Raw genomic sequence first — 71,799 nt, forward strand, 5'->3', positions numbered from 1 at the left:
GCGGGGCGTGCTGGCCGGGAGCAGCTTTTCTAGGAGTGGGAGGGCAATAGGCGGGGCATGGGCGTGTCAGGGTGCGTTCTGCAGGTGCAACCAGGTAAATCTTGGTCTCTTCGGATTGACGTCACGTGGCGCATGCCCGGTTGGTCTGCACCTTCCAGGGCGCCGGGTGCATTTTCGCGCGTGCGGGAAAAGCTGGTGATGAAGAACCCGGAAGTGCACCATCTTGCCTCCATTCGTCCAAACAATGGGGTTTCACCATGTTGGTCAGGCTGATCTTTAACTCCTGACCTCAGGTGATCTGCCTCCCTTTGTCTCCCAAAGTGTTAGGATTACAGGAGTGAGCCACCGTGCCTGGCCGGAATTAATTTTAATAATATGTGCTTTTACCTAATATATCAAAAATATTATTTCAACACATAAGCAACATAAAACTTATTGAGGGACTCGATATCAGTTTTTGGTACCAGCCTTGAAATCTGGTGCATATTTTCCACTTAGAGCACATCTGAATTGGGACTAGCCACACCTCCCGGGCTTGTTAGCCACAGTGGTTAGTGCTTACCATAATGGACAGTGCAGCTTTAAGCACGATGAGGTAGGCAGGGCTTATTTCACCCTTTCACAGATGGAAAAAGAGGTTCAGAAACCTACAGGTGTTCCTTGGCTGAGCAGCAGGAACCCAGGCCCCAAGCCTTCCTGCTCCCCACAGGTGGCTTCTCCCATTCTCTCACTTCCCTCCACAGCCTGAAGCACAGTCCCGGCCTCCTTGTAGCTCACAGGCAGCTGGAGAGGCAGAACCAGCTTCAGCTCCAGTGTAATGACTACCGTGACTGCAGCGGAGCGGGGCTTCCATGCAGGGAGGGGGCCGTGAAGGTGGGAGGAGACAAGGCCAAGTTATCTCTCAGCGACGGAATGGCTTTGGCTATGAGCTTCGTGTGGGCAGGGCTCCCCAGTAAGCTGGCAACAGATGCCCTGAGACTTTCCTGAGGAGCCACCTGCTAGCATTTTTTCTTTTTCTTTTTAAGACAAGGTCTTGCTCTGTTACTAAGGCTGGGCTCAAGTCCACCTACCTCAGCTTCCAAGTAGTTGGGACTACAAGCGCACACCAGCACACCCTACTAATTTTTAATTTTTTTTTTTTTTTTTAAGAGATGAGGTCTTACTATGTTGCCCAGGCTGGTCTCAAACTCCTGAGCTCAAGCAATCCTCCCATCTTGGCCTCCCAAATGGCTGGGATTACAGGTGTGAACCACCATGCCCCGCCTACCTGCCAGCTCTCTGTACCTTTAACTCATGGTGTTCATCTGCACACAGTGTTTCATGTTTCCATGAGCCTTGGCCCCTAAAGAGAGACTCAAAGTGCCTGGCAGAAAGAAGAGAAGGCATCCATTAAAATAACAATGGTAACATTCCTACAAATACGGTAGCAACGCATGTCTACCCAGGGCAAAGTGGTTCTCCCACTGACAATGCAGTATTTCTCCAGCATCCTTGGGAGGCAGATTGGATACGCATTATTTCCCATTTTGGGGGCCATTCTCCACTGCCCCCAGGCCCTGTGCTGGCCTTCTGGAGGAGCACTGACTGCCCTCATGCCAGGGTCCTGCTGTCCACTGGGGGTCTGCCGGCTGGTTTTCCCTGGACATGGCCAACTCAGAGATTATTTGATGTGATCCATACATTTTGGTGCTTTTTCTAATAAAAGTTTTATTACAATAAAAGTAAATCTAGAAAAAGTTTTTTGAAAAGCAAATACTGGCCAATCACAAACTCTTGGCTCTATAGACAAACAGCTTGGGCATGGGTTATACACGCCCAAGGGACAGCTTGGCATGGGACAGCTTGGGCATGGGTTATACACGGAGCCTGTGCTGCTGAGCAAAGCCAGGGGGAGGGCTGAGAATGAAAAGACAACGTCAGAGCCTGGCCCTGCCACTCAACATAGAGACTTCAAAGATGTCTCTATGGATATCACAAAGATCTAAATATGCTTTAGTTAATTTCAATGCTATAGCCAATTCTATCTAACAGTGTCAAACAGTATTAGTCAATGAATTAGATCTTTAAAGTGCTTTTCTGAATTGATGCACAATTTTACAGCATGACCTTGAGCCTGGATAAAATATGTTCCCTGCCTTGAACGATGCTGTGATGATGAATTGTATTAGTTTAAAGGAAAGTGCTCTGTAAACCAGGAGGTTACAACAAATACATACAGGCTGTTATTACGATTAATCATCCTCATTCATTTTTCTTTAACCCAGCTGCAACTGGTATTAATCTTTGTAGTTTTCGTGAGAATCTTCTCATCAAAAACTTCTGTAGTCTTTAAAAAAATATTTTTTCCCCTCAGGCCCTCAGTAACAGTTTTTGAGACAGGGTCTCTTTGTCGCCCAGGCTGGAGTGCAGTGGTACAATCTCAGCTCACTGCAACTTCTGCCTCCCTGGCTCAAGCAATCCTCCTGCCTTAGCCTCCCGGGTAGCTGGGACCACAGGCATGCAACACCATGTCTGGCTGACTTTTGTGTTTTTTATAGAGATGGTGACTCACCATGTTGCCCAGGCTGGTCTCAGACTTATGGGCTTAAGTGATCCTGTCAGCTCACCCTCTGAAAGTGCTAGGATTATAAGCATGAGCCACCATGCCTGGCCAGCCTCTGCAGTCTTAAGTTTCCTACATAAAAAATATTTATTTTGCCCTCAGTCCAGAACCCATCTTCTCATTCTGGCACCTAAGAACCAGGAGCAGGCTGGAGCAGGAACTAAGTCACTGTGACCTTTCGCTCTTGACTGCTCCTTTTTTTTACAGTCAGGGTATGTTTCCACACACGACTTTCCATGCCCTCTGCTCCCTGGGCCACCCTGCCTTTCACCCCAGGCCCAGTGATCAAGACAGGTGGGGACTGAGTTCATGGCTCCTGCCCTAGAGTGAAGAGGGAGTGAGTTGAGAGCAAAGGCCAGGGTCCTCACTGGCCCTTCTCCCTACTGCCAGAGGAGAGTAGGGTCAGGCCAGAGCTCTCGGATTCTGCTGTTGGTGGGCTCTGACTGCACAGTGGGGGGCACTCGCCGGAGGCATCGTCTGGAGGTGGAAAGTGGATCTGCCGACAGCCATCGTGGGTGTTCCGTCCTTGAGTCTGCTTTTCATGATGTTACTCATCTGTTTGCCTGTGGGGATGAACATCAAATTCCAAAAACAAAATGAAGCCAGTGGCCAGCCCACACCCCTGTGCCCTCCTGATGAAGATGCCCTGAGCTAGGCGGTTGGCCCGCCTCAGTGTGATGAAGGCGAGTGTGTTGTCACCCTTCTTTCCTGAGCCTGCCCAGGACCTTCAGGGAGAGCAGGCAGAGGAAAGCTACTTCACCCCCTCACCTGGACCTGGTCTCCTTTGATGCTGGCACAGAGGATGTGAGGAGTCTGATAGAGGCTGTCTGATTTTCTCTGGGGTCCTGAATATAAATGGACAACAATGGTGGTCATACTCTTCCATCATTCATTCATAAATACCCCGGAGCCTACACACACAAGTAATTGTAGCTGGGTGCACTGCTGCATACCTGTAGTCCCAGTTACTCTGGAGCCTGTAGTCCCAGTTACTCTGGCGTCTGTAGTTTCAGTTACTCTGGAGGTTGAGGCAGGAGGATTGCTTGAGAACAGGAATTCACATCCTAGATCCTGGGCAACATAGTGAGACCTCATGTGCACACACACACACAAATATAACCGACATATCAACTTTTCACTCAAAACCTCCTCTTCTATTTATGTTTTTAAACCAGGTCAGGCAAGGTGGCTCATGCCTATAATGCCAGCAACTCAGGAAGCTAAGGCGGGAGGATGGCTTGAGGCTAGGACTTTGAGACCTGCCTAGACAACACAGCAAGATGCTGTTCCTAAAAAAAGTTTTAAAAATTACCCGGGTATAGCGGTATGCACCTGTAGTCCCAGCTACTTGGGAAGCTGAGGTAGGAGGATCATTTGAGTCCAGGAGATTGAGGCTGCAGTGAACTTTGACCCTGCCACTGCACTCCAGCCTGGGCAACAGAGTGAGACCCTGTCTCTTAAAAAAAGAAAAGATATGCCAAATAAAAACTTTTAAAAAAGTCTGCAGTACTGACAGCCCACCAAATTAAGATTCTCAGCTGACGTTAGCAGACTACCAGTTCCTCACCACCTGCTTCTTCCAAAGGCTCTGCCTTTTGCCAGAATGCAAAATAAAATATATTATTTTATCTTTTCTCTCATGTACACATTCTGATATATTTGTAGACATATTCCTTTTCTTTTAAAAATAATTATTTTAAACTTAAAAAATTTAAAGATAATACATGAATATGGTAAAAAAAAATTCAAACCATAATGGAAAAATGTAAAATGAGAAGAAAAATTCCTCCTCCCCATGGCATTCTCATTTCTCAGGGACAGCCACGGTGAACAGATCAGTGAGTATCTTTCCTAACATTCACAATGTGTGATATGCACGTTTGATGTCACCCCAATAAAACCGGGTGTCCATGCTCTTGCCTTAGCACAGTGACTGTGCAAAAGAAATACAAATCTGACCTCATGTTTGAACTAGTCTAGTTCTTTACTTAAGATCCCTGGAGGCCGGGCGCAGTGGCTCACACCTGTAATCCCAGCACTTTGGGAGGCCGAGGTGGGCGAATCACAAGGTCAGGAGATCGAGACCATCCTGGCTAACACGGTGAAAGCCCATCTCTACTAAAAAATACAAAAAATATGCTGGACGTGGTGGTGGGCACCTGTAGTCCCAGCTGCTGGGGAGGCTGAGACAGCAGAATTGGCGTGAACCCAGGAGGCAGAACTTGCAGTGAGCCGAGATCGTGCCACTGCGCTCCAGCCTGGGCGACAGAGCAAGACTCGGTCTCAAAAAAAAAGAAAAAAAAATCCCTGGAGAGTGCTAAGGACAGAGGTGCGCAACACACATGTATGTGTCTCAGGATTTGCAGCTGTAAGCAACAGAAATTATTGTTTTCTGTTAGACAATACTGGTGCTCATAGAATCTCTGGATAACTCACAGCTAGGAGGCTCTGCAGACGAGACCAACCCCCAGAATCATGCGGCAGAGTTGGTATGGTTAGAATGTGACCACAGACAGAGGCACTGGTGGCTGCAGCTTGCAACACCATGACACCCACTCTGGGTCCCGGTTGCTGGCTGCGTGGACCGCTCCAACTGCCACCCAGGAGACTGGAGGTATTGCCACCACTGCCACCTCATGGACTGAGTGGGTTTTACAGAGTGCTTCATGTGACTAATTTCTTTTTCTTTCTTTTTTTGAGACAGGGTCTCTGCTCACTGTAGCCTCAACCTCCCAGGCTCAGGCAATCCTCCCACCTCAGCCTCCCGAGTAGCTGGGGCCACAGGCACACACCACCACGCCCAGCTAATTTTTGTATTTTATTGTAGAGAAGGTTTCTCGCCATGTTGCCCAGGATTTGATTGGTGGAGTGACGAGTCCCAACCCTCCCTGCAAGGAAAACTGAGGACGTGAGTCTCTGGAATTTTCAGCTTCTACTGTGAAGGGAATTCTGCCTTCTAGAGACGGGGTTCCTTTAACAGACAGAGGATCAGATGCTGGATGGCTCAAAGGAATGAAAATTGCCTTCTACAATACCACCCTGCAAAGCTTCTTAAAAACACTGTTTTTTTCTCTGACCCCCAAGTGTCTTCGTTTCTCTTTCTCTCAGGTACTCCCTCTCTCTTTGACTCTGCATTCTACCGTCTGCTTTTTTTACTGCCTTGTGGAGTTCCTTGATTCCTTAGGGGGTGGTAGGGAAACGGAATGCTTCCGCTTTAATAATTTTGTTCCTGCCACATATACATGTGAGAGGGCCTAAAATATGTGTGCAGTTTTTACACAGGGGATGTTGTACTCTGCCCAGTGTCTGGGACCTTGCTTTGAACAGCATAGATCAGGGATCATTTCCTTTTCATACAAACAGAGTGCTACCTTATTCTCTTAGATGGCTGAACAGTGAATGAACCGTGATTTCTTCTTCTTCTTTTTTTTTTTTCCTGGAAGCATGCTAGACGACTCACCATGATTTATTTAGTACATCTTCCCCTGATTGACGTTAGGTTGTTGTCAGCGTTTAGGGACCAAAACAGTACTGCACCCTGATGCATATGTATTACTCGTCTGTGTTAAGTCGGGACGTTGCTTAGTCCAGCTGGAGGAGAATTCTAGCCTTTAACACTCCTGGGTGTGAAGTCACAGTGGGCTGGGTGGGCCTCCCAGGGCCTGCTTCCAGAGAAGTCTCTGTATGTCTCGTGGGTGGCTGTAGAACCTGGGAGTGAGGCTTGGCAGTAAATCTGCAGTGAGAAATGTCACAACCCAAACAGTAACTCATACACAGATCTTCACATGTCTCATTCCACAAGGATCAGCAGCTAGACCATTACCTGGAGCTACAGACCTGATGAAAACCCCAGAAATGGCTAAGGCAGAGGAAGTGCCTGGGAGTTGTTTGGCAATTTGACACAATATCTTTTAGATATTTTTAAAGCCACTGAGCAATTCAAATCCTCATGTTTAGGGATGATTCAAAGGCCAGTCTTTTCACTATTGGACTGGAATGATTTTTAGTCATCTCACCTCCCAGCATTTACTCTTTTTCCTGGATGCAGCAGCCCCATCTCCTTCCAGGGTGTCACCGGTTCAGGTCAGATACCTCCTCAGGGGAAGCATCCCTCACCTACCAGGTTGCCAGGGCATGTGACTCTGTCTGGAACAACCACACTCTCTCTCCTGGACTTCGACTGCTGCGAGGAGTGAGGCTAGAACCAGAGAAACCTCGCTGATGCTGACTCATGCTGGAGGTTCCTGCAGAGTGAGCGTCAGAGCTCATGAGCTCATCTCCTTAGAAACCAGCATGCCTGAACTTGACCTCTGGCTTCTGCAGCCAGGCAGCAACAGTAGCAACAGCAACTCCCTCCCCGCTCCTCAGGGCCCGTTTCTGCCCAGCTTCTCCTGCCTTGGTCCATCGTAGTCTACACTCCTCCTGTGCCGTCCTCCCAGCCCCTCAACCATCCTGGCTTCCTGTTAGGCAGAGGTCCCCTTGACCCATCCCATACCTCCCTCACTTCCATGCTCACCTGGGAGCTGCAACCAGAGCCAGCTAAAGCTCTGCATCCCCCACCCAAGTACACCTTCACTTTCCCTCCAAAGCCCTGTCTCACCTCAATGAGATGCCTCACTGCAATGCTGGAACCATTTCATCCTAATTGGGGTCAGTTTCTCCCCAGTCCTGTGACTTCTGCCTGTCGTCACCCTGAAGGCAGGCAGGAGAGCCCTGGTGTGGCAAAGCTGGGTGGGGAGCAAATGGGCACAGGAGAGAAGAGGGGAGGTGCGGGAGGATGAGTCACTGGCAGAGTGGGCAGGGGTGCTAAGGAAAGAGTGCATGGACCTGGGCTTGATGACTCAGCTACTGAACACCAAGATGCTGCAATTTGAGAGTTCTAGAAAATTCTCCCTACTTAGCACTAGCTATTTTACCAGCCTGGGTTAATACAGGATCTTTGGATCCCTTGAGAAAATGAAAATATTTAAATTGTGACCCCATTAAAATCCAGGCACTGTTACTTGGATTTGTTCATAACTAAGACCCAACAAAGACCAAGCAGAAAGAGGATGAGACACCGGCCTGTTGGCTCCAGAAGATGAAAAACAAATCAGAAAATCTGAATTTGAGGACTGGTTTCCCACTTACTACTGAGCCACCTTAAGCAAGGTGTTTGATTTTTCTAAACACCAATTCTCTCATTCATACCAGGTCTCTCCTGCTGTCTGGAGAATGGGTCAAAGTGGGCGAGGGAAGGAATGACCCAGAAGTGAGGCTGGAGGGGGCGGGAAAGGAGTGGAGTGCCAGCATCCTTGCTTCTCCCTGCGCTCCCCAGGCAGCCCCTACACACACCTCCTTGTCCCCAAAGCCCCCAGCCATGTCTCTATGGAAATGAGGCAGGAGCACAGAGCAGGCTCTGAGGTGTGCATTGCTGTGCATCTGTAGTTGCTGCATAGAGTGAGAGCAAATCTGGAGATAAAATTGATAGTAGGTAAATAAATGAGGTGGTACCAGGAGAGAACTGCTCATGCTCTGGAAGACTCATGTGACCAAAAAGGGCAAACAGGGTGTCCTAATTTTTTTTATTTTTATTTTTTTTTGAGACAGAGTCTCCCTCTGTTGCCCATGCTGGGGGCAATGGTGCAGTCTCGGCTCACTGCAAGCTCTGGCTCCCAGGTTCAAGCAATTCTCCTGCCTCAGCCTCCGGAGTAGCTGGGATTACAGGCACGCGCCACCACGCCCAGCTAATTTTTGTATTTTTAGTAGAGATGGCGTTTCGCTATGTTGGTCACGCTGGTCTCTAACTCCTGACCTCACGTGATCCGCCACCTCGGCCTCCCTAGATGCTGAGATCACAGGCATGAGCCACCACACCTGGCCCACGGTGTTCTATTTAACAAGCAGTCTGGCCCAGCCGTCATTGGAAATCCACCTGGCTTCAGGTCAGCCCCATGCTGGGCCCTTCCTGAACTCTTTAGACCCTAGGCTGTTGCCAGTGGGGGTGGGGTGGTGCGGGAGGTGGGTGCTGGGTTTTGTTCACCTAGAAGTTTTCAAATGAAACCATGTTCTGGACTCTGGAATGCCTGTGAGGCCTTCAGTAGACCCCACATCATCACCTCTCAATGCCTGCCCTGACAGGAACTAGGACCCGTTGTGAATGTGAGGGGAGCATGGCCATGGGCTGGGCATGAGCAGCTGTCCCCAGGCTGTCATATTCAGAAGACACCTAAGCTTTGAGGGTTTACTGGTTCTTTCCTCCTCCTGGAAGGCCTCCACTGATTTTAAACAAATGATTGATGCATTTATTTATTTATCTATTTATCTATTTTATTGATGGATGGATTGATTGAGACGGAGTCTTGCTCTGTAGTCGCCCAAGCTGGAGTGCAGTGGCTCCCTCTCAGCTCACTGAAACCTCCACTTTCTGGGTTCAAGCGATTTTCCTCCCTCAGCCTCCCAAGTAGCTGGGATTACAGGCACCTACCACCACGCCAGGATGACTTTTTTGTTTTATTTTGTTTTTGAGACGGAGTCTCGCTCTGTCACCCAGGCTGGAGTGCAGTGGTGCGATCTTGGCTCACTGCGGCCTTTGCCTCCCGGGCTCAAGCGATTCTCTTGCCTCAGCCTCCCCAGTAGCTGGGATTACAGGGTGTGCCACCACGCCCGGCTAAGTTTTGTAATTTTAGTATAGACAAGGTTTCACCACGTTGGCCAGGATGGTCTCAAACTCCTGACCTTAAGTGATCCACCCTTCGAAGATCCCTGCTCTCTCAGAACTTGTAATATAAACATAATGTTAATGAGAGGTACAAATCAGAGAACTTATTGAAGTCAAAAGAGTGAGATTTAAAAAATACAGTGCAGTTTTAGAAGTGGAGAAATTGGAATCCTTGTGCATTGCTGGGGGAATGCATTTTAATTTTAATTTTTAATGTTTTTTAGAGACAAGGTCTTACCGTGGCCCAGGCTGAGTGCAGTGGAGCTTTCATAGCACACTGAAGCCTTGAACTCCTGGGCACATGCGATCCTCCCACCTCATCGTTCCGAAGTGCTGAGATTACAGAGGTGAGCCTGACTGGGAATATAACATGGTATATAGTCAACATATGATCCAACAATTCCTCGTTTAGGTCTATACCTCAAAGAATTGAAAGCAGGGATTCAAACAGATAGATAGCTATACACCCATGCTCATAGCAGCATTATTCACGAGGGTCAAAAAGTGAAAACAACAGGAGAATAAATAAGCAAAATGTGTTGTAGTCATACAATGGAATATTATGCAGCCTTAAAAACAAAGAAAGTTGGCTGGGCACGGTGGCTCATACCTGTAATCCCAGCACTTTGGGAGGCTGAGGCGGGTGGATCACCTGAGGTCAAGAGTTTGAGACCAGCCTAGCTAACATGGTGAAACCCAGTCTCTACTAAAACATATAAAAATTAGCTGGGCATAGTGGCGGGCACCTGTAATCCCAGCTAATCACTGAAACCGGGGAGGCGCAGGTTGCAGTGAGCTGAGATTGCGCCACTGTACTCCAGCCTGGGCAAAAAGAGGGAAACTCCATCTCAAAAAAAAAAAAAACAGGAAGGGAATTCTGATACATGCTATAACATGGGTGAACCTTGAAAACAATTACACTAAGTGAAATCAGCCAGACACAAAAGGAAAAATCCTGTATGATTCTATTTACATGAAGTACATAGGAAAATTCATAGAGAAAGAACACAGAATGAGCCTGAGGGGCAGGGGAAATGAGTTAGTGTCTAATGAGTACAGTTTCAGTGTGGGAAGATGAGACGTTCTGGAGATGGATGGTGGTGATGGTTGCACAGCATTGTGAATGTACTTAATGCCACTGAGCCGTACACTTAAAAAGGGTTAAGGCCGGGCGCAGTGGCTCACGCCTGTAATCCCAGCACTTAGGGAGGCTGAGGTGGGTGGATCACGAGGTCAGGAGATGGAGACCATCCTGGCTAACACGGTGAAACCCTGTCTTTCCTAAAAATACAAAAATTAGCTGGACATGGTGGTGGGCACCTGTAGTCCCAGCTACTCAGGAGGCTGAGGCAGGAGAATGGCATGAACCCGGGAGGTGGAACTTGCAGTGAGCTGAGATCGTGCCACTGCACTCCAGCCTGGGCAACAGAGTGAGACTCCCTCTCACAAAAAAATAAATACATAAATAAAGGGTTAAAAAGTGGCACATTTTATGTTGTGTATATTTTACCACGATAAAAGACAAAAAAGTAACGAATGCACATAGTAAACTAATTCATTCAAAAAAGTGAATGTTTTCCAATTGACTTTCCCACCCTGTTTCCCAGTCTTGCTTCTCAGAGTTACCCATTGTTAGCAGATGCTGGTGGATCCTCCACGACATGTTATCTCTACACAAATAGGATCACACTGTCTACAAAACTGCAGCTTTTGTTTTCACTTGCTAATATCACAACCATCTTTCCAATTCAGTACAGGAGCATCAACCTCATTCTTCAGAAGATTTCATTTTAGGATATTCCATAATTTAACCAGTTCTCTCTTGATGAACATTTCGGTAACTTCCAGATTTTTGCTCTGCAAACTATGCCACATTATATATGTTTTTGTGCTGCATTACTTATCTTTTACATAGCTGTGGGAAGATATCTGTTAGGTAAATTCCCAGAAAAGGGGTTTCTGGATCAAAGGGCATGTGTGCTAAAAATGTTGGTAGATACTGCAAAATTGCCCCACAAAAATAATGCGTTATTTTTCATTCCCACCAATGGGCTAACTCGTTGGCCGTCCCTCTATCCCTCCCTCCCTCTCTTCGTCCCTTCTCTCCCTCCTTTTATTTCCTTCATTCTACCTAACAAACAGACAAGTAAAAAGTACTTTTTTTGGCTGGGCACGGAGGCTCACGCCTGTAATCCCAGCACTTTGGGAGGCCAAGGTGGGCGGATCACTTGAGGTCAGGAGTTTGAGACCAGCCTGTCCAACATGGTGAAGCCCCATCTCTACTAAAAATGCAAAAAATTAGCCAGATGTGGTGGCAGGTGCCTGTAATTCCAGCTACTCAGGAGGCTGAGGTGGGAAGAATTGCTTGAACCCAGGAGGCGAAGGTTGCAGTGAGCTGAGATGGCGCCACTGCACTCCCAGCCTGGGTGACAGAGTGAGACTCCATCTAAAAACAAACAACAAAATAAAAAGTACTTTTTTTCAAGGTATATAACAGGAATAAAAATAAAATGTATACTGTTCTCATGGTTTGGTGATTCAGGTTTGCTGTGTTTATATGACAGATTATTTTGAAATGTTTGGACCTTAGGCATGCTTTTTGTGTTGTCAATACACATTTTAAAAAATATCTTTTATTTTAAGGAATGACTGTTGTGCTCAGGGTATAATTTTAGGTTTGGTTGTAATCACCCTTTCTTCATATGATTGCTTATTTCCCTGAAGTTTTAAATTTTTTTGAATGGGTAATGTACTTCCATGGCTCACAGTTCAGAAATAAGCACCAATGTATTGTGAACAATTTATCTTTTTCTCTTATTTCCCGTCTCTAGTTTCTACCACCTTCTCTGTCCTCCGAAATCCTGTTTTTAGTTTCTTATATATTCCTCCAGGTTTCTTTATGCAAATGGAAGAAACTTCAAGTATAGATTCTTATTCCTTTTTTTTGAATAAATAATTTCATCTTTTATTTTAGATTCAGGAGGTATATGTGCATGTTTGTTACCTGGATATATTGCATGATGCTGAGGTTTAGGGTACCATTGATCTGGTCACTCAGGTAGTGAGCTTAGTACCCAGTAGTTAGTTTTTCAACCCTTCTCCTCCTTCCTCCCTTTTTCCCTCCCTCCCCTCTCTAGTAGTCCCCAGTGCCTATGGTTGCCATTTTTGTGTCCATGTATATCCAATGTTTAACTCTCACTTACAAGTGAGGACATGTGGTATTGGTTTTCTGTTCCTGCATTAATTCACTTAGAAGTCCTCCAACTGTATCCATGTTGCTGTAAAGAATGTGTTTTGCTCTTTTTTATGGCTGCATAGTATTCCATAAAGTAGAGGTACCACAGTTTCTTTGTTTAATCCATGGATGAGCACCAATCCATGACTTTGCTATTGTGAATAGCACTGTGATGAACATACAAGTACGTGAGTCTTTTGGTAGAACTATTTGTTTTCCTTTGGGTATAAACCCAGTAATGGGACTGCTGGGCTGATTGATAGCTCTGCTTTAAGATCTTTAAGAAATCTCAAAATTACTTTCCACAGTGATTTAACTAATTTACATGCCCACTAACAGTGTCTAAACGTTTTGTTTTCTCCATAGCCTCATCAGCTTTTTTTTGACTTTGTAGTAATAGCTATTCTGACTGGTGTGAGATGGTGTCTCATTATGGTTTTGATTCCCAGTTTTCTGATGGTTAGTGGTGTGGAGCATTTTTTCATATGTTTGTTGGCTCCGTGTGTATGTCTTCTTTGGAGAAGTGTTTGTTCATGTCTCTTGCCTACTTTTTAATGGGGTTATTTGATTTTTTCTTGTTGTTACTCCCTTCTTTTTTTTTTTTTTTTTTTTTACACAGAATGTAGATACTATTTGTTCTACAACCTTTTCCCCCCACAGTTGTTGGTAAATCTTGGAGTTCTTTCCTTACTAGTAGATAGAAAGCTTCCTCATTCTTTTTTTTTTTAATTAAGGTATGATTGACGTGCCAAAAGGCTGTACATATTCAGTTTGTACATCTTGATGAGTTGAAAATAAATATACACCCATGAACCTGTCACCATAACAAAGCCATAAACATAACCATCAAATCTAAAAGTTTTCTCTCTTCCTCTTTTTTTGTGAGTGTGATAAGAACATTTAATATGAGCTCTTATCCTCTTAACACAATTTTAAGTGTGCAATACAGTATTATTAACTATATGTGCCATGCTGTACAGCAGATCTCTAGGATTTGTTCATCTTGAATAGCTGAAACTTTGTAGCCTTGACCAACATCTCCCTGTTTCCCTCACCGCCCAGTCCCTGGAACCCTCATTTTTCATAGTTGTATGTGCATAAAGTATTGCATTACGGTGGGGCCTTAACTTTATTTAACCAGCCTTCTATTGATGGATATATGCTACTTACTTTACTGTTATAAGTAGTGTTACCATAAACAGCCTTATATATGTGGGCATTTTGGATTTGTACAAATCAATCCTAAGTGTAAAAGTGGAATGGGTCAAAGGATTTATTATTTTTTTTTTTTTTAGAGTCATGATCTTGCTGGAGTATGGTGATACTATCATGGCTCACTATGGCCTCAAACTCCTGGGCCCAAGCAATCCTCCCACCTCAGCTTCCCAAGTAGTTAGGACTACATCACAGCCAACTAATTTTAAACATTTTTTTTTGTAGAGATGGGGTATTGCTCTGTTGCCCGGGCTGGTCTCAAACTCTTGAGTTCAAATGATCCTCCTGCCTCTGCCACCCAGAGTGCTGGGATTATAGGCATGAGCCACCACGCTTGGCTAATTTATCTTATTTTGACAGATGCTGTCAGATTGCCTTTCAGAAGCGGTTGTATCCATTTACATTCCCACAAAGAATGTTTGAAAGTTCCTCTTTTTCCACAGACTCACCAACAGAGAATGTTATCAACTAGTTGGATTTTTGCCAATGTGATAGGTGAAAATTATCTGTAGTGTTAATTTGCAGTTATTTTATGAGAGAGTTTGATGATCTTATATGTTTAAGAGTCAGTTGATTTTCTTTTCTTTGAATGATTTGCTCATTTTTCTCTTATTGGGTTATTGATGTTTTTCTAGAGGCTCTTTATGTATTAGGGAGATTCACTCTTGTCTGTGATATGAATTGTAAGTTCCTCTTCCCACAGAGTCACCTGCTTTTGGTTTTGCTTATGGTATATTTCATCACTGCTTTCTGAATTATAATTGTTTAATTTTTTTTTATTTTGAAATAATTTATGACCCAAAGAGTTACAAAGATAGTACAGAGAGTTCCCTTAAATCCTTCTTTCAGCTTCCCCCACTGTCCTCCAGAATCATGATACAATGACTTTTGGTCAGAAAGGTAACATTGACTAAGCAGAGTTAATTAACATGTAGATTTCAGTTGGGTTTCCCTTGTTTTCCACCTAATGTCCTTTTTCTGTCCAGGATCTGATCTAGGATCCTATTTTGATTGAGTTGTGATATCCTCTGAATCTCCCATCTGTCACAGTGTCTCAGTCTTTTCTTGTTTTTCATGACCTGGACAGTTTTTAACAGTAATGGTTGGGTATTTTGTAGAATGTTCCTCACCTTAAGTCCATGTAGTGTCTTATCATGATTATATGAAGGTTATGGATAATAACCTTCATATATTGGGGAGAATAATGCAGAAGTAATGTGCTTTTCTACCAGTGCACCATGTCAGGGTACATGATATTAACTCTGATTGCTTGGCTAAGACAGTGTCTGTCTGGTTACTCCACTGTAAAATTTCTATTTTCCAACTTGTAATTAACAAGTATTTTGGGGGAGGTACTTTGAAACTACTGAAATATCCTGATTTTGTCTTAAGCTTCTGATGCAGGGCAAGTGAGCCTCCAAATTGGAGATTAGCCAGAGGGGGTTTTTGGCTTTGCTCAGGAAAGAATTCAAGAGTGAGCCAGTGGTGTTATACAGCAACTTTGATTGATGCGGTAGCGAAGAGCAGTAGCAGAGGAACTGCTTCTTCGGGAGCAGGGCTACCCATAAGCAATGTGTCCAGAGCAGCAGCTCAGGGGCAGTTCTGCGGTCATACTTATACGTACTTTATTATTTATTATTCTTATTATTATTATTTTTGAGACAGGGTCTCGCTTTGTTGCCCAGGCTGGAGTGCAGTGGAGTGATCTCGGCTCACTGCAACCTCTGCCTTCCTGGTTCAGGCGATTCTCCTGCCTCAGCCTCCTGAGTAGCTGGGACTACAGGCATGTGCCACCACGCCCGGCTGATTTTTTATGTTTTTAGAGGAGACAGGATTTCACCATGTTGGCCAGGCAGATCTTGAACTCCTGACCTCAAGTGATCCACCTGCCTTGGCCTCCCAAAGTGCTGGGATTACAGGCGTGAGCCACCATGACCGGCCTGTATTTTATATGCAAATTAAGTGAAGCGTTATTTAGAAATTTCTAGAAAAGGAGTCATAACTTCCAGATATTGCCATGGCAATGGTAAACTGTCATGGCCCTGGAGAGACATTTTTGGTGCCTCTTCTCTGTCTCAGCCAGTCTTCAATCTCGTCTGGAGTCAAGTTCTGCCTCCTACCTCACTTCTACCCACTAATTTTAGCATTTTTATGTGGATCTTGTTACAGACTGGACCAGGTACATAATTTGTAGGTCTTAGCACAAAGCGAAAATTCAGAATCCCTTTTAAATAAATTATTAGGAATTTCTAGATGGAGACAGCAGAGAATTAAAGTGTGAGGTTTTCGTTATTGCTGTGGAATTTTGATGGTGATTTTACCATTTCCCTCATTATTTCTACACTTACTAATTGGAGTTCTTCTGTAAGGAAGAGCTGTCCCTTCTGCCCTATTTATTTATTAAGTCATTTATTTACATCAATATGAATTTGTGGACATTTATTTCATTCCTTGGGTTATAAGTCAATACTATTGTTATTCATTTTTGCTACTCATATTTCAGTTTTGAAAACTTGGAGAGCTCTTTCAAGTGGTTCTTGTGTTCTTTTAATATGCCCCCATCTTTTCTTATTTTTTTTTTTCTTTTTGAGATGGAGTCTTGCTCTGTCACCCAGGCTGGAGTGCAATGGTGCGATCTCGGCTCACTGCAACCTTCGCCTCCCGGGTTCAAGTGATTCTCCTGCCTCAGCCTCCTGAGTACCGGGGATTACAGGTGCTCATCACTGGGCCCAGCTAATTTTTGTGTTTTTAGTAGAGACAGGGTTTTGCCATGTTGGCCAGGCTGGTCTCAAACTCCTGACCTCAGGTGATCCGCCTGCCTTGGCCCCCCAAAGTGCTGGGATTACAGACGTGAGCCACCGCACCCAGCCTTTATTTTTTATTTCTTTTAGTACTTCCTTACTTCCTGGTAGCACAAGATGCTCCAGGTTTATTTGCATTTTCTCTTTCTTAACCCTGGAATCAACCACTTCTTCAGGGATCCCTGATTCTTCTTATTATTGGAGAATGGTATTTAAACGCTAAGTGTGCTCATAGGTACTGGAGTGTCACTGTTTCTAGCCCCTTTAGGTGAATAGAGCTAGGAAATAGTAACCCATACTTACAAACATATTTTATTTCATCCTATTATTTCACTCATGTTTTTCAAATATCATTGCTTTTTTTTTTTTCTTTTTTGAGAGGGAGTCTTGTTCTGTCACCCAGGCTGGAGTGCAATGGTGCGATCTCAGCTCACCACAACCCCCACCTCCCAAGTTCAAGTGATTCTCCTGCTCCAGCCTCCTGAGTAGCTGGGATTACAGGTGCACACCACCATGCCCAGCTGATTTTTGTCTTTTTAGTAGAGACGGGTTTCACTATGTTGGCCAGGCTGGCCTCCAACTCCTGACTTCATGATCCTCCCACCTCGGCCTCCCAAAATGCTGGGATTGCAGGTGTGAGCCACTGTGCCCTGCCAATCATTGCTGTTTTTAAATTAATAAACTTTATCTTTTAAAGCAGTTTTGGTTTCACAGCAAAACTGAGCAGAAGGTGCAGAGAGTTCCCATCCACCTCTCCCCACACATGTGCAAACTCCCACACCATGGACATCCCCCACCAAACTGTTACAATCGATGCACCTGCACTGACTCACCCTCATCACCCAGAGTCCACAGTTTACATTGGAGTTCGCTCTTGGTGCTGTACATTCCATGGGTTTTGACAAATGTGTAATTACATATTTCCACCTTTATAAGATCATGCAGAATAGTTTCACTGTCCTCAAAATCCTCTGTGCTCTGCCTGCTCATCCTCTCCCTTCCCCCAACCCTTGGTAACCACTGACCTTTCTGCTGTCTCCATAGTTTTGCCTTTTGAGAATGTCATGTAGGTGGAATCATACCGTATGGACCTTTTTCGGCTGGCTTGTTTCACTTATGCATCGAAGTTTCTTCCCTGTCTTCCATGGCTTGATAGCCAATTTCTTTTTAGCAGTAATATTCCGTTGTCTCGACGTACCACAGTTTATGTATCCATTCATCTATCGTAGGGCATCCTAGTTGCCTCTAGGTTTTGGCAATTATGACTAAATCTGCTGTAAACTTCTGTGTGCAGGTTTTTTTTTTTTTCTTTTAGACAAGGTCTCACTCTGTTGCCCAGGCTGGAGAGCAGAGGTACAGTCATTGTTCACTGCAGCCTTGACCTGCTGGGCTCAAGCGATCCTCTCACCTCAGCGTCCCAAGAAACTGGGACTACGGGCATATGTCACCATGCCTGGTTAATTAAAAATTCTTTTTTTAGATATGTGGTTTCTCTATGTTGCTCAGGTTGATCTCAAACTTCTGGCCTCAAGCAATCCTCTAGCCTTGGCCTCCCAAAGTGCTGGGATTGCAGGTGTGAGCTACCATGCTTGGCCTCTCTGTGCAGATTTTTCTGTGCACATAAATTTTAAATTCATTTGAGCAAATATCAAGTAGTGTGACTACTGAAACATATGGTAAGAATACGTTTTGCTTTGCAAGAAACTTCCAATTTGTCTCCCAAGGTGGCTGTACCATTTTGTATTCCCCACTAAAAATGAATGAGAGTTCCTGCTGCTCCATATTTTCACCATTATTTGGTGTTGTCCGTGTTTTGGATTCTGGACATCCTAATAGGCATGTGGTGGTACCTCATTATTGTTTTAATTTACAATTTCCTAATGATGTATAATGTTGAACATCTTCTCATATGCTTACTTACCATCTGGGTATCCTGTTTGGTGAGGTGTCTGTTAAGCTTTTTTGCCCATTTAAAAAACGTTATTTTTTACTTTTTTAGAGATGGGATCTTGCTGTGTCACTTAGGCTGGAGTGCCGTGGCACAATTGTAGCTCACTGCAACCTTAAACTCCTGGGCTCAAGTGATACTCCTGCCTCAGCCTCTTGAGTAGTTGGGAGTACAGGTACATGCCACTGTTTCTGGATAATAATAGTAGTTATTATTATTAATTGTAGAGAAGGGGGTCTCGCTATGTTGCAGGTCAAGGGGGCCTGGTCTTGAACTCCTGGCCTCAAAGTGATGCTCCCACCTTGGCCTCCCTAAGTGCTGGGATTACAGGTGTGAACCACTGCACCCAGCTTTTTGCCTATTTTTAAATTGAGTTGTTTGTTTTCTAGTTGTTGCATTTTAGGTGTTTTTTTTTTGTGGGGGGCTAAGGAGATGGGGTTTCACTTCATTGCCCAGGCTAGAGTGCAGTGGGACAGTCATGGCTCACTGCAGACTCAACCTCCTGGGCTCAAGCGATCCTTCTGCCTCAGCCTCCTGAATAGCTGGAACTTTTTATTTCGTTTTGTGGAGATGGGATCTCACTATGTTGGCCAGGTTGGTATTGAACCCCTAGTCTCAAGCAGTCCACCCACCTCAGCCTCTCAAAGTCCTGGGATTACAGGAATGAGCTATGATGCCTGGCTAAGAGTTCTTTGTATAATCTGGATAACAGTGCTTTGTCAGATATGTCTTTTGCAAATGTTTTCTACTAGTTCGTGGCTTCTCTAATCAGTCTCTTAGCATTGTCTTTCAATATTACTACTTTTTAATTAATCACTTTGAAACTCTATAGAGAATTTTTAAGTTCATTTTATTTATTTATTTTTTTGAGATGGAATCTTGCTGTGTCGCCCAGGCTGGAATGCAGTGGTACAATCTCGGCTCACTGCAGCCTCTGCCTGCCGGGTTCATGTGATTCTGCTGCCTCAGCCTCCCCAGTAGTTGGGACTACAGGCATGTGCCACCATGCCCAGCTAAGTTTTGCAGTTTTACCATGTGTGGTTTCACCATGTTGACCAGGCGGGCCTCGAACTCCTGACCTCAGGTTATCAACCCGCCTCTTCCTCCCAAAGTGCTGGGATTACAGGTGTGAGCCACCGCTTCCAGCCTTTAAGTTCATTTTTAAAAGTTGTTTTTTCTTCTTTTTCTTTTTTCTTTTTTTTTTTGAGATGAAGTTTCACTCATGTTGCCCAGGCTGGCATTTAATGGCGTGATCTTGGCTTACTGCAGCCTCCACCTCGTGGGTTCAAGTGATTCTCCTGCCTCAGCCTCCCGAGTAGCTGGGATTACAGGCATGTACCACCACGCCCAGCTAATTTTTATTGTTGTTGTTATTCTATTTTTAGTAGAGATGGGGTTTCGCCATGTTGACCAGGCTGGTCTTGAACTCCTGGCCACAGGTAATCCGCCCTCCTCAGTGTCCCAAAGTGCTGGGATTACAGGCCTAAGCCACTGCACTCAGTCTCATTTTTAAAAGTTTGAACTCATTTTTTCCTTGTCCTTTAGTATGTTTTTCAGTCTCTGCCTTCTTCCCTCTTATCCTGTCTTCACCCTTTCACAGCTTGACTCATTCAATAAACGTTGAGAGTGCACCTACTATGTGCCAGTCTCTATAGATACTGTGGGTATGCTATGGAACAAAAAAGATAAGCTCCGTGCTCTCTTGAGTCTTCCTGAAGGGCCACATCTACTACATACATAGAAATTTAAAAAGAAATACATCCTCGTTATTTAAAAATAAAATAAAATAGGAGTGTATAAAGTAGGATGGGAATGTTTCTCCTCAGTCACTCTAATCCCACTCCTCTGCAGTCTCTACAGTTAATGGGTTGGGGTATAGACTTCCATGGTACCTTTGGCTAAACCAAATCTGCATGATGTGGAGGGTCTCGGGTTGTGGCAGGCCTGGCAAAAGTATTTCCGGATGGAAACTGGCCCTGGTTGGGATGTAAAAGCCAAGTCAGAGTATCCCCATTTTCATTCCCAAAAGTTCTGTTTTTGCTAGGCTTGCCTGGTTGTTGCCTGCTGACCTTGGAATTACTTGAGGCTTCCAAAATGTGTTCCTTGGAACCCTGGCTGGGATGCTGTTCTGAAAGATTCCACGGTCAAAGGAATATGAGATACACTCTCTATTGTATTTCTTTCTTGGGGGCTCATTATGCATATCAAAGCGTCACAGCTCCGAGGATTCCTGTAATCACAACTCCTGCTTATTCCAATGTTCCCTAAGTGTATTTAATCATGTCTTCTGTTTGTTCCATGTAACTCGAGTAACCCCTTGTTGATCCCAGGTTCTGTGGAACTGACTCAGGGAGCCCAGGAGCCCGTGCTAGTCCATCTGCGTGTGGCTCTTGCACCAATAGCTCAAGCAGGTAAGCAAGCAAAGTGTTCCAGATCAGTGACTGACACAGCGTCCTGTGCAAATGTGCAAATGTGCAAATATGCTGTTGACTACAGCATTTCTCCAGGGCATTTTGAATCTTTCTAGGGTGAGCCAAAGGCCTCTGAGGATGTGAGCTTCCCCTGAAAAAAATTCACAGCAGATGATGAGTGATGCAGACCAACCTTGCCACCACTCATGCAAGAACATTCTATATTCACTACCTTTGCTTGTGAAACCCAGTGACCACTGTGGGCTCTAGGCTTATTTAGACATAAGACTGGCTTGCACTCCAAATTCAATGCCTTTTAGAAATCTAAAATACTCCTCAGAATTTCCACCATTTCCCTAGATACCATGCCCTCATGTTATCTCTGACTTTAGCTCCTGTTCCTATGGGTGCTGTCCTGGTTCCACGCCTCCAGATGGTAAAAATGTCAGCCCTTGAGATTTCTGCGAAGGGAGCTGTTCGCAGCAAGCATGTGCTATATGGGACATTTGGAGCAGGAGTGGGCATGTGAAGAAGACAGAGGAGAGGTCTCGGCAGCCGATGGTATAGTAGGCAGCCCCATCTGTAGAGTCTCTGATCTTGGGGGCACCACTGGCCTACATCTCATCCAGTCCTGGCTTCCTTTGCACGTGTTGCTGCTCTCTGTCTGTCTCTTCCTTTCCTTCCCCCCTCTCCACCTCCTTCACTGGAGCGAGACTCCTGACTCACGCAAGAGTTCAGCCCTATCTGTAGATCTCACCTTACTCAGAGGGGCTTATCAGGCCGGTGGTGAGGGAGTGTGGTCTGTAACCTCAGGAAGTGGGTTGGCCTGTTGGAGCATGAGCTCTTTTATGGCTTTGTAGCTCTTGGTATTTGTTCTTCTTGGGTTTTCTAGTGCTTTCTGAAAACTCTGCTTTCTCAGGCTGTAGGACTCGGAATTCAGGGCATTTCCCAACGTGGGAGCAATGAAGGAAGCATAGACAGAGAGATATGTGATGTGCATGAGAAAGGACAATTTTTAAAATTCGTAATGAGAAAACATTTCTTGGAAAAGATAATCTAAACAAAAGAAAAAAATCCAAGTTATAAGAAGAGTATACCGGGAAAACCAAGCCTCCCTCCTGACGTTCAGTTAAATAAATAAATGGTAGCCTGTCATACATATAATTTTACTTTTGCCTTTAAAAAATTTAACAGCATACCTTCACCATTTTACATGGAGCTACTTATAAATATATGTTCATAAACAGACACAATGCACATATATTTTATTTTTTTCCTTTTATTGGCACAAAAGTCAAACCTAGGGGATCCTTCTCATCGGCCATTGGAGAAGGCTTCTAGGGCATGGGATTTTCCAGTATGAGGTGGGATGCCGGGTGCCAGACGTTCCTGATGTCAGATTTAGTGATGATGAACACTAAGCATCGTTTCTGATTGCTCACAGCTGTGGCAGATTGTATCCTTGTTCCCAGTTCTCTTCTGTCCACTCTGTAACAGGATCTGTCTGTATCACCCCAGGCCACGGGACCTGGAGCACCTTCCCGTGGGAGGAGTGTATTCCCTTGCTTCTTCAGCTTTAGGCTTGGAAGAGGGTGGGAGTTGTACACGCCAAGTCCAAGTCAAAGCTTTAAGGGCCATTGTGGACTTCTGCTTTGTGTCTTTGTCCGTGACCATGAGGATGGAGGTAGGAGCTGGGCTGTTCCTTCAGCTTGGGTCTCAGACTAAGAAGACATGGAGTAAAGCCACAGTTGACCCATATTTTATGAATAATGTGCATGAGAAATAAACCGTGCTGGCTGTAATCCCCTAAAATTCTGGAGTTGTTGGTTACAGCAGCCTAACCTGGTGAAAGGTGACTCCTGCTAGGAGACAGTGTTGGCTGTGCTCAGTCACAAAGCACCAGACAGCTCTGAGGACCTGATTCCTTGCTTGCAGTGTCCTCTATTTGATCTGGATCAGCTGTTAGTTGATAAAGAAGCTGAGCTGTCATCACAGTCCTTTGGGAAACCAAGGCAGGTGGATCACCTGAGGTCAGGAGTTTGAGACCAGCCTGACCAACATGGTGAAGCCCCATCTCTACTAAAAATACAAAATTAGCCAGGCGTGGTGGTGCATGCCTGTAATCCCAGCTACTTGGGGAGGCTGAGGCAGGAAAATTGCTTGAACCTAGGAGGTGGGAGTTACAGTGAGCTGAGATCGCACCATTGCACTCCAGCCTGGGCAATGAGAGCAAAACTCTGTCTCAAAAAAAAAAAAGGAACCTCAGGTTGTTATTACAGGAACCAAGATGTCCCATACTTAGTCACTTTTCTATACTTTCTATATTACGTGGAAGTGCCAATGGCTGGGGATTTTCAGGAAGCCATCTGGCAATGCAAAACAAGAGTTTTCACTTCTAGAAATCTAGCTCAAGATAATAATTAAAGATATACAGGGAGGCTCATGAAAGAGTTATTTGAAAAATTGGAAGCCACTAAATGCCCCATTACAGGGGAAGAGTGTATACACTATTCTATATGATGGACATTCTGAAACCATTAAAAATCAAGTTGCTGAATATTTAATGACTTAAAGGAGATGTTGATCTTGAATATTGAATGAAATAAACAGGACACAGAACTGTGTATGTATGACCATCCTAATTTGCAGAACAAATTTGGGATTGTGCAGTTTATAATTTTATATAGTTTTTCACTTACACTTGTGAATAAGCATTTCCCCTCAGTCGTTAAATATGTAAATATGTATAAAAAGAAGACCAGGAAGGAAATAAGCAAAAATAGCGGTTATTTCTAGTAGATAGCATTTCCTATCCTGTACTTTCTATATTTTCTAAACATTCTATGATGACTGTGTACTACTTTGATAATTAAAAAAAAAAAAAAAGTGGCTGCTACTTAAAAATGAGAATTATTCCGGTCACCTCTAGGGCTGTGCCTCTGTGCTGTGGTTACCCAGGGGCCTTAACTGGGGCTCCTTGTCTAAGAACAAGCCTGTGTGTTTAATTAGGTCACTCTCCTGCCGACCTAGAATCTCTGCACAGGGCTTAGCTTGTGCTGCCCAGAACCCCCCAGGAGCCGCCCTCCAAGGAAACTCTCAGCTTCTCACAGACAGGCACTGCTTCTGCCTGCTGAGTGTGAATTTGAGACTTCTGTGAACTGTCACTCCGACAGAGCTGCCACTCTCAGGCCTCTCCAACCTATTTTCTTTAAGAATCAATTCAGACGGCCAGACACAGTGGCTTCTGCCTATAATCCCAGCACTTTGGGAGGTTAAGGCGGGTGGATCACTTGAGGTAAGGAGTTCGAGACCAGCCTGGCCAACGTGGTGAAACCTCGTCTCTACTAAAAAATACAAAAATTAGCTGGGTGTGGTGGCATGCACCTGTAATCTCAGCTACTTGGAAGGCTAAAGCAGGAGAATCGCTTGAACCCAGGAGGCAGAGGTGGCAGTGAGCCGAGATCGTGCCACTGCACTACAGTCTGGGCGACAGAGTGAGATTCTGACTCAAAAATAAAAATAAAAATAAATAAATAAATTCAGACATATTGAAGAGAAAATGAAGACTTGGGAACATTTTAACAATTTTGGGATGATGAGAATTCATTAATTCATTAATGAACAATAGCTGCGGTTGCAGGCAGCTACCAGTCATTGTTTCCTATGGCCTTTCCCGTATGTCCTGTGTCACATGCATTCAGGCTCTGGAGTGACTGGTGTGTGGACAGAGGGAGAGGGAGAATTCTCAGAAGTCAAGCTGGCGTGACAGCTGGAAGAGCTGCCCGGGAAGGAGCTCATCCCAAGGGGAGAAGGAGCTTGGCATAAGCAGCTTGACTCAATAGGAAAGCCTTCAGTATAGACCTCCTGGTCTGCTTCCCCACATGCTGTTTCACTCACATCCTTATCCAAGTCTGGCCCTTGTGACGGTGTGCCGTGTGCTGTGTGGGGTGCTGTGTGGTGTGGTGTGCGTGTCTGAGTGTGAGTGAGCGAGTGAGTGAAAGTTCAGGGTCCGGTGTCCACGGGGGAAGCTGCAAAGGAGTCAGGGAGCAGAACTGGGGACAGGTGGAGAAGGGGCAGCTGGGACTGGCAGCCTCATAGGACAGAGTCTGTGAAAAAATAGTACAGCATCATCCACTTTCAAAAATAGTCTTCCATAGGTGTTTTACAATAACCCGTGTGAACTGCTGGTGACACCTTGGACCTTGTCATCTCCCAGGCTGCTCCACATCCGAAACCTTACATTTTATCATCTTTAATGGTTTTAAATTCAGGTAGGAGGCACACACAGTGATGTACATGAATTCCCATGCCCGCTATTGGGTCTGTAAGATTCATCCATGTTATTGTGAGTAGCATGGTTGGTTTTTCTTCATTGCTGATTCCACTGGGTGAACACTTCACCATTTATTTACCCATTCTGGAACTGTTGGATATCTGGGTTGTTTTCAGTGTGCAGCGATGACGGATAAAGATGACGTGGCATTTTGCATACGTCTTTTGGTGGACACACACCATTGTCTTTTTTTGCTTATTTGTTTTGGGATGGTATCTCACTCTGTCACCCAGGCTGGAGTGCAGTGGCAGGATCTCGGCTCACTGCAACCTCCACCGCCTGGGTTCAAACTATTCTTCTGCCTCAGCCTCCTGAATAGCTGGGACTACAGGCGTGGGCCACCACACCCGGCTAATTTTTGTATTTTTGGTAGTCAGGTTTTCACCATGTTGGCCAGGCTGGTCTCAAACTCCTGACCTCAAGTGATCCGCCTGCCTCAACCTCCCAAAGTGCTAGGATTATAGGTGCAAGCCACCGCGCCTGTCCCACGCCATTGTCTTTTAACCCACTTTCCTTCCTGTGGCCTAGTTGCTGCTCATTGAGACTCCAGTCCTGCAACCCTGCTGGGTTTCTTGCTCATCAGTCTGGCTACTGCCCTGATTCATTTCTTTCTTGGCCAAGACTCATGCATGGGGTGTCTTTCACAGGCTGTTCCCACGTCTGCACCCTCCTCTCCCTCCTGATTCCTGCCCTATCTCACCACTGACATCCCACTGGCCGGCCGAGGCCTCCCTTGACCTAATGAATAGTGCAGGGGGCATTTGGGCTTTCTCTCCCTCTGCCTTTCTGCAGCACTGTGCCTGCTCCAAGGGCTTGGGTCAGCCTTTCTCCTCCTCCTCTTCCCCTCCTCTGCCTGCTTCCTCTCAGCCTCCTCTGCTGGGTCCTCTCCTGTCTCCACCCCACCTGGTTGTTCCCGGGGCTCTGTTCTTGCCTCTCTTTCTGTCCCTTTCCAAGGGTCCTCATGCTGGATCTTTAGCTGCCATAGATGCTGATGCAACATCTCTCATCCTTGATCCCTAGGTCCAAAAACCTAGGGGATTTTCCAAACTCATTTGGTGGAAAACCTTGATAGGCCCTAATAGGAGGTTATTTGCTGTCCCTATGTAGCCACTTCGTGTGAATGAATATTCATATGTTGGCTGCAGGAATGTCAACGTGTTTGACTATGGGCTGCTGCCCCAGATCCCAGCAAGGGTATGATCATGCATATATAGAGGGAATTATGTTTTACCTTCTTACCTCCAGAAAATATTAAATCTAGCTAGGCATGGTGGCTTGTGCCTGTAATCCCAGGTAGAGGCTGAGACTAGTGTATTGCTTGAGTCCAGAAGTTCCAGACCAGCCTGAGCAACATAGTGAGACCCCCATCTCTAAAAAACACTTTTATCTTAAAAGGAAAATATTGAGGTTGAGGATGGTGGTTCATGCCTGTAATCCCAGCACTTTGGAAGGCCAAGGCGGGCAGATGACCTGAGGTCAGGAGTTCGAGACCAGCCTAACCTATATGAGGAAACCCCGTTTCTACTAAAAACACAAAAAAATTAGCCAAGCATGGTGGCGGGCACCTGTAATCCCAGCTACTTGGGAAGTTGAGGCAGGAGAATCGCTTGAACCAGGGAGGCGGAGGATGCAGTGAGCTGTGATCATGCCATTGTACTCCAACCTGGGCAACAAGAGCAAAACCCCATCTCAAAAAAAAAAAAAAAAAAAAAGGAAAGAAAGAAAAGAAAATATTGAATCTGAATTAATCTGGCCCTAATGGGTTCAGATTAGGAATTGTAGACCTGGAACTCCCAAGTGTGCCTCAGCCCAGGCCTCCCCAGCTCATGAATGGGGCCGTTCACCCTCCTGACAAGCCCCCTTCCTTCTGGCATCTCTGGGTGGGTGACTCTATACTCCTCTGGCTCCTTAGAATCTAAGCCTCTTCCTTCACCAAGATCCCCTACGGTTCATGAGTTCTCAAGTCCTGATTAACGTAGTGGGTCTCTGGCCTGTCCTCCCTTCTCTATTTCCCATTAATTCAGGCTCTCAACAGTGCCTTCCTGGGCTACTGCAGTGACTTCTCAGCAGCTCTGCTTTATCTGAGCTTCCAGTGCCTCCTTGAGCTGACACCAGGGGCAGCTTTAGAAACCTGGTGGAGCACACCCTCATCGTGCTCAAGATGCTGCCTGGCTCCCCACCACCTACAGGATCAAGGTCAAGCTCTTTAGTGGAACACAGGAGCCTTCCCGATCTGGCCTTGCTCTCCTCTCCCATCTCCTATGGGTCCCTGACACTGGTTGTGGGCGGGTCACAGCCCTTCTCCCTTTCACACCCACTGTTGCTCTGCTAAGAATTCTTCTCGTGGTCTGCCTAGGGGGCTCCTGTTCATTTTTCAAAAGAGAGTGGGCATCAGCTTCTCCTGGAACTGCCTTCACCCCCGTCCCCTACAAAGGCCAGGTTTTTGGTGAAATACAACTCTCCTGTTGATGTCCTGCTTCCATATTTTATGCCCAAAGCCCCATGTCTGTAATGGAACATTCTAGTAGGAGCCGAACTTGCCCTCTCAGTGTCACTTCTCTCGAGTCCCACGTGAGTGGCATCTCCTTCCCCTCCACGCCCCTTCTGTGTGCCCACTACTGCTCCCAGAACTCTGGCTTGATGAATTCTTCTCCTTACAACATTGTGACAATCCCCTCTGGAGGATGATTGCTTGAACTTGAGCTGTGGACAGCTTCCCAGTTTCTGGCACCCCTTCCCATCCAAACTTATAAACCTGATCCCAGCCCAGACTTCATCCACAGACAAATGGACTCTGTCCTTAAGGCTTCCTCTCCCTCTCCCTCATCACAAATCACTCTGCAAGCCAAAGGGGATTTTCTCCCAAATTTTCTCCAACCTCTCCCCTCCTAGCATCACACCCACCGAGGTCTGATTCAGGCTCAGCATTCCTTGCCCTACTCACTGCAACAGTCTCCAAACTGGCCTCTGCCCCTCGATCCGGGGCCAGGGAGATCGACCCTTCTTGCACAGGGGACCAGGTCACTCTTCCTCTTGCCGCTTTCCACATATGATCTGTCGCCTACAAGATAAAGTCCCCGGAGAGCCACTGCGGCATGCCCCAGTTCACCCCTCATGCCCTTCTGCTGCATTCCCAGTCATGTGTGCCCCCCTCATGTCTGCTTGCGATTCCTGCCCACTGGCCAGGCTGTCACTCAGCACCATTCGTGGACACCCTTGCATGAGTGTGGCTCCACCTGTCCTTGCCTGGTGGCTTATCCTTTAAGGCTTCCTTCTCCAGAAAGCTCTCCCTTATCACCCGGGTGCTCAAGGACATGGGCTCATCTTTTCACTGTTTCCTAGTAACACGTGTTGTCTGTCTCCTCCTGTACTGTGAACTCCCTAAAGGACAAGTGACACATCTTACTCATAGTTTTGAACCCAGCTTCCAGCGCGGGCGTGGTGGGAGGCAAATGCGTAATCAATGCATGTTATCTGACTAGGATGATTTATGAATAGGAGATGCCCGGAATACACAGATCTCAGACTCCCACCAGCTTCCCTTTGCCTCTGAACTCTGCCCTGGCCACTCCTCATCTTGCCCACATCCTGCTGTGTAGATACTCGCCCCTTCCGACTCTGAAGGTTGCAGGAAGGGGGCCCGTGGCTCTCTGTGGGAGAGGTGCCCCAGCTTTGGCTCTCAGCCTCCCCTGGCTGAACCTCAGTGGGAGCTGAGCAGGTTTGCCACATGGCCTTGGATGCCCTTCCTTCCACCCCAGATCTTGCCTCGGGGCTCTCCTGCAGCTCTCTGCCCTCTGCTGCTGGACTAGGAGGCCTCCAGCACCCTCCCTGACATGTTCCTCCAGGAGAGGACACAGCTGTCTCCTGAGCCTCCGGCGCCTTCCACCTCCACCATTCTCAGATGCTTCCCTGGGGAGACACAACCTGTCAGGACCGCACAGCTGCTGAGATGAGGACTCCCTTGGTGTTCCAATTTAGGAGTAAATAAGGCTTCGCTCCCTCAGGGGTCGGTTTTATGTTAAAGAGGAGTCCCAAGAACCTTGCACTGATGGCACTTGGGGGAACCCTTGGCTCCTGGTCTCCCCTGCTTTCTCTGGGCTGTGTAGTGACCTTCCTGTCCCCACCTCCTTTCCACCTATCCCTGAAACTGCAGGCTCCAAGGGCTCCAGCCCGAGCTCAGGGTCAGTGTCTGCCATGCCCTCTGCCCAGCCCTGGTCCCAGCAAACCCCCCAGGTCACATAGGTGCACCCTGTTACCCACCCACCCACGCTCACACATGCATGCAGGCAATCACACGCGCTGACACCCACACTTATGCACATGTGTGCACCTGCTCACATGTGCACACACACCCACACTCACACACATCTCCCACTTACAGATCACACACATCACAAACTCCTGGCAATGTTCATTGTTTTGATGGAAGGAGAGACAGGTTTTTGGAAATTTCCTAATCGCTCACCCTAAATCTCTCCTTCCATGACCCCGAACAGAAAAAGGGGGCCAGCATTTGCCCTGGGTAAGGCAGAATTAAATCTGGACCATGGTGCCCCATGTCTCTGACTCATTCTCAGACCCATCCAGCCAGTGGAGACCACCCTTTGGTCAGAGACTGGTCAAAGTCCCTCCCCAGCCACCCTAGAACATGACTTTTAGCAGTGTGGCCACATCAGAGGGGAGCAGACACCTGGGCACTCTAGCAGGGCTCCAAGGCCATTGCCCTCAGGGCAAGTCCCATCCTTTGCTGTCCCCTGTGGCTCATTTTCTTTCTGCCTCCCAGCACTTGGCTCCTTGCTGGCTGTGTGAAATTCCTTTCTCTTCTAAGCTAATAAAAACCCTACATTTTCTTTAACACCTCGTCCAAGACTCTCCTCTGTTAAAAAGACTCCCTGGCATGGTGGTTGGGTCTCTGCATCAATCCCCTGTACCAGCTGCACCTGTGTGAGGAAGGCCCTGTATGGAAGGAGGTTTCTGGTCACCTCAAGATGGTTTCTCCAAGCTCAGGAGAATGGAAGTTGCCCCATCCCCTGGTCACAGGTTCCACACCGCTTAAAGCTGTGGTGGATGCACTGTGGGCACCTGGAATTTTGCCTGTTACAGAAGGTGAGGGGAGACAGCCACGCCCCGCACTTGGTCCCTGCCCCACCATGCACCCCGGTTTTGGTGACCTCTTTGAGTGCAGGCAGTAGTGGTGAACAAAGCCTGCTGGGCCTTGACCCTTTTTGTTTTCTTTTTTAAGAGAGTGGGTCTCACTCTGTTGCCCTGACTGGAGTGCAGTGGTGCGATCATGGCTCACTGCAGCCACCACCTCCTAGGCATAAGAGATCCTCCCCACTCAGCCTCCTGAATAGCTGGGACTGCAGATGTGTGCCACCATGGCTAATTTTTTGAAATTTTTAAAGAAATGGGTCTTATTATGGTGTCCAGGCTTGTCTTGAGCTTCTGGCCTCTACTGATTCTCCTGCCTTGGCCTCCTGACTCACTGGGATTATAGACGTGAGTCACCGTGCCGGGCAACACTTTTTAAATGGATACAGTCTAGGTAGAAGAATCAAGAGGAATGCTGGCTGGGTCGGTCCTGTTTCCACCTCCCTGTAATAAAGGAGAGCTGCCAAGCTGGGGGCTCAGAAGAAGGTGGGAGGAAGAGGGGAAGAATTCTAGGACAGCAATAAGGAGGCTGGAAAAGGGGTCTTGGAACATAGACCATCTTTTTAAGACATTTTAAAATTTGTAAGTAATTTCAAGTTTATGAAAAGTTGTAAAAGTAAAAAAATAGTACAGAGAATATCCTTACAGCCTTTACCAAGATGTACCTGTTGCTAACATTTTACTCTGTTTGCTTTGTTGTCCCTGTTCTATATGAACACACATGGGTATGTATGTACGTATATATGTGTGTGTATGTATGTGTATGTATGTACCTGTGCGTATGTATGCATGTATGTGTTTGTCTGTCTGTATGTGTATACAGACAATTATTTTTCCTGAACACTTGAAGGTAAGTTACGCTCATCATGAGCTTTATCCTAAATTCTTTAATGAGTATTTCCCAGGAATAGGGATATTTTCTTACATTACCACGGTATAGTCATCAATGTCACAAGTTTATATTGAGACAGGACTTTCATCTAACCCACCACCCACACTGCAATCTTATTTGTTGACCCCATCATGTCCTTGGCACTCTATGTGCCTGCAGTACAGGATTCTGCGTAGGCTTGAATATTGCGTTCACTCACCGTGGCTCTTTAGCCTTCTGTAATCTGGAACATTTCCTCCGCCCTTTTTTGTCTTTAATGACATTGAAAAGTCAAGGGACTTTTGTGAGGCGCCATGGGCAGAGGCGGTTTTGCCTACTGATTAAGAATACAGATGCTGGCACCCAGCTGCCTGGGCTCAGTCCCACGCTGCCATTTATCAGCCTGGTAAGTGTAGGCGAGTTGCTTAACCCTTCTGTGCCTCAGTTTGATCCTTCATGAATCCAGTGAACAGCTGGCCTGTCACGTGGGGCTGTTAGGAGGCTTGGCACACAGTAAAAACAGGGCAGCCATTTGCTTATTGTTATGGTGGCAAGTCTTTTCTTGAGGTTCCCAGTGCATCAAGCCTCACAGGGGTGCCTTAGCATTGGCTCAGGGATCAGGATCAAGTGGGGACTGTGGCAGCCTTCAGTCCTCTCTGACTGTACATGTGGTTAGCCTAAGGACTCTGTGGTCTGGACAAGCAGCCATATCCTAAGATGGTAGCAGAGACCATGACAAAGATGGTAGCAGAGACCATGCCAACCAAAGACTCAACAGGGATGTGGCTACCTCAACAGACAGCAATGTGTGGACCTAGGACCCTCCAGGAAGTGAAGCCCTTCCCAATTACCAGTGTGGCTGGGGGTAAGTCCCACGTTGTTGAGTCAGCCCCAGAAGAGGTACCTGGAGAAGGGACCCGAGAAGCCACTGAAGTGATGAATCGTACCTGAACGTTGCTGGATGGCTTCACCGCCCTCAGGTGCAAAGAGACTTCAAGACAGAGCCTAAGTTGAGCTATAGGAAAGGCAGGTTTTGTACAGCTGCCATGATGCCTCCCAGTGGAAGGGCTGAGCAACTCCTAGAGACTTCTAACCAGATATTACGCCTCCTTCTCTTTTCTGACCTAGAGAGGAACCAGGCAATGTGGAAAAGGGGCTTAAAGGGCTCCCATGAGATGAGCAGAGTGCATGGAGTAATGGGTGGAAGGGACTCTAGACAGCCTCCTGATTTCTGAAGCTCAGTTCCCCCCTGACACCTTCCGTGAAGGCTGCTGTATATAGCCTGCTAACCATCGGTCCGTCTATCCATGAATCTACCCACCCAACTGTCTGTCTGTCCATTCACTGATTCGTGCATCCACCCATCTCTCCATCCATCCTCCATCCCTCCATCCAGTGAGGAAACACATATCCTACAGCCTCCATATCCTTGCCTCACCATCCTAATGCAGTCATGTGGTGCTTGACCACAGGGATATGTTCTGAAAAACGTGTCGTTAGTCGATTTCACCATTGTGCGATGTCATAGAGTGCACTTACACAAACCTAGGTGGTACAGCCTACTACACACCTCGGCTGCAGGGTACAGCCTATTTCTCCTAGCCAGCATCACCACAAACATGTGAGTGATACTTTGCATTATGGTGGCGATGAGGTCACCAGGCCATAGGAGTTGTTCAGCTCCTTGTCATCTTATGGGACTAAGTGGCATATGCAGTCTGTTGTTGGGCAAAACATCGCTCTGCAACACACAGCTGTGCGTGCTCATCTGGCTCTGTCAAGGAAGGAGTTATCCCTAGATATGTTTTTCTGTTGTTGTTCCAGATAACTTTTATTTTTTCAAGAGTGCCACCTTCATTTAGTTTAGTCATTTTGGAGAGAAAGTGCTGAAACTGACTGTAAACTTGTCTTTTGTTTTTTGAGACGGAGTCTTGCTCTGTCGCCCAGGTTGGAGTGCAGTGGCATGGTCTTGGATCATTGCAAGCTCTGCTTCCTGGATTCAAGGGATTCTCCCACCTCAGCCTCCTGAGTAGCTGGGATTACAAGCATGTGCCACCATGGCTGGCTAATCTTTGTATTTTTAGTAGAGATGGGGTTTCACTGTGCTGGCCAGGCTGGTCTCAAACTCCCGACCTAGTGATCCGCCTGTCTTGACCTCCCAAAGTGCTGGGATTACAGGTGTGAGCCACTGAGCCCGGCCCTTTCCCTCCTTCCTTCCTTCCTTCCTTCCTTCCTTCCTTCCTTCCTTCCTTCCTTCCTTTTCTCTTTTCTTTTCTTTCTCTCTCTCTTCTTCCCTTCCCTTCCCTTCCCTTCCCTTTCTCCCCCCTCCTCTTTTTTTTTGATGGGCTCTCACTCTGTTGCCCAGGCTGGAGTGCAGCAATCTCGGCTAACTGCAACCTCCGACCCCCGGGTTCAAGCAATTCTCCTGCCTCAGCCTCCTGAGAGACGGGGATTACAGGCATCTGCCACCGCGCCTGGCTGAATTTTTTTTTTTTAGAGACGGGGTTTCACCATCTTGGCCAGGCTGGTCTTGATCTCCTGATCACATATCCACCTGCCTTGGCCTCCCAAAGTGCTGGGATTACAGGCGTGAGCTACCGTGCCCTGGCTTGTCTTTCTTTTTAAAAGAGGGCCTGTCACTTCAGTTAAGTCTTTCTGGATGATCCAGGTCACCAGCTCCAAATGGAAGTCAGTGCTTCCTTGTGGAGCCAGTGTATGGGCCCTCAGGGAGTATTTAGAACTCTACACTAAATGGCCCCAGTGACTCTGCTTTTTGACACTTCCTTTTGTACTTTCCCCCACTCCCCATTCTGAGATCCCAGTTATTTTCCCAATTCTTATAGCCCTTGGCATGCTTCTGGCAATGTCTTGCCTAAATGGCCTTGAGCTGCGAAATTTGATAACCAAATGTGTTAGAATTGTGCATAAAGCGAGAGTACTGAGTTCTTTCTTTTATCATGAGTACAGTACAGAGCCTCCTGCCTTTGTATCCCCATGTTTGCCTCATTCTGGGTTCTCTGCTACTCTCTAGGTGGTTGAGGTCCATGGATACATAAGCCCTATGTATCCATGGGGATACATGGGGAGGGCGCAGTGGACATGAATTGCTTTTCCCAGATCCTTGCTGCTTTTGCTCTAGAGAAAAGGATGAGATACGAGAGCCTGTCCTGACTGACTCCTCCCTCAAAGGGGCTGGGGGGAGATGGGAGCACAGGGTGGGGCCACCTGGGTCAGCAGTGCCTGAAACTTATGAGGGAGAGGAGAGTGGCTGGGCCCCACTGATAGTGTGCAGGAGGCTGAGGAAGGGACCCTTGTCTCCTCCTCACTCTAGGTGACAATGGCCAGTGTGGACTGGGGAGAGCCTGAGGCACTGGACTCCCCTCAAGGCCCGAAGCAGAACTGGCACCAGCGGTGAGATGGGCACCTGGGGTGGGGGCCAGGGGTCTCAGCCCATAAACACCCCACACGCCACAGCAGCACATAGGGACTCCTTTAAATACACAGCGATGGGGACTCCCAAAATGCAGACGAACACTTGCACTCACTTCCATAGCTGCCGCAACCCATCAGGGAACTGACCACACACACTCCGGCGGGCGGTCCCCTTCACTTCCTTCCCTCTGCAGACATCTCTCCCCTTCACCACGGGCACAGTGACATGTACTATCCAATTGTGACAAGCACATCATCTCTGAATTTGGACAGTGGAGTCCCATTTCAGAAGGTGACAACCCTCACACCAACAACTGCACATACTTTCTTACGGGGTTGGATGCCTATAACACGCCTGCACGGCGGGACGGCAAACTGCTGATTACCCGCACGCACTCAGATGCACGCTTGCACGCATGCTCACACACGCTTACACGCACACTCACACTTGCCTTCGGACACACACGGGTCCAGGCAGGGCGCTGGCTTGGCCTGACCCACTTCCTCCATCCTTTCTGCAGCTGCAGGGAGTGCTCTGCCCTCCTCTGCTGGGTTTCCACCCACTCCGTCCTTGAGTCTTGGATTCTGAGGGGCTGGTGGGCTGATGTCAACATCCTTCTGTCTCTCCCCAGGATTTTTGTCTACCGCAGCCTGGCACTGGGGAAGATTCGTTGCTTTGGCTTCGACATGGACTACACTCTGGCTGGTAGAGAGGGCTGGAACAGAACGTATTGGGAGTGGAGGGAGCAGGGGTTGGGCAGCCAGGCACCAACCCCCTGACTCTGTCCGGGCCCCTGCAGCCTACAAGTCCCCAGCCTATGAGGCCCTGGCCGTCCAGCTGCTGCTTGAGCTCCTAGTGTGTATCGGATACCCACATGAGATCCTGTGCTACACCTACGACCCCACCTTCCCCACCAGGTGTGTGACTCAGGACAGGCAGGAGTACCCGGCCTTGGTACTCTCACTCACAGTCCCCCCGACCCCCATCTACAGGGGGCTGGTGTTCAATGCGCTCTGTGGGAACCTCCTGAAGGTGGATGCCCACGGGAACGTGCTGCTGGGTGCCCATGGCTTCACCTTCCTCTCAGAGTAAGGGACAAAGGGTGCCGGGAGGGTGGCAGGCCAGGAGGGGAGGACTGCTCACTGTGGGGGAGGACAGAGGGAGGCAGGGAGGAAGGACACAGGCCCACAGGGGAGGCTCAGCACAGAAGGGATGGGTGGGGGTTGGAAGGGATGGCCAGAGCCTGGACAGGCCTCCAGGAGGCAGTGGGGAGGGGGCATTGGCTGCCCCCAGCCTACCTCCTTCTCAGGGCAGAGATCTGGAGCTTCTACCCCAACAAGTTCATTCAGAGGGATGACCTGCAGCGCTTCCACATCCTCAACACGCTCTTCAACCTGCCTGGTGGGTGGAGGGTTGGGGGCACGGGAGGTGGTCCTGAGGTCCAGAGCTGAGGGTTCCAGGTCTGGCCTGGTGGGGAACTGCCTGGCTCCCTGGCCTGATGACTGACCGGCCTGTCTGCCCCAGAAACCTACCTGTATACCTGCCTGGTGGACTTCTTCTCCGGCTGCTCCCGTTACACCAAGTGTGTCTCATGCTCTGTCCAGCCCTGGGGTGACCAGTAGGACACAGTCACTGCTCAGGAACCAAACCCCAAAGTGGGGCCCCCCCAAGGGTTCCCCGAGGGGCTGGAAGGGTTCCAGAAGGCTCAGTGGGAAGGCCTTTACTGCAAGGTGGACCCCAACCCTGTCATCGGTGCTGCCCCCAAGGGATGACCCTTAGCCCTGGGTGATGCCCCTCCCAGGATGGCTGGGACATAAGCCCAGTGAAGGCCTCAGTGTGGCTGGTGGGGTCACTCTGGTGTGGGACTCAGGGTTGGAGGTCGTGTCAGGACCCCTTATTGAACTCCCCTCTCCCCTCTTGGCCTGCCCCAGCTGTGACACCAGTTATCAGCATGGGAACCTCTTCATGTCCTTCCGAAGCCTCTTCCAGGATGTGACTGATACCATGAATAATGTCCACCACTCGGTGAGTGAGTGGTCCAGGACCCCCGGACCCCTGACCTGCCTGCTCTTGGTTCTCCTGGGCAGCCTTCGGGCCTCCAGTCCCCGTAGACTTTCCATCCTCTTCCCACCGAGGACTGAGGTCTGGTCTGGGCTTCCCAGAGCCACCCACTCTCCTCATCTTGTACACAGACATGTGGGTGGGTACACACACACACACACACACACACACAGACACACACGGCCCTTTGCTCCCTCCTGCAGGGCTGTCTCAAGGAGAAGACCCTGGAGGACTTGGAGAAATACGTGGAGAAGAATGTGAGTGGCCACAGACCCAGGGCCATGGCCATCACCCCTGAAGCAGCAGGGCTGCCCCCCGCAACCCTTCCCTGGCTTTCTTTGATGTTTAGGCTGAGCTCTGCTCCCCAGGTGCTGGGGGTCTTTTTATGGGGCCTGGTGCCTACCTGCCTGGGCTGGGGTGGGCTCCCAGAAGGCTGAGACCTGAGGAGGGGATCCCTGGGCGGCTCTGGGAGTCCCAGCCCTGCAAGTCCCTCTATCTCTGCTCCAGCCACGCCTCCCCATCCTGCTGGGGAAGATGAAGGAGGTTGGCAAAGTGTTTCTGGCCACCAACAGCAGCTACAACTACACCGATGTGAGTATGTGTGTGGAGGGGTGGGCCCTCGGCCTCCTTCCTGGCCCCAGGAGACACGGAGGCATCGCAAGCAACAGGGAGGTGTGGGGGGGTGGGGAGCAAAGACCCTCTTACCCCCGCCACTGGGCTGGTCTCCTGGGCTCCATTTCTTGGCCTTTCAAGGCCTCAGGGGAATGAGCAACTTTCTCACCATCTTGCTCCTGTGGCCACCAGTGTGCCAGGGGGATGGTGGGTGAGGGCAGAGGCAGGCGGTGGCCCAAGTTTGGTGCCCTGACCCTGCTTTGTCCTTGCCAGGCCATCACGACCTACCTGTTCAGCATCAGTGAGGTGAGTGTTGGAGTGTTGCGCGCATGGCTGGGGTGGGCTGTGCAAAGGGCCAGGGCGCCAGGCTGCTCCACAATGCTGAGGGTCTCTCCCACGTCCAGCCTCCCTTTGAGGAAGACCTGAGTGTGTGAGTGGTCATTTCTCATGAATGGAAGCTCCCCAGTGGGTGGGAGGCTGGTGACCTCAGCCAGGCCATGGGAGGAGCCTTTTGGGGGGATAGGAGGCAGTCAGCTATGTGGGGAGGGGCGGCAGAAAATGGGTGAGATGAGGGCATGGCAGGTCAAACGGAGGGATGCTGGGAGTGACAGGGCCTGGTCATTGGGAATGACCAGGTGTCACTGGGCAGGCAGCAGGGCCCTAACTTGGTAGCCATGCTGGTGCCACCTGTCCCTGGGTCTCTGTGCTGTGAGGGGATCTGGAGGCTGGCCTGAGGGTGCACATGATGTTCGACACCCAACTCCATAAGTTCCTTTTGAGCACTTTCTAGTGCCCAGCTTGGCTGGGGACGCGGGGCAGCGAGACCCGGTTCCCAGGGGCTGGAGAGGTCTCATCCAGCTGGGAGGTTGGTAGGGAGAGGGCAGGCTGTGGTGGGTGACCGGCTGTGGCAAGGTCAGATTTACCAGGCTGTGCGTGTGCGGCCCGTGTGCACCCCCAACAGGCTGAAGCCTCGGTCAGGCCCTGGAGGTCCTACTTCGACCTGATAGTGGTGAAGATGCAGAAACCCTGCTTCTTTGCAGAGGGGGTGGTCCTGAGGCAGGTCAACACGGTAATGGCCGGTGCAGAGGTCAGTCGACCTGCACCCTTGGACCATGGGGAGGGCAGCCTGCCTGCCCCTTAGACTTGACCTGCTTTTGTGGCTGGCAGCTCTGCTGGCCTGTCTGTCCCTGGAGGCAGGGAACCTGAGGCCTCCTTCAGCGCCCTCTGCTGCCTCCTTTCTCCCACACCCCCATGATTACCTCTGCCACTCCCAGCTCCCTGCGACCCTCTCTAGCTAGAGACCAAAGATGTGGTTCTCCTGGCTCCAGGGCACCCCTCTGCCCCTCCAGGACTCCGGAAAGCTCCGCGTGGGCACCTACACAGGGTCGCACCAGCACTGTGCTGTCTACTCTGGAGGTACCAGCTCCCACCATGCCCCATCACTCCTTGGGAACCCTCCCTACCTCAACTAAGAACGCAGGCCCCTCACCTGACCCAAGTCACTTGCCCCAAGGCAGGAAGGGCAAACAGGTGTCTGTCCTCCCTTGGGGGGGCAGGCTCATCGGACATGGTGTGCGAGCTGCTTGGGGTTCGGGGGAAGGACATCCTGTATATTGGGGACCACGTGTTTGGGGACATTCTGAAGTCCAAGAAGCGGCAGGGCTGGCGGACTTGCCTGGTGCTTCCTGAGTCCTGGGAGCTGGACATCTGGGCCCGGGAGAAGGGTGAGCTCTTGGTGTCGGGAACAGTTAGAGGGGTACTGGCCACCTGTGGAGAGGCCCCAGCACTGCCTTCTCCTTTTTCCCGTGGGAGGTTGGTAGTTGTGACCAGGAATCCTGGCCGCTCTGTTTTTTCTGGGGGAGGAAACAGACAAGGAAACAGAGACCCAGGGAGGCTAAGCGGCCTGCCCCAAGTCACACAGCCAGTAGGGGCAAAGCTGAGAGTCAAATCCACATCTCCTGACCCAAGACTCCTGTGGTGTTTCTGCAGGCGTCACCTTCCTCCTGCACCTGACCCCACCCTCCCCACCCACCCCGAGGAGGTTCAGTGAGTGGAAGGTACACACCCTCCATCCAGGAATGACTTGAAGTCATCCTCCAGGGCAGGGAGTCGTGTGAGCCCACGCAATTTGGGGTTTGTCCTGAGAGCTGAGGCTTTAGGTTTGAGTCATTGCTGTGTGACCTCAGTAAAGTCGCCTGACTCCCTCACCTGTCCCATGGGGCCTATGGGGCCTATGCTGTCCTTGCTTCAGTCTGGGCAGAGTCTCACCACATGTAAGGGGCCAGGGATGTTATGTACACAGTTGGGGGAGTGCAAGTCCTCGGCTGGGTCACGGCAGACACAGGCAGGCAGGGCCAGTGGGTGACACGGGCCGTCACTCACCCCCACTGACCCCTTGCGGCTTTTCAGAGAGGTTGGAGGAGCCGAAGAGGCCGGACACGCACCTGGCAGACATATACCAGTGAGACCCTGGCCTTTCTGGGGGTGGGATGGGACGGGGAGAGGGATGGAGGGGCAGTGGCTCACATCCTTTCCTGGCAGCGAGGTTGTCAGAACAACAAGATGTGTTTCAGGCTAAGCTTCCCTAGCAAACTGGATGTGGGGACCCCTCTCACCCCCTTGGGACTGCTCACATTCTGTGACCTCTAGGCCCTTCGTCCGAACCCGTCCAGCACTCAGGGACTTGCCCTCGCTCGTGTGCACACACCCAGCCCGGCACCCCCACTGGATGTCCGCACGGTGTCCCCCCACCCGACCCCTGCTGGGGTCTAAGGAGACTGTCCTGGCTGTCCTGGCACTCGGAGGCTCTGTGTCTCCCCTGGGTCACCTGGCTATTTTTGTACCAGGCACGTGGATGAGAGCAGTTGTGAGCTGCAAGCCATCAACTTTACCAAGAGAGAGATCCAGGTGAGAGCTGGGTGGTGAGGGAGGAAAGGACAGGCCCAGTGGGGGTGGAGCTGGGTTCGCTTCCGACGGCTTGCCTGCCTGCTTTGTCCTTGGTGCCAAAGGCCCAGTTACCCGATTCTCCTCAACCGCGCCTGGGCGCCACCTGCCTTGTCAGCCAGCGCCCTCTGCTGGCCCACATTCCAAAGGGCAGTCCCGCAGTCCTTGCCCATCACCCTGCCTAGGAAATGCCTGCGTGCTGGCTGGGCCCTTATTGACCCACTAGCCAGTTCTGATAGGAAATGCGATTTAGGGCCAGTGAGCCCAGGGTCCTGGGGAAAGAGAAGAAAAGACAGTGTTCCCTCGTGGCATTACTGACCAGCCACCAAAAAGCTGGAGGTGCCCATGGGCCGGCCAGATGGAGGGAATCAGGTCACTCGGTCATCCCAAGCGGAGCTGCAGCCGATCACAAAGGGTCTTTGCAGAGCCTTTTACAAAGCACAGCCGTTTGATCTTCCCCACATCCTTAAGAGGTGGACGGAGCCGGCATTGTTACCTTTATGTTACAGAGGAGGAAACTGAGGTTCAGAGAGGGGTCATCCTGGGAGTTAATGTTGGGACCATTCTCTAGGCTCTAAAAGCAGACAAGGAAACAGGGCCTGGTGGCGGGGTGGGGCCTGCCAGGAGAGTAGGAGCGGGGCTGGGGGTGTCGCCTTTGCCAAGTCCTCTGTTGGACTCAGAAGGTAAATTAAGCTGTGGGTTTAGTCCTGGGTGGTCCATGTCCAGGACCAGGCAGGTAACTGTGATGGAAAGCCGGAGTGGGGCCTGTGGCAAAGTGGGGAGCTGCCCCACCTCCAAAAGCCACGTGTGCAGCCTGTGGGTCTACAACATGCTGCTCCTTCCCTACAGAGGGGCATAGGCCTCAATGTCCCCTGGTGAGAGGCCCAGAGAGGCCAGGGTTGCCCAGAAAGGGAGTAGGTGAGGGCAGGCCTAGGTGGGCTGGGATTTCAATTCAGTGTGTTGCCCCTCTGGGCCAGAGGGTCACCCGGGAGCTGGACCTGTGCTATAGCACTGTGGGCAGCCTGTTCCGCTGCGGTTTCCAACAGACACTCTTCTCCAGCCTTCTGATGCGCTACGCTGACCTCTACACTGCCACCTGCCTCAACTTCCTGTACTACCCGCTCAGCTCACTGTTTCGGGCGGCCCCGGAGTTGGTAGGTCCCTGTGGAATCTTCACGGCTGTCTCTGAACGTCTGTCCTAGAAGGACCCACTGGTCCCTAGCCTTGCTAGGAGCTTGCAAGGTCACCAGCCCCAATCTCCCACCTTCAGACTCAGTGGGGTCACAGCCTTGCAGATAACTGTCCATGTCTTAACAGATGCATGGGAAGAGTTAGGTTTATACAGATAAGTTGCCTCAGCAGGGATATTCTTCGTTGTGCCCAACCTTAACTTCTGCTTTAGATTGAGACCACAATATCTCATCATTTCCTTGGTAGAAAAGATACCAGTTGCAAGGAGGAAGGCACAGAACTCCTATCCTCAGTAAACATACAATGGCTTCCAAGGGGGTGGAGGAGGCAGCCGATGATACAGTAAATACTCTGGCTGGTTTTCCTCTGGGAGACTGGAGGATGCTTCTGGGTTAAGAACAGGGTGGTAGAGACGGCTATGGCGGCACTGGGCAAGGGTTAGCAGGAGTCACGAGACTGGCCAGTGCAGGGCTTCCCTGGAACCTGCACGTGTCAGTCCTCCCAAGTTGGTATCATCACTTCCATTTGATAAGATGTAGAGCCTGCAGTTTAGGATCTGGACTTGAAGCTAGACCTTTGAGGCTCCCCGCCGCCTGCTTTCCCTGCTGCCCTTGGCTGCCCTCCAGATGTTTGAGAGGAGAAAAACCATTTATTGAGTGCTGTGTTTCCTGCACTGGGCTGGGTGCTTTTCATCGATTCTGCTTAACACTCAATATAACTCAGCAAAGTAGGTTTTATCTTCCTCATTTTGTCATTGACGAGGAAGCACAGAGAATCTAAGTGACTTGCTGTCACAAAGCTCATGGACCACACAGCTGGGATGTGAGCCTGTCAAGCTCCAAGGGTCACACTCCGTTCCCTGCACTGTGCTCCCACACGCTTGGGGGAACTGGCTTTCACCGGGCGGCCTCATCTCATCTCTGGGCTCTTCGATGGGCTGGACCGGAGAGCTCCCGTGGGCAAAGCTGGGGGTCCAGGCATAGCCATCTGTGCTGGGAGATATTACTGTTAAAGTAGAGACCAGACAGGTGAAGAACACACTGGCTCCCCCTCCCCAAAAGTGACAAGGCAAAACATTTAAAGAAATTTGACCTTGTCAATCTTCCTGGTTTGGGATTTTTTTTTTGTTTTTTTTTTTTTTTGAGACCGAATCTCGCTCTGTTGCCCAGGCTGGAGTGCAGTTGTGCAATCTCTGCTCAATGCAACTTCCACCCCCTGGGTTCAAGCAATTATTGTGCCTCAGCCTCCCAAGTAGCTGGGATTACAGGCATGCACCACCATGCCTGGCTAATTTTTACGTTTTTATAGAGACAGGATTTCACCATGTTGCCCAGGCTGGTCTTGAACCCCTGGGCTCAAGCAATCCACTTGCCTCAGCCTCCCAAAGTGCTGGGATTACATGCGTGAGCCACCGCGCCTGACCTTGGCCTGGGATTTTTGAGGAAGTGAAGTCTGGCTACCAGAACCTTCATGCCCCTGCTGAACTTCCGAGGCGCCTTCCTCCGCAGCAACGTTGTTGGGCAGGAAGCGGGCAGCTGTGGGCAGGGAAGCCTGTGCATAGCTGAGGAATCCTGGAAGGCCTGGAGTGCTCCACCTCCACCTGCATTGATCCCTACAGATGCCACATGAGTCAGTCGTGGAGCAAGAACAGGCCAGTCTGGACCCTGCCTCCTGCCTCCTGCCTCCTCTCCTGCAGCCAGAGGGTGAGTGGCTGTGGCCGAGGAGCTCTGTGGCCACAGGGGGCTTGGGGTCCCACGGGCTAGAGCAGTGGTTCCCAGTGGGGTTGTATCAACCCCAGGGCGCATGAGGCAATTGATGGGGGGGCTTGTGGGCTTGTTTCTGTCTGCAAGCATAGTCGTTCCTGATTATTTATGTAAAAATACATATTATTTTATTGTAAAATGCTTTTCTTTTTATTTCTCCTTTTTATAGTTAGGGTATTATATTGATATTTTAAATTATAGAGATGATAATTGTATCGATGAATTTCAATTCAGGATGGAAAAGTAGAAGTTAAATATTTGTTTTTAAAATGGGATATTGGGGCCAGGTGTGGTGTTTCACGCCTATAATCCCAGCACTTTGGGAGGCTGAGGCAGGCGGATTGCCTGAGGGGCAGAAGGTCGAGACCAGCCTGGCCAACATGGTGAAAACCTGTCTCTACTAAAAATACAAAAATTAGCTGGGCATGGTGGTGGGAGCTTGTAGTCCCAGCTACCTGGGAGGCTGAGGCAGGAGAATCACTTGAACCTAGGAGGCGGAGGTTGCGGTGAGCTGAGATCGCACCACTGCACTCCAGCCTGGGCAACAGGACAAGACTGTCTCAAAAAAAAGAGTGGTGTTGGATCCAAAAGGGCGACAGGTTCTGTTCAGCAGTGCTTTGTGCACTGTTGGGCCCTGCACCCCTACAGACTGCTGTTGGTCAATCCATACACATCATTCCCTCCAGGGAAGGTTGCAGGACGTGCCCTCTGCCACACCGAGGCTTCCTCCCCAGACACGCTTTGTTAACATCAATGACTAGCAGCTCTAGCTTCAGATCCCTTTGACACTTTATGCGGCCTGACCCGCCTCTGAGCTGAGACAGGAGTGGATGCCTGGGTTCCTTGTTGGGTTCTGTAGCCCTAAAACCCTGCATAAAGGTTCCTGTTCCTCCCTTGGCTTTCTGGGGGCTCACATTAAAAGATGTGCATCCCATAGGTCCCCTTTGGCTGTGTTGTACCAGGCACAGCGTTCATTCTTTCAACTAGTGTTTACTGAGCAGCTCCCGTGTGCCGAGCAGTTTAGAAAACAAAGTGTAAGTTACTTCATTCCTGCCCAGGAGAAGCTCAAAATTCATGCGTGTTCACAGGCTTTAATCAGTGGTTGGCAACTATTTCTCTATCCTAGCCCAGCAGAGAGATGGACACACTCCTGTCAGCGACGGAAGCCTGTGGTTTGATCCCTCTACATCCTCACCCCATCAGGATCCAGCCTAGGGCATTTTGACACATTATCTACCCCTGGTTGGGAGTCACTGTGTGAGCCGGGAAGAAAACATCCATACTCACTTTCTGTGTTTCTTATAAGGGTGAGGGCAAAGAGAGAAACGAGGACCAGGAGAGTTACATCGAGGCTGACGGGGTCCCAGACATGGGCCAACATCACGGGTCATCTTCTACTTGAGATATTTTTCAGATAACAGAAGTATAGAAGAAGGAAAAAGCAACCGTATTGAAATCTCTTAAATGTAGCAGATTTGGAGCCTGCAAACACTTCTTTTAGGGAGGAAGGAGTATTGCTCTTAACCTACAAGGCCTCCCTGGCAGTCTTTGAGATGTTTGGAAATGTGTGCACAAGTTAAATTATTTTACCTACTTCTCTTGAACGCATGATGTCTCATATCCAATTTTATTTCTAAACATGTCTTTTAAAAAATAGTTATTTCTGTACACTTTTTTTTTTTTTTGAGACGGAGTCTCGCTCTGTCGCTCGGGCTGGAGTGCTGTGGCCGGATCTCAGCTCACTGCAAGCTCCGCCTCCCGGGTTTACGCCATTCTCCTGCCTCAGCCTCCCGTGTAGCTGGGACTACAGGCGCCCGCCACCTTGCCCGGCAAGTTTTTTGTATTTTTTAGTAGAGACGGGGTTTCACCATCTTAGCCAGGATAGTCTCGATCTCCTGACCTCGTGATCCGCCCGTCTCGGCCTCCCAAAGTGCTGGGATTACAGGCTTGAGCCACCGCGCCCGGCCTTCTGTACACTTCTGATTCTGTTACTAGTAAGAACAATAAAACCTGATTGGCTCTATACCTCACTAACTGCTTTTTCATCTGGGTCACTACGAAAGATGTTAAATGAGATAGCCCAAATGTCTTTGAGTTTGTATATACGCATTAAAACACATAAAAAGTCATACTCATGATTTTAAAACTTCACTCTCGAGTGTGTTAGAAGCTTCTCTGTGGTATTAAAGCACTGAAGCATCATTGTTTTGATGTCCCTGATTTCAATTTACTCCTACAGTTCACTTTTTGTCTGTTAGTGGGATCATCTGGCATTATATGGAGACCTAGGTTGAATGTGTATGTTTGAAATGACAAAGTGAACCCTTGAAGGAACAGGTCTGAGGATACACTTCATTAGCTTCATTTTCTGTGGATAAACAATGGCAACACTTGGATACCTGAGGATAAATAAGGGACAACGGGCCATGGAATCGGAGAGTTTACTTTTTTTTTGAGACAGAGTCTCCTGTTGCCCAGGCTGGAGTGCAGTGGCACGATCTCAGCTCCACCTCCCGGGTTCAAGCAATTCTTCTGCCTCAACCTCTGAGTAGTTGGGATTACAGGCACACTCCACCACACCTGGCTAATTTTTGTATTTTTAGTAGAGACGGGGTTTCACCATGTTGGCCAGGCTGGTCTCAAACTCCTGACCTCAAGTGATTCGCCTGCCTCGGCCTCTCAATGTGTAGGGATTACAGGCGTGAGCCACCGAGTCCGGCATCTTTTTTTTTTTTTTTTTTTTTTAAAACATCTTCTTTGCATTTCGGAAGCTTCCAGGTTTGACACTGCTAAGGCCTTTTCTTCCTTTCCCTGGATTGACTTTCAGGTCCCAGAGCCTGTAGGGGCAGGTTCTCCAGGTAGATACCACGTCTCACTGGCCTGTGTCTTTAAACACTTGATTCTTACTCAAGGGCTAAAGGATAGTATTTATCAGAAAAACTGCTCAGACCCTAGAGCCCATATTTTTCCAGAAAGGTCCTGAAATATTGTGTAGTAGCTAATACTACAAAAATCAAATCTTCGAATTCCTACCCAGGGTAAAGAGGATACAGAAAAGGACTGAGGGATAAACAATCTGGCAGAAATGCCTTACGAGATCCTAGCGAGGGAGAGGAGAGAGGGAGGGGCAGGGGCAGGAGAGAGTTGGCCAAAGGGCCTTTCCTGTGCTTTTCCTATGCCCGGCCCATTCCCTGCCTCTTCTCCCTGTTACATCTGCTCTCCCCTCAGCTAACCTCCCTGACTAGACCAGTTTCTCTTTAGTCCCTCGCTCATAGGCCTCTATTTCTCAGGCCTTGGAGTCTTGCATTTGTGGTTCTTAGATTAACATGTGTCCCCACTAGACTCTCAGCTTCAAAAGGTAATGTCCTTTTGGCTCACTGTTGTGTCTCTGGCATCTACAGTATTTTATTGAATAACACGTCACCCAGTTTATTATTACTCTTGTAGAACTGCAGGGAAAGGGGCGAGGCAAAGAATATGAGACAAGAGAAAGTGGAGAAAGGACATAAGGCTTTGGATTAGAACGCTGCTTCTAAACTCTCAGGAATGTGTCTCGCTGGGAGGTAGGACAGATACGTCTATTTGGGTAGTTTTTTTTTTTTTTTTTAACCTGATGTCACCTCTGCACTCCTGTTTTATCTATACCTTAGAGACAGAACCACACCATTGCTTCCAAGACTGTGTGCAGACACTGACATTCATCTCCCATTTCTGGAAGAATTTTTAGCTGGGCATGTGGCCATCTGATACACATTTCCCTGCTTCTTTAGATGGGTGGGGACATGTGACCAAGTTCCGGCCCCTAAATTCTGGACAGAAGTAATGGTCCAACTTCCAATCTGTGACCTTAGGAGGGGTGTGCCTTCCCCTTCCTCTCTTCCCCCTTCCAGCTGGCTGGACAGCGAAGTTGGTTGGGAGCCTTCTTTGGCCACATGGACGAGGCTGTCTCCGAGGGATGGTGGAGTCACAAGACAGACATAGTCTGGACTTGGCATTAGATTAGCATTGGGCTGTCACTTGGATGGCTGATGTGAGAGAGACGCATTTCCATTTGGGACTAGTGACAGCAGCTGAATTGACATCTCATTCTGGCATCGTCTTGAGCAGTCAGGAAATGAAGAGAACAGAAGCAGCATCTCTGGGGTAGTGAACTAGTGGTAAAAATGTGATCATTTATTTGTAGAATAAATGACAGTACTTTGGCTGTCACAGTGATTCCTGCTTGGTAAACTGGGAACAGTTCAAAAATTTATCTTGCTCAGATGTGTTGTTTCCTTATCATCACCCTAGTCCTCATTTCCTTACTTTAAATAGAGATAGGAGTTAAAAGTTCTGGACCTGAAGCCAGACAGCCCTGATTTTGAAATTGCAGGACTGACATTTATTAATTACTCTGTTTCCATAACCATGTCATAAAGCTATTGTAAGGGTATAGTGAGGTAACGGACACGGAGCTTGGTTTTCTATGCTATTATAAGAGACAGAGAGAGTGTGTGTGTGTGTGTTTGTATACATTAGTCAGGATTTTTTCTTTAGCAACTGAAGGAAACCTAATGAAATTGGTTTGAGAAAAAAGAGAATTTATTGGCTTATATAACTAAAAAGTCCAGGGTTAGCCCAGCTCCAGGCATAGCATTAACCAGGGAGTCAAATCAGGCACTGGACATAGCTTGCTCTCTCCAGCTCTCAAGTTTATTCCGTGTTGGTACTATTCTCTGGCAGGTTTTGTCCATGGGGTTATAAGATGGCTGTCTCCAAACTCCAGATTTCTCTCTTTTTCAGCTACTCTACCAGGAAGTATCTAATGAAAGTCTGGGAAATGATGCCTCACTGGTTGTGAGACACTACCCCATCCTCCAATCAATGCCACTGGCCAGGGAAGTGCCCAGTTTGGCTTTGCCAGGCCTGGGTCACATGCTTATACTGGGGTTGAGCCCATTCTTCTTAAACCACGTAGATTGTCAGCAGGAAAGAGGTGGTAGTAGGGAAATTGGGGTGCTTTGTGAGAGTCTTGTTCTGTCGCCTAGGCTGGTATGCAGTGGTGTGATCTTGGCTCACTGCCCCTTTGTTTCCCGGGTTCAAGTGATTCTGCTGCCTCAGCCTCCCAGATAGCTGGGACTACAGGCGCACCCTACCACACCTGGCTAATTTTTGTATTTTTAGTAAAGACAGGGTTTCACTACGTTGGCCAGGCTGGTCTTGAACTCTTGGCCTCAAGTGATCTGCTCACCTCGGTCTCCCAAAATGCTAGGTGTGAGCCACCACACCCAGTTTGGGGTGCTTTTATTAGAAGGGGGAGTACATGCCAGCAGGCAAGAACTTTTTTTTTTTTTTGAGACTGAGTCTTGCTCTGTCGTCCAGGCTGGGATGCAGTGGCACGATCTTGGGTCACTGCAACCTCCGTCTCCCAGGTTCAAGCAGTTCTGCCTCAGCCTCCTGAACAGCTGGGATTACAGGCACGACCACCACACTTGGCTAACGCTTGTATTTTTAGTAGATGGGTTGGCCAGGCTGGTCTCAAACTCCTGACGTCAGATGATTCACCCGCCTCGACTTCCCAAAGTGCTGGGATTACAGGCATGAGGTACCATGCCCAGCCTCAGGAACAGTATTTTATAGTATGTAAAAGACTCAGTTGAGTGCCTGGCATAGTGAGCACTAATAAATGTGAACCATCATGCTTCTCCTCTGTCTTCTGGTTCATGGTCATTCTGCACAGAGCTACCATACATAATCCCCCCACCTTTCTTTCTTTAGAATTTGCTTTACACTCACCTCCTCTAAAAAGCCATCCCTGAACAACATTAGGCTTATTTCTGCAAAGGCCCGTGTTTCCACTACAATTCCCTATCAATCTCCTTCCCAAATTACGGGCCCACCTTCTTTCTTTTCCACTCTCCCTCTTTCTTACTCCCTATGTCTAGGAGCAGCTATTTACTAAACAAGAGGGTTACTGATTATCTACAAAGAGCCCCAGAATTAGGGTGCAGTTTTCTGCAGCTGCTGTACCATCCACAATCATTTCCACATCCTTTTGTGTCTGGAAGACTCTATAGTCTGACGAGGCTGTTCAAAACCTCCAATTTGCCATTTTTAAACTTATACATTATTCGACACCAACAGTTCAACCTACACTGTTATTGTTGGTACCCAGGGTAATACTGTGAGACATCCTGCAAGCAACTAGCAATACAGAAAATAAAACTGCTCTTTTGAGAACTAATCTTTAATCTCAAGACAATGGTTTTGAGGAGAGAGACATAAAACCACCATAAAGAGACAACTGACTCCTAGGCCTGGGGTCAGGGGAGGGATTTAGGTGGCAAAGATGGACCATTCTAGAAGCCAGAAAAAAAGCAAGCGCACAAGCAATGGATGGCAGTGCAGGATCAATCATGAGAACCTGGTCAACGGACTTAGGACAGTGTCTGAGATGTGAGGCAAGAATATTCCTAACACAGGACTCGCTTCAGACTCTCTAAGCCTGGTGATTTTCACTATTTGATTCCTCTAAGTCCCATGTTCAGACTCTGTGATCTCTAAGCAGCCCTCTGAGCATTATTTGGCTTCACAGGTAAAGTTAACTCTAATTCCTGCATTTTGGTGACAATTTTATTTTATTAGGTATATTTAAGATTTACAACATGATGTTATGGGATACACATAGATAATAAAATGGTTGCTATAGTGAAGCAGATTAACATTATCATCTCACAGTTTTTCATGAGATAAGAGCAGCTAAAATCTACTTACTTAACAAAAATCCTAATACAATTGTATTAACTTTAGCCCTATCTCTAGGCTTGTTCGTCTTATCTGCTATTTTGTATCCTTGGCCTACATCTCCCCATTTCCTCTTCTCCAATCTATGGTAAGCACTGTTTGTGTACTTGAGCTCCTTTTTTTAAAAAAAAATTAAATATTCCACATGTGATATCACGCAGTATTTCTCCTTGTGTCTGGCTTATTTCACTTAGCATGTTCTCCAGGTCCATCTATGTTGTGGCAAACAGCAAGAACTCCCTCTTTTCCAAGGATGAATACTATTCCATGGCATGCATATGCCATATTTTCTTTTATTTATTTGTCCATTGATGGGCATTTAGGTTGTTTCCACATCTTGGCTATTGAGAATAACACTGCCACAAACATGGGAGTGTAGATATCTTTATGAGGTGACGATTTAATCTTTTTGTTTTTGAGACGGTGTCTTGCCCTGTAACACAGGCTGGAGTGTAGTGATGTGATTTTGGCTCACTGCAACCTCCACCTCCCGAGTTCAAGTGATTCTCCTGCCTCAGCCTCCTGAGTAGCTGAGATTACAGGTGCCCGTCACCACGCCCGGCTAATTTTTGTATTTTCAGTAGAGACAGGGCTTCACCATGTTGGTCAAGTTGGTCTCGATCTCCTGATCTGAGGTGATTCACCCACCCCAAAGCGCTGGGATTACAGGCACGAGTCACCGCACCCGGCCGGTGATTTCATCTTGTTTGGGTACATACCTACTGGAAGAGGGTCACGTAACAGTTCTATTTTTGATTTCTTTAGGAGCCTCCATACTGTTTTCCATAACGGCTGCACCAATCTACATGCCCACCAACAGTGTACTAGGGTTCTCTTTTCTCCACAATCTCATCAACATTTATCTCATGTCTTGTTAATAAGTCATTCTTATAGAGTGAGGTGATAGGTCACAGTGGTTTTAATTTACATTATTCTTAAAATTAATGATGCTGAACTCCTTTTCATATCTATACCTATTGGCCATTTTTTATGTCTTCTTTGGAGAAATGTCTGTTCAGGTCCTTTGCCCATTTTTAATTATTTGTTTTTCTACAATTGAGTTGTAAGAGTCTATCTCTTATTGAAAGTCTGCTGGTATTACACGTTTACAGCTCAGTTTTTTTTAGCTTTATTATAAATCTGACTTTCAGAAATAGATCTGCGTCCCTTAAAAAAAATCTAGTTCCTGGATGAGGCTCATAGACCTTTGATCAAAGTCCATTCTCCTTGGTAATGAATGTTCCTTGTGAGGTTTCTTGGGACAGCCAACTGGTGCATCCTTAGACAAACTCCTAATTCTCTATGCAAAGCCATTATCACAGTTTTCTAAAATAAGTAAGATAAACAAGCAGGAACTAATAGAAATTTAATGTTGTTTTAAGGTAATACTTAAATATTAAGAAAGCTAAAATTTAAAATGTGTTGACTAGGTTTTTCTACACATTATATTTACATAATGACTAAGGTAAAACCTTTCCACAAATAGGTTGCCCAGGAGGAAGAAAAAGCAACCTACAACAGTCTCTGGGGCTTGCACTGCCTTCTCAGGCCAGCTATCCCCTAGCTGAGCAAAGAACTGAAGTGAAGAAGCCAGTGTCCACTCCCCACCCCTCTCCCCTGCCCCCCTTTTGTTACTTGAAGTGTTTGAGTAACAAATGCAAAACTAGATTTGGATATAAAAGCTAGATGGCCACGCCCATTCAGGATTGTGTTTCTTCTGAGACCTGGCACAGGAAAAACAAGAATTCTCTCTCATTTACAAGGATACTGTGATGGAAGTCAAAGATCACACATAAATTTATGATCTCTGAGCAGAGGCACAGCTAGCATAAGCTCATCTGTAAAATGAGGGGTTTTGACTTGGCCATCTGTCAAGGTCCATTCAGCCTGTCAAGCTAGCGTCAAAGTTCAGATCTTCCACGATGAAAGGACTTGCCCTCTGCTAAGGTGGATGCAGAAAGAAAAGTCCCATTATACTGTGGGACCAACCTTCTGATATAAAAAACTATGTTGGGATTAAAGTAGATCAATAAAGTATAAATTTTTATCATAGTTGTAGAGTATTCAAAAGTTTGAAATTTATGTATACTGTAAGACTGGCAAACTACAGTCTCAAACACATAAAGCAAAGATTTTCCCATGGGGAGATAAAATTTGAGACTAAGCCCAGTGAATTACTTAAGTCCTGAGAGTCCATAATCTGCATCCACGATGCCTCTCTATTACACACTTTTTTCCAGGTCACTTGGACAAGAATACTTCTTGTCTTATGGAGGTTCTGAAACACCTTTTTAAAAAAAAGCATCAAGAAATTATGATTCAGGGGTTTGAAACCCCAATGTTACAGGCAAAGCCTCATTTCTACGGAATATAAAACATTTTGTTTCTTCCATTTCTAACAGTTCATCAAGAGAAGCCACTACCAAATCGTGTTCCTGCAGCATTTCCGGGTAGCGGGACACTGCTCGCTCAATCCTCGACGAACGCCGTACAGGAGTGATAAGTTTCATGTCTTGCACTTCTGGCATCCCATTTATTCTGAGAGATAGCAAGAGATGCATTAAAAACCTTATCATTTAAAACAAGTCTCTTTATTATTTTTTGTTTCTTATTCCATAACAAAAACAGGGAAGACATTTTAACATAGGGCGATGCAAGAGATATGTCTAGAGCAGCTTTCATCTGAAGATGGCTTTTTCCAGGAGTTCAAGACCAGCCTGGGCAACCTAGTAAGACACTATCTCTACCAAAAAATATAAAAATTAGCTGGGCATGGTGGCACATGCCTGTAATCCCAGCTACTCAGGAGGGTGAAGTGGGAGGATTGCTTGAGCCCAGAAGGTCAAGGTTGCAGTGAGCTATGATCACACCATTGTATTTCGGTCTGGGCAACATGACAAGACCCCAGTCTCAAAAAAAAGGCTTTTCCCTGATTTCCAGAATGTCTTGGGTGGTGTCCATCTGTTCTTGGATGGTGTAAGCATAAGGAGTTATTGAAGTAAGTATGAAGTGTGGCTTTTATTTGAATAATAAAATATTTTGCAAATATTTGGCAGTTGGTGTTTATTTATTCTATAAATTTTCAAAACAGGTGACAGGTTTTAAGGAAATGGGGCCTAATATCAAATTTGGTTGAATTAATGAATTCCAAGATTCTTTCTAGCTTTTTTTTTTTTTTTTTTTTTAAAGACAGGGTCACTCTGTTGCCCAGGCTAGAGTCCAGTGGTGCAATCACAGCTCATTGCAGCCTCAACCTCCTAGGATCAAGGGATCTGCCCACCTCAGCCTTTCAAGCAAGTGGGAGCACAGACACGTGCCAGCATGCCTGGCTAATTTTTATTTTTCAAAGAGTTGGGGTCTCCCTGTGCTGCCCAGGGCAGTCTTGAACTCCTAGGCTCAAGCAATCCTCCTGCTTGGCCTACCAAAGTGACAGGATTACAGGTGTGAGCCACCATGCCCAGCTCTTTTTCCTGTAGTGGGAAAATGGTGTGTCTCAGAGAGTTTAGGATTGCAAGAGGCTCAGCTGTGCTTTCCAGGAAACTAAAATACAGAACTGTTGTCTTGGTGCCCTTGTCTGGAATTCTTTCCAGATCATGATCAGAGAAGAGTGGTGCTACACTCACATTTTAGAAAATGACACTGACGCCCTGACATGACTCCTTAAATTACTATGGATTCTGCCTTAAACTTATACTTGTTACAAAATAAAACGCTTCTGACTTTATGAGCAGTCTCTGACTAGTACATACTCCACTGTTCTCCCTGTTCTTAGAGGGGTATTCACTGTCCCTTTCTTCCCACAGCTACAGAGTTTGTTCCTGCTTGGGACTTTGTGCCCCATCTTATCGCCCCAACCCTACTCAACTGTGTCAGGACTTGCAGGAAAGGCAGATAGGATCTGCAAGTGCAGGACAAATGAGAGTGAAAAGGTAGGAGAGACCTTACGAGGGCAGGGGTGAATGCATTCTAATACCCCTCCTGACTCTGGCAGTACTTTCCTCACTGCAGGTCAGGTCTCATTAGGGTGGTGAAAGGGGGATGGTGTGTGCAAAGAAAAGACACAGACCTTCCTGTCAATGGTTCCAACCTCCCGTCAATGGTTCCAACCTCCCCTCATTCTCAGTTCTTTCCTGAATGCCAAAGATGGATTAAGCCATTTGAACCTCATATGAAGCAGAAGTATCTATAAGCTGCTGTTACTCTAGATCTATGAAGGAAAAACTGAGACTTGGACTAGAATTAAGTCTGTGAACACAAAGCCTGCTTTAGAGTCTGCTTACCTAGGGATTGGACCAATCTGTAATTTGATACCAGGATAATTACGCTGTTCTGCCTTGGCTATTTGGGGTGTTGCCATGGCTTGTTCCCTCTCTTTTGGAGAAAGACAAGACTTCACAGATTCCATCTTGGCCAGCTCTTCCACTGATGTTATATTAGTTTCAGTAACTAAAGAATCAGAAGTAATTCCTGTGTATGTAAGATCATGAAGGAAGTAAGATTTAGCAACTTAATATTTCAACTAAAAATCAATAATGAAAAATACATACATACAATGATTTCCCAGTGATCTTCATGGGCTCCACATACTGAATAGAGATTGATTTGAGGTGTGACCTATAACTTGTTTTTTCATGTTAAGCCCTGTAGCAATGTCCTGCTACATCAGGCTACCCTCCTAGCCAGCTCTGCAAACAGCTGTAGGTAGATTCCTGACACCCTTTCAAGACTGTGAACACATCACCAGTCTCCTATTCACTCTCAAGAGAACTCTCTTAGGGACTAATCACTGGCCTTCTAACCTTACACCACACCTTGGATCAATTTTCTTGAGTCATTAAGGTTAACTCACACAACCTCCCAATCCCATTCCTACCCAGGATGACCACATGGTTACTGCCTTGGACAGTGGGTAAAAACTGTCTTGCATTAAGTTTTCATGGTAGCCCAAACACAATCACGAAAATGAAAGGAAGGAAATCAGACTGTGCCAGGCACACCGTGGCTAGAGGCTGACACCCTAAGTGAGGCCAAGAGGGTGCAACAAAGGCATGGATTCCTGTCTTCTCTTTTTATTCCTTTCAAGAACAGTCATGTTTTAACCAAGTATCTGAATTGTAGTCTCATTCCCAAAGAATCTACTATTAAGTACATCTATTTTATGTCCTTCTTCCCACATGTAGTAAGTTACTTAGCTACATGACCGGATTGTTCCCCAGTTAAATATTTTTTTTTGAGATGGAGTTTTGCTCTTGTTGCCCAGGCTAGAGTGCAGTGGCGCGATCTTGGCTCACTCCAAACTCTTACTTCCTGGGTTCAAGCAATTCTCCTGCCTCAGCCTCCTGAGCAGCTGGGATTACAGCCACGCACCACCACAACCGGCTAATTTTCATACACACACACACACACACACATACACATATATATTTTTTTAAGACAAGGTTTCACCATGTTGGTCAGGCTGGTCTCGAACTCCTGACCTAGGTGATCCACCTGCCTTGGTCTCCCAAAGTGCTAGGATTATAGGCGTGAGCTACTGTATACAGCCTAAATCTACTATTAAAGGACAAAGATTTGTCACCGTCTAAGATAACAAGAATCCAATTTATTTTCTAAGGATAGCTTGTTTTTTCTTTCCATTCATACCACAAGTATCATAAGCAATTATAATGTCACTTGTGATTGGCACAATATATTTCTCATAGAAGTATTGTGAGAATATATTCTCACAATATATTTCTAAAGGTTATGACCACTGACAGTAACGGTCAACCAATTGACGAGATTCCTGAGATAGCTATTTTTAAAGGGATAACAAATTTAGATGAGTATGTTGGTGGGTTTATTATGATTAAACATGTAACTTAAGGCATTTCTCCTTTCTGCCTCAGTCTCTTCCAGTAAAGAGCTGTTTGTCTTCTCCCATCTAGTATTCCAGGGAAGTAGGACACTGCAGTCTAGGCTGTTCTGGTGGAAACAACCTTTGTTCAGTGTTGAGCAGTGTATTTACTTGTAATCACACAAATAAATCAGCTGATGACAATGGCTGAAAGGGCCAGGTCATGGAAACCAAGAAGTGAGAAGCATTTCAAGGGGATAATTCTTTTCTTCTTTTTCCTGTATGTCCTGGATGACTTTTACTGGTACAGCTAGAGAAGATGAATTTAAATACAAAAATAATAGTACCTTCTATGGTTTTGTTTGAGTCTTGCAAAATATTAAGAACAACTTCCCGCAACTCTTGTATTGGCTGGAAGGAAGAAAGAAAACATACAAAATCTTAAAAACATTCATGGAAAAAATTTGCTCAGGAACTTTAACTTCAAACAAATGTTTTATAATAAAAATGTTTCCTTTTAAAATCTCGTCTAACTATAAGTCTTTTGTCTAGCTTGACACCTTTATAGCTTCATGAGAAAAATAAAGGAACACAGAAAATTATGATTAAGTGTTGGCACACTTGACTTAATCAAGAGATGTATTTAAAGTTGTCCATAATGTAATTTGTCTACATCGAATTCTATTTTCCTATTGATTTGTATAACACATCAAATATGTATTCCCACATAAAGATTCTCGCCCAATGATGTAAAGCTAGCCATACAGAAAATGCATAATATAGATATTTATTTATTTTCTTGAGACGAGTCTCGCTCTGTCCCAGGCTGGAGTACAGTGGTGTGATCTCAGCTCCCTGCAACCTCCGCCTCCCGGATTCCAGCGATTCTCCTTTTATCATAAAAGTCATATATATATATTATAGAAAAATTGAACAATAGGTTAAGCTTAACAAATGAAATCACCCATAATTCCATCGATCAAATACAATTTTTTTTTTGAGACAGAGTCTTGCTCTGTCACCCAGGCTGGAGTGCAGTGGTGTGATTTTGGTTCACTGCAAGCTCTGCCTCCTGGGCGCCATTCTCCTGCCTCAGTCTCCTGAGTAGCTGGGACTACAGGTGCGCACCACCACACCCGGCTAATTTTTCATATTTTTAGTAGAAACGGGGTTTTACCACGTTAGTCAGGATGGTCTTGATCTCCTGACCTCGTGATCCGCCTGCCTCAGCCTCCCAAAGTGCTGGGATTACTTACAGGCGTGAGCCACTGTACCCAGGCCCAAATACAATTTTTTATGAGAGGGAGTCTCTGTCACCCAAGCTGGAGGGCAGTGGTGTGGTATCAGCTCACTAGAAACTCCACTTCCAGGGTTCAAGTGATTCTCCTGCCTCAGCCTCCCAAATAGCTGGGATTATAGGCATGCACCACCCCATCTGGCTAATTTTTCTATTTTTAGTAGAGGTGGGGTTTCGCCATGTTGGCCAGGCTGGTCTCGAACTCCTGACCTCAGGTGATCCGCCTGTCTCAGCCTCCCAAAGTGCTGAGATTACAGGGATGAGTCACTCTGCCCGGCCAAGATACAATCTTTGTAGGCATTTTAGGTAATTTTCTCCAGCTTTTCCTTTCTTTCTTCTTTTATTTGTTAACATACTTGGAAAAAAAACAAAAAACTTTTATGGAAAAGTAATTTTCTGATAAAATTATCTGAGATAGCCTTCATTTTTCAAGTATGCAAACTATGCCATGAAGCAGAAGTTGTACTTTCCCACAAGAACAGGAGGTTTGTCTTCCTTACCTGTGACTCTGTATCAAATAGATATAAACTGACAATAAAGCATAAAAGCAAAGCTTTCCATAGATTTTTTTCAAAATCCAAAAGAGAATTATGATTTCAGCTAAATGAATGGGAATAAACACATAGAATATATTACAAAGAGTGAATTCCATAAAACATTCATCAAGTGTATTTTACATTTGTATAGTTTTCTGGTTAAAGATGGTGGATTAAATATACCTTTATTTCTAATCGCTCTTGAAAAGTGACTGAAAGGATAATAAAGGGATTAAAAAGAGGCAATAACCACAAAACATAGGAGAGAATAAATGGCGATAAGGTTTTGGAAGCTTCAATGAAGAAGGAAGACAGGTAAACAATTTGATTGACTTGAGAGAGCCAAATCCCAAGCTGGCAGTGTGGCTGAGAAACAAGCTGGTAGAACGGCTCAGGAATGTGTGGTAGGGCCCAAATTAGGATTCTTTAACATCTGTTCAAAAAGCAGTCAGAACCCTGCCTGGTAACTGTGTCTGACTCCCTTCATCCTAACAGAAAACTGGGGATGTATTCTCCAAGTCTCTGAGGGAAATCATGCAAGATTGGGATAGGGTGCTTTCTCAGAAAAGGAGATAAGCAAAAGTTTCCAAGTTGAGGGTTGAGACTCCCTGCTCTCTTCTCTCCCACAGCACTGGCAGTCTGGTTTCTAGCTCCCAGGAAGGAGATTGGAACATACTTCTGCAGAGAACTTGTCCAGCTTAAGAGTAAAGACCTAAAGATACTGATATTGAGGGTTTTCTAACTAATCAACTCAGCCAGATCACCCTGTGGTGAAGCCCCATCCATGTCTCTAGAGCTTTAAATAAGCTTTTTCAGACCCACTTTATACATGTGCAAAGAGCCCAGTTTCACCAGCATCTGTGTAAAGCGTTTAATGAATAGAGACCAAAACAAAATAGAACAAACAATAACAATGAGAGAGAAAGAAATGAAAAACATTGGAGAAGAAACAGACAATGTAGAAAGAAGAAAACTGATATGGGTTCTAAAAAACAAGGGATCCACCCAACTTAAGAAGGATGTAAAGGGAATCTAAAGGTGATGGTAAAGAGATCCCAGAAAGACAGCTGGTGAAGATGGCAGTAAAGTGCAACTTGTTCAGTCTGGAATAAGCCAGAAGGGTCTAGGAGAAAGGTCTCTAAGGAAAAGAAATCAGTAGAATATCTGATGTTTTCAAAGTATTGAGGAACTCAGACAATTAGAGAGAGTTTGTGACTTAATTATATATAAATACTCAGAAAACTAAGCAAAGGCAAAACAAGACAGTAACTCCAGGAAGAGTAGAAAGTTCTGCTTGAAAGGCAAAGTAATCATAGTATATATTACATGGCTCAACATACTGATATATTTCTTATATATTCATTAACAATGTGAATGCTAAATAGTGACCAGAATTTCCATGACTCTAATGAAAGTATGAAGAATGACAAAGGTCTATAAGGATGGTAAATAGGGGTGTGTATTTGTGCGCGCTGGGGATCTGCGTATGTATGTGTGAAAGAGGGCTAAATCTTCATTCTGCATAGCTGGAATTCCATAAATCATACCTAAAACTGAAAAATCAAGAAACAGAAACATGTTTTCTGAAACTACAGAGGTTAATATAAAAATAATCAGTTTGCTCTGGGAAGGGGGAAATGGCAGGGAAGGAAGACAGAGGCCTTATTGAACGAAACTTATCAAACTACTTGACTGTTTGAACTATGTGCATGTACAATTCTGATTTTGAACCATTATGGAAAAAGGTACCACAGAATATGGAATATGACATGGAAAATGACATTTTAATGAAAAGCGTTATAAAGCTATTTGATGCAGTTTTTGTAAATAATAACTATATAGTTTTTTAAAATAAATTTTCAAATTAAAAGTTATTTATCTAATGGCTCTGAATTACTGATTTAAGGATGTTGATGTATTGGGTTTAATGTATTTTTAGGTTCCTTATGGTAAGGTATTACTTTATAAGTGTTGGATACCGATGTTGCAACCTTCTAACCACCATATTATAAACAACAACAGAGAACTCACATGAAAGAGAATTTTAAGAAGTTACCCACCCAAGACAGATACTCACTGTTGCCCCATTTTTAATGGCCTCTTCATATAGCCCGATAACATCAAAGGTGCCTTTACTTGCCAACAACTTTGCTTTGCAGATCCAGAATTTAGCGAATTTTTCAGCTTCAGGAATGCTGGACAATATGTTAAGTATTTCATCAGAAGGTACACCCTGAAAAAAACCAAAATATCCAGAGGTAATTATTCCATTTCACTGTTAGTCTCACATCTTCTAATATTTATTACAGCAGGTATACAGAAATTGGTTTGATCACTAATATTTTTGAACTATAAAAAAATGTCAATTTTACTGAGGTACAATGTACATGTAATAAAATGCACCTGTTTTAATTATCCATTATAATGATTTGAGACTTTTATTTTTTGAGATGGAGTCTCGCTTTGTCGCCAGGCTGGAGTGCAGTGGCGTGATCTCAGCTCACTGCAACCTCCACCTCCCGGGTTCAAGCAAGTCTCTGGCCTCAGCCTCCCGAGTAGCTGGGACTACAGGCACGTGCCACCACATGCTCGGCTAATTGTTTGTAGTTTTAGTAGAAACAGGGTTTCACTGTGTTAGCCTGGATGGTCTTGATCTCCTGACCTCGTGATCCGCCTGCCTCGGCCTCTCAAAGTTCTAGGATTACAGGCATGAGCCACCACACCTGGCCTAATTTTTTTTTTTTTTTTGAGACAAGGTCTCACTCTGCTGCCCAGGCTGGAGTGCAGTGGTACGATCACAATGCGCTGCAACCTCTAACTCCTGGGATCAAGCAATCCTCCCACCTTAGCCTCTCAAGTAGCTGAGACCACAGGCATGAGCCACTGTGCCTGGCTTCCTCATCGTTAAATTTTAAGAGTTATATAAGACCAAGTAGAAAATGTTTATCATAGATGAAGGTAAGAAATATGTTCATTTTTACACGGTACAAAACCAAAACATATCATAAACATTTCTTACATAGTCATAATATTCCATATTTATAATAATGAGAACACTGAGTAGTGATCAGAATTTCCATAGGACTAATAGCAATGTAAAGAATGACACAGGCATGCAAAGGTCATAGGGGTATATGTGTATGTGTTGGGGATTTACGCAGGTGTTTATGAAACAGGGCTAAACCCCACAAAAAGAAACTTTGAAATGGATTCACTGGTTTGGTTCCCTTCTGGCTTGTGCTGCAAGCAGGACAGGGATATGGACCCAGAGGAATGGGGAGCACTACCATGTCCAGAAATCCAGGTATTGGCACACTCAGCCAAGCAGCACTATCTACTGCTATTGAAATGGGGGAGACACAAAGGTTAAGTTCACAACTGAGAATCACTAACATTTGAGAAAACGAACACTACATGAAAGAAGCATAAAACTCAACAAACAAGAATGAACACTGGAGCAAAGAGGAATATTTTTAAGAGTATCACAGTCAATATCTTCAGAGTGATGAGACTGTATTGCTATCATGAAACTAGAACGGGCTGTTAGGAAAAATAACCAATAGAAGGGTAGAACAATTGCATGGGCACCGCTGAAGATACATCTGTGAGCTGAAAATTCAGCTGTGAAATCCTCCTAGAAACCAGTGCAACAGAACAACGAACAGTATGAAAACAGTATTTAGAATTCTGAAGGATATATCCATTACTCAATAATTCTAATATCCATCTAAGAGAGTTTCCAGAAGGAACAAAGTTAAACACACAAAGTGGTTGTAGGAGAAAACTTTCAAGAAATGAACAAAGAAACAGTTGTGAACAAAGAAACAGTTGTTCAGACTGAAAGGCTCTCAGAGAGCTAAGTAGGATGAATGGGAGAAAAAAATATAAAAACTTAGAAAACCAAAGATAAAAAGAAAATCATAAAAGCTTCCAGAGAGGGGGAAGAAAAGGATTATCTATAAAGGAATGAGAATCAGACTGAAGTGAGACATTAACAAATCAACAACTCCAGATGCAAGAAAGAAAATGAAGCACTCACTTAAATTTTTCCAGGGAAAACAAGCTGAAATTAAGAAATTTCCCCCAGCCAAACTATGATTCCAGCATGAAGGCAAAATAACAGTTTCACGAGAATACAGACTCAAAACGTTTGCCATTCAAAAATCATAAATTTACTAGTGAGTAAACTTTAGAACTCACATGAAAGACTAGAAACAAAAGTAACTGCAGGCCAGGCACAGTGGGTGGTTCATACCTGTAATCCCAGCACTTTGGGAGGCTGAGGCAGAGGACTGCTTGAGGCTAGGAGTTTGAGACCAGCCTGGGCAACACAGTGAGACCCTGTATCTACAAAAAAATGTAAACAGTAATGGGTGTAGTGGTGTGTACCTGTAGTCCTAGTTGCTCAGGAGGCTGAGGTGGAGGATCGCTTGCGTCCACCCAGAGTTCAAAGTTGCAGTGAGCTATGATGGCATCACTGCACTCCAATCTAGGCAACAGAGTGAAACCCTGTCTCTTAGAAAAAACAAACCAAAAAGGAACTTCAAGAAGAATATGATATATATTCTGCAAATCATGTTTGAGCTTACATCTACCACTTTATTTTCATTTCAGTGTATTATTTTTCTTATGAAATAAAACTAGGTCAAGCACAGAAATGAGGAAAAAAAGAATTCATGTAAGCTGAATTACAAAACAAAATGGCCAGCATAAGTTTAAACATACAAGTCCTCATAATAAATGTGTATGAACTAAATTTGCTTTTTAAAAGCAGAGAGTTTCAGATTTGTTTAAAAAATGTAACCGTGTGCATTTATATGAGACATACCTAAAATAAGTCAACACATGAAGGTTTAAAGGAAAGGGATGGAAAAAGAACTACCAGACATATTCTAACAACAAAAAGCAGGTGTGGCAAAATTAATCAGACAAAACAAATCAAAGCAAATCATGAATCTTTCTGTACCTAACAACATAACTGAAAAATAGAAAGTAAAAATTGACAGACATATGAAGAGAAATTGTCAATGACTAATCACAGTGCCAGGGAGAGACTTTCGCCTATTTCTTTCAGAAAGCAATGGATCAAATAAACCAAATAGGATATACATTCTTTTCAAACACTTTTGGAATATTTACCAAGAATGATCAGATATTAAGACCACAAAGAAAATTTCAAGAAAATCCATCAAGTAGCGTACACATAGGCCACATTCACCAACTACAATGCAATATAATTAGAAATTAACACCAGAAAAAAAAACTACAAATCTGGAAATTAAAAGATATTCTTCTGAGATATTTTTTGGGTTAAAGAACTCAAAATGGGAATCTCAAGCTATTCAGAAATGAACAACGAGAAGATATGTCAGTTAGGAAGCTTCTGTGTGTCAGCCCCAAAACCCATCCTCTGCGTTGTGATGCTGGGGTTGAAACTCTTGTAAACCACTTTCTGCTGGGCACCAGCTCCCTGCTCAGCTCTGCCACTAGGGGGCACGAGAGGGAGGCTGCAGGGATGGAGAAGGAAGACACTTGCTTCGGCCTATTTGCTTTCCTTACCCCAGCAATGGTCCCTCGCCCTGGCAGCAACAGTTGGTCCTAGCCTCCATCTTTTTTCCTCCCATTCCCCCCTCAGAGCCCACCTCCCTGTGCAGCTTCAAAGGCAGGAGCACCAAATGGAGAGTATCTTTTCCTCAAAATCTGAGCCCCAGCCCTGCAGGGCCTCTCCTCCAGCATCTGCTGGGTAGTATGCCTTCCTTACAGTTGGGAGTCCCATTTCTACCAGGGTTTGTCTCTCCTGCTTCTTGGTTTTGATACCCTAACCTCTCTTTGTTCCCCTAGACCTAGTGGGTAGTAGCTGCTTCCTGCAGTTATCACCACTGTTACCTCAGGTTCCTTTTTGCTGTCAGACCTGTGTATAGCACCTGCACCCCTTCTGATCCCTTCAGCATTTTGAGCGCTCACTGTGTGCTTTCACAGCCAGCATCTGTGCTCCCTTGTATGTGACCAGAGAGTGGGAAGTGCCTTGAGAATTCTTGTCCGCCTGAGGCAGCCATGAATAAATGACAATGGAAGCTTGAACACTGGAGCTCCCGTGCCTCTGATCAGGATGACTCGGAGAGATGTAAGAGTAACACTGTCTCCAGAACATCCCTGTGGGGCTGTGCCAGTCACCCTCCATGGACTCGCTTTTCTGATCCTCCAACTTCACTCCCCTCCCAGTTTTCCCTGGAGTGTCTTCCGAATAAACTACTTTCACAGAGATTCTCCTCTCGGGGTTCACCTCTAGAGAACCCACATAAGATACTGTGTAACCAATTACATTATTTCTGTGGTTTGTTTTTCAGACTTCACCCTGACACATAATATGACCAAAGTAAAATTCAGAGGCAAATCTGCTATAGCATTGAACATATTTATTTATTTATTTATTTTTTTGAGACGGAATCTCGCTCTGTAGCCCGGGCTGGAGTGCAGTGGCCGGATCTTAGCTCACTGCAAGCTCCGCCTCCCGGGTTTACGCCATTCTCCTGCCTCAGCCTCCGGAGTAATTGGGACTACAGGCGCCCGCCACATCGCCCGGCTAGTTTTTTTCTATTTTTTTAGTAGAAACGGGGTTTCACCGTGTTAGCCAGGATGGTCTCGATCTCCTGACCTTGTGATCCACCCGTCTCGGCCTCCCAAAGTGCTGGGATTACAGGCTTGAAGCATTGAACATATTTATATAAAAAAAAGAAATTCTCACTTTTAAATGATCTAAGGTTTCAATTAAAAAGCTAGGAAAAGAGCAATAAATATAAAAATAGATGCAGACATTGATGCAAGAGAAAAAATAATCAATAAAACTTGAGGTCTTTTAAAAAGATTAATGAGAAAAAATCTTTGGCAAGTCTAATTTTTAAAAAGTCACAACATTACTCAAGTTGACTCAAGATATATGAACCCTAAATAGAGCAATGACCCCATAATAAATTGAGAGGATATATACAAAATTATCCTCCAAAGAAACACGGTCCAGATGATTTTTATGGGCAAGTTTTTATCAAACCTTCAAAAAATAAAAATAATTCTCATGTCATACAAACTATTTTCAGTGTACAGGACAAAAAGGAAAACATTCAACTCATCCGCCTAAGTCAGCATAACATTGGTACTAGGAAAACACAAGAAAAGACAACCAAAGTACATAAAAAAGTGAATAAAAGAATTCCAACTCACAAAAATATAATACTTCCTTTCTCTCCACACCTATACTGTATGGACATGCATGAAAACAGAAAGAATAGCAATGGTGGTCACCTCCAGAGAGAAGTCTGGGATGCCTAAATATGCATGTTATAGAGGGAGAGGGCTGATCATTTATCTGTATTGTTTGAAATGATTTTAATAATAAAAAGGTACTCATGTTTTTAAATAATACAACAAAAACAAAAGAGGAAAAGAAAAAGAACTCAAGTTTAATTCCACAAGGAGAAATGTTAATATTTAACTGGCTGTTGTGAAAATGTTGCCTGGGGTAGATTTAAACTGAACTTTTCCTTTTTTTGGCTGATGTTCAACATTACCAGCCAAAGGACTGAATGAGTTTTGCTTTAGGCAAGGATCTTAGTATAGAAGTTTATTCCATCATTTTCTATTAATATATTTTTCCTTTGCCTACCATCAAACTCTTTGCCTACCATCTATTTTATCCTTATCTGCAGAATCCAAGATAAAATTTAAATACTACTTATAGCTACCCAGAGTATTCAGAATACTTCAACTTTACATATAAACTTGCCTTCTGACTTCAGTTTCAATGTTAAATGTGTAGTACTCTTCAGAACCTGATACCCAAAGAAAGCAAAGTTCCTTTTGGAGCCAGTTTATTTGGATTAGTTTTCCAACTTCTTTGTGCCTCAGTTTCATTTGTAAAGTGATCATAGTAACAGTGGTTATAATTATGTGAGGTAATCTTAGCTAAGTGCTTATAAAAGCGCAGACATACAAAAGCCACTGTTTATGGGCATGTTATTATTATTATTGCTATTATTACTCCATATTTAAAAGAGTAGCTAAGTTTCTGCTTAGATGAAGGCTATCTCTCCTATACTATATTTAAGAAAAATGTCCAAAAATTCTAAGACTTTGGGCCAAAGCTGGAGGAACTTATCTTCTTCACTCACCCCTTCGATGAGGTTCAGACATTCTGTCAGAATGTTGTTAATTTTACTGGACAGTTCGAGTTGTGCTTTCTTTTCCTCCTCTTCTTTTTCAATGCTCTTCCAGAATGAAATATTCATTTCCTTTATTACTTTTCTTTTTGTTTTAATTTCCATAGGGGGCCGTTTATAGATTTTTCCCTTAGATTTCTGCCATTCTTCTAGTTGTTTCCTGAAATTCAATTAAAGGGAGAGTGGTTTTATTTGTTTATTTTTAAACACAGTCAAGCTGCTAAAGTATATGATATGTATAGAGTATAATTACTTTCAACTACAGACAAAATCAGGAGAATGGAATTAAAAAACAATTAATAAAAATAGATGCAGACATTGATGCAAGAGAAAAAAGTAATGGGTAATGGTAGCACTGGGTTGCGCCCACCCATGAGAAGGCAGACACCAAGATTCCTAGATTACACGTGGCCAGCACTTCAGACTTCAAATAGAATTTGTGATTATTATTATTCTTTGAAAGTTTTCACTTCACTATGTGCTACTTGACACTTGCTTTCCTAAGACATCCCTCTATTTTTGAGATGACTAACTTAGCACTTCATTTCTCTCACCATAAACTGTCACTCAACCCAAACCTACCAAGCCTGCATTCTACCCTCAATAAGGTCTTGGTGTGGGAAGTGACCCACTTAACCTAGTTCCTTAGCCCTCTCTTGACCAGACGTGACTCCTTCATAAGCTAGACCTGTAATTTCAGGCTCTTAAGTAGCTGGCTCTGATAGTGCCAAGTCCTCAATCTTGCTGTCCACCACTGTTCACATTTTCCACTCCAGCTTCTAAGCAGGTGACAGACTGCTTTTTGGGGGTAGGGGCACCAAGACATGTAGACCTCATGTTTGGATGTAGGCACTCCAGTTCCTTTAAATTACAACTACATATTAATAATGACTTTCAAGTGTACATTTCAGCCCAGATCTCTCCCTGGATCCCCAAACTTTGTAAAACCCACTGCCTAGTTGATATCTTTTGATGTCAGACAGGCATTTCAAATTTAATACTGTCCCAAAGTTCTCGATTTTCATCTCTGCATCTGTTTCAAATTTTTCTTACTTTGGTAAATAGCACCCCAGGCTGTGTCACTGCCAAGGACTTTCCATGGCTCTTGGAATAAAATTCAACATATTTTCCATGGCTGAAAGGCACAGTGTAATCTGGCTTCTGCCTACCTCTCCAACCTGGTATCACACTAGTCTCCCTGTCACTCACCCCCTCTAGGAGCTCAGGTACCCTTGCAGTTTCTTTTTTTGTTTTTGAGACACAGTTTTGCTCTGTTGCCCAGGCTAGAGTAGAGTGGCACGATCTCCGGTCACTGCTACCTCCACCTCCTGGGCTGAAGTGATTCTTGTGCCTCAACCTCCTGAGTAGCTGCAACGACAGGTGTGTGCCACCACACCTGGCTAATTTTTGTATTTTTAGTAGAGACGGGGTTTCATAATGTTGGCTAGGCTGGTCTCAAACTCCTGACCTCAAGTGATCCGACCACCTCGGCCTTCCAAAGTGCTGGGATTACAGGCATGAGCCACTGCACCCTGCCTCTTTGAAGTTTCTTGATCCACTTATTCCTGCCTTAAGTTCTTGCATCTTCAGTCCTCCGCTCAAATGACACCTCCATGGAGAGGCAATTACCTGTAATTACCGTGCCTTATTTAGTCATTGTGTTGGTTTTCTGTCTCCTCCACTAGAGTGTGAGCTCTATGAAGGCAGAAACCTTGGCAGTCCAGTTCCTAGCACAGTGCCTAGCACACATAGCTATTTAATAACACACAGTAAAATTCACCTTTCAGTGTGCAATTCTGAGTTTTGACAAATGCCTGAAGTCAAGTAAGTCTATTATCAAGCTCTAAGACAGTTTTAACACCATCAATAATTCCCTTATGCTCCTTGGTAGTCAGTCTCGCCCCTAATCCCCAGCTCCTGAATATCACTGATCTATTTTTTGTCTTTATAGTCTTGTTTTTTCCAGAATGCCAGTAACTAATTTTTGAATGAATGAATGCTACTAACTCTCATTTCTGACTCCAGAGCAAAATCCATGCAATGTTTATTTCAGCCCCAAATACTGCCCCTCGCCTTCACTCCAACCACCTACTTGATGATAGAAGTTGAGACATCTGGCATGTGCTTCCTCCATGTTCTTGCATTTTTCCTATCTCCTTAGCCTTCCTTCTAATCATAAATGAAAAGGGAACTTTCCCTTTCTAAAGGCAATTTACTCCTAGGACCTCAATACCACAGTTTTGTTTCTCTAGTACTTTCTATATATATCAATTAGCTCCAGAAGGGTAAAGACTGACTGTGTGCTCATCACTGTGTCTCCTAGCGCCTGGCACATTGCAGGTGCTGAAGAAACACCTGCAGAATGAGTGAATCAATCTCTCCCTTTCCAGACTCCTTCTCTTTTGTAATCAAACATGTTCAACATGCAACATAGTCTTATGACCAATCCTCTGTTGTCTGACCTAGACTGTGAGCTCCAGGGCTGGGACCCTGACTTCCTTATTCACCACCTCAAGGTCTCTGCACTCACTTCTCTTTCTGCTCAGGATTGTCCTTCTTCTTGTCACCAGCCTCTCCTCAGAGTTAGGTCTCAGCTCAGATGTTGCTGTTGAAAGTACCTGTTGAAAGTACCTCTACTGATCCTTCTATCTAAAGCAGCCATTCCAGCCCTACTCTCTTGATCACATCACCCTGAATTAAGTTGTTTACTTACTGTCTCTTCAGGAGGGCAAGGGGCTTGGTGGTGGTGTTCAGAGCTGTACGAAGCATATATGCATACCTGCCTGAAGTACAAAATAAGGAAATTTCTGACAAGCAGGTATACGTATATGCTTCTCCTGGGGAGAAAGTGTGAAAAATCCACTGGCTCAGTTTCAATCAATGTATGTTAATGTTAACCAATCTGAAATCTTGGTTTTTTCTTTTTTTCTGAGACGGAGTTTTGCTCTTGTTGCCCAGGCTGGAGTGCAATGGCGTGATCTTGGCTCACTGCAACCTCCGCCTCCCGGGTTCAAGCAATTCTCCTGCCTCAGCCTCCTGAGTAACTGGGATTACAGGCATGTGCCACCACACCCAGCTAATTTTGTATTTTTAGTAAAAACAGGGGTTCTCCATGTTGGTTAGGCTGGTCTCGAACTCCTGACCTCAGGTGATCTGCTTGCCTCGGCCTCCCAAAGTGTTGGGACTACAGGCGTGAGCCAGCGTGCCCGGCCTGAGATTTGACTTCTACCATCTGAACCCTGTATTTGAACTGACTGCTCCTCTCTGTTTGAGCTTACTTGCCAAAACTTGGCCCACTCAGACTCATGGAAGTTTCTGGTTCTTCCCCGATAACTTTTCTGAACTTAACCATTGGTTTGCTTGACAAGAGACTATCATCTTCTCACTTCCTAGCTATGTGAACTCTTATCTGTTCTATTGCTGTTCAGCCTAGCAGAGCACTTCTTGAACGTGTCTACATCTGCACCCCCTACTTCTTACTCATCCATTCTGTGTTTCAATTTCTTAAAAAAAAACTATTTTAAGCATACAACTACAGAAAATGATTTATAACATCTGTACCACCTAGCCCTGTCAAGTCTTAATATATTTGCTTCAAATCTTTTTTCAGACTGTAGTTAAAAATTACTTAGGAGCTATTATTTATGGCCTATTTCCTGACCAAGTCTTCTTGATGGTCAATTTTCCTAATTATCTTAAGTTGCAAAAGTTTAGAATTAAAGCAAAGTACCTTCGATCCTCTGCTGTTGCCCTGTTTTTAATATTTGGGTTTGTTCGGCTCTCATTTACGGTTGTGACATCAGCTTTTTTGGGAGCGGTCTTGTTCAGAAAATGGTTCTGGGGAACAGCCTTTTTCAAAGTCCGTGCTTTTTGTTGAAAGCCATTATTGTCACGTTTATTACAACTGGTTCCATTTGGTCTCATACTAGGGGTGCTTGGAATGTCTGAATTAAATCTGCCAACTGTCACATTAGGCCTCTGGCTTATGGCTTTCGGTTTTTGCAGTACACATGATGTCTGAGGTATACAACAAGGTTGGGTGGACTTTTGATCTTGCTTGATGTCTGGATGTTTGTTGTTATATTCACCCTGAAGCAAACTGGGGTATGTTCTGGGTTTGGTATGTTTCATTCTCTGTTCAGTAACAGGGTATGACTGTAACTTAGTTTCATTTGGTCTTTCATATTTACCCCTATTAACCTTTACATCTTTGATGTTCTTGACGACTAGTTTCTTTGATGACTGAACTTTACTAAGGGTCTGAATAAAGTGAGAGGGAACCGTCCTCGAGGGTTTTACTCCTGGTCTTGCAAGATCTGCTCCTCTAGAGAGTTGCTGTGATTTTACTGGGAAAGTCCTGCTTTGTGTTTCTCCAACAAATTGTTTATTAACTCTATCTTTCAGAACAGCATTATTAACTGAACTTTTGCCCAAGGCTTGTTTAGGAACCAAACTGTTCTTGGTTTGATTAGTAGAAGAGTTAGTCTCTGGCTTACTTGTGGTACATAAATTAGGATCTGGCTTCCTCTCAGGTTCTGTTAAGATATGGGGCAAGTTCTCTTTGTTTGTTTCTTTTAGAAAGTTATCCAAAGATTCGTTTTCAACATGGGTATTATTCACAGAGTCTGTACACTTAGCATTTCCTTGATTTGTTAACTGCTGCTTTGTAGTTTTCAATTGCTCTATACTAAGTGACCCCACGGGTTTTCTTGACAGTTCTCCTGTTGTGGATGATCCAGCTTCACGCTGTTGAAAACTCTTGCTAGAAGGCTTAGAGTATGGATTAGAAGAAACATATTCTGAAGTCAGCCTTTTGCCCAGAAGTTTTGGTGGCTCCAACTTCGGCTTCTGGGACCCTGTAGTATTAGGTGGTCTGGGTTGGAGTTTAATGCTGATGGATCTTTTAGGTTTGACAGGCAAAACAACATGGTTGGTAACATCATTTTTGGGTTTAATAATCTGAAAAAACAAAGAAAATATATATTAAAAAATTCCTAACAATATCCTACTGTTTTTAAAATAATAAAAATAACTGTTTAATACATGCTAAAAAAAATTAATCATTTTTAGATTTTCACCTAAGAAAGCTGAATTCTCAGAAAGTAAAGAATGACTAATAGGTAGTTTTTGTGTTTTGTTTTTTTTTTTGAGACAGGGTCTTGCTCTGTCATCCAGGCTGGTGTGCAGTGATGCAATCTTGGCTCACTGCAACCTCTGCCTCCTGTGTTGAAGCAATTCTCCCACCTCAGCCTCACAAGTGGCTGGACTACAGGCGCGTGTCATTACACCTGGCTATTTTTTTGTATTTTTAGTAAAGATGGGGTTTCACCATGTTGGCCAGGTTGGTCGTGAAATCTTGAACTCAAGTAATCCACCCGCCTTGGCCTCCCAAAGTGCTGGGATAACAGGCATGAGCCACTGTACTTGTCCTAATAGGTAGTTTTTATAACTTGAGTTCCTATCAGAAATATATTAGAATCTTTTAGCTTGACAGAATTAAGCAGAGATGCAGTGAATATAAAAAACTTGCTCTTTCAAAAATGAATTTGCCTCAAACAGTAGTTGTTGAATGCCTTAGTGCCCTCCAAAGGACCCTGAAAAAATATATACATAATGAACTTATGTTAGGGTACCTCCCAACAAATCTCTCCTAGTACTCTATAGTCACACTACATGTTTTTTAAACCACTACCTTTGTAAACATCACAGTATCACTCAAGAACCTCTGTCTCATCCCTGGAGATTGGTGACAAGGAGATAGGTGGCAGATGATGTGAAGTCTGAGATATGCTGCCACAGCTCTCAATAAACATGTAACATCTTAGTAGTCATATGTGTAAAATCAGCCAGGACAGAGTTTTAAG

General features: G+C 45.8%; 1 protein-coding gene across 1 annotated transcript; it reads left to right on the forward strand.

Annotated features, from left to right (window-relative positions):
- Positions 1-20,842: 20,842 nt before the first annotated feature.
- NT5DC4 (5'-nucleotidase domain containing 4) lies at positions 20,843-52,606 on the forward strand. Its single transcript, XM_026449176.2, has 19 exons — positions 20,843-20,912; positions 34,599-34,678; positions 35,332-35,405; positions 35,500-35,617; positions 35,693-35,788; positions 36,010-36,101; positions 36,225-36,282; positions 36,632-36,725; positions 36,965-37,018; positions 37,269-37,352; positions 37,647-37,679; positions 38,335-38,442; positions 38,723-38,789; positions 38,930-39,097; positions 39,783-39,834; positions 40,220-40,280; positions 41,363-41,470; positions 43,126-43,210; positions 52,456-52,606. The coding sequence occupies exons 2-19, from the start codon at positions 34,605-34,607 to the stop codon at positions 52,551-52,553; spliced, it is 1,524 nt and encodes a 507-aa protein (XP_026304961.1). The 5' UTR covers positions 20,843-20,912; positions 34,599-34,604; the 3' UTR covers positions 52,554-52,606.
- Positions 52,607-71,799: the final 19,193 nt, after the last annotated feature.

Source organism: Piliocolobus tephrosceles, chromosome 15, assembly GCF_002776525.5.
Source record: "Piliocolobus tephrosceles isolate RC106 chromosome 15, ASM277652v3, whole genome shotgun sequence".
Classification (NCBI taxonomy): Eukaryota; Metazoa; Chordata; class Mammalia; order Primates; family Cercopithecidae; genus Piliocolobus; species Piliocolobus tephrosceles.

Excerpts from the sequence above, each read along its gene's own strand:
- NT5DC4 (XM_026449176.2), top strand. The coding sequence starts at position 34,605 with ATGGCCAGTGTGGACTGGGGAGAGCCTGAGGCACTGGACTCCCCTCAA. Across the intron at positions 34,679-35,331 it reads AAGCAGAACTGGCACCAGCG|GATTTTTGTCTACCGCAGCC; the intron begins GTGAGATGGGCA and ends GTCTCTCCCCAG. Across the intron at positions 39,098-39,782 it reads CATCTGGGCCCGGGAGAAGG|AGAGGTTGGAGGAGCCGAAG; the intron begins GTGAGCTCTTGG and ends GCGGCTTTTCAG.